The sequence below is a fragment of the Zingiber officinale genome, chromosome 5B (genome assembly GCF_018446385.1).
Source record: "Zingiber officinale cultivar Zhangliang chromosome 5B, Zo_v1.1, whole genome shotgun sequence".
In the NCBI taxonomy this organism is placed as follows: domain Eukaryota; kingdom Viridiplantae; phylum Streptophyta; class Magnoliopsida; order Zingiberales; family Zingiberaceae; genus Zingiber; species Zingiber officinale.
The window spans coordinates 42,534,830-42,606,918 of NC_055995.1; the positions used below are offsets into that span (position 1 = coordinate 42,534,830).

General features: G+C 35.9%; 1 protein-coding gene across 1 annotated transcript; it reads right to left on the minus strand.

The window, feature by feature from the left end:
* Window positions 1-13,271: 13,271 nt before the first annotated feature.
* Window positions 13,272-50,555, minus strand: LOC121984377 (vacuolar protein sorting-associated protein 9A-like). The gene is made up of 5 exons (XM_042537280.1): window positions 50,270-50,555; window positions 44,573-44,720; window positions 32,907-33,077; window positions 15,591-15,770; window positions 13,272-14,474 (listed from the first exon to the last, which is right to left on the minus strand). The coding sequence occupies exons 1-5, from the start codon at window positions 50,386-50,388 to the stop codon at window positions 13,689-13,691; spliced, it is 1,404 nt and encodes a 467-aa protein (XP_042393214.1). The 5' UTR covers window positions 50,389-50,555; the 3' UTR covers window positions 13,272-13,688.
* Window positions 50,556-72,089: the final 21,534 nt, after the last annotated feature.

Genomic DNA, 72,089 nt, shown 5'->3' on the forward strand with positions numbered 1-72,089 from the left:
GGTGGATGCTTATAAGGTTTCAAGGGATTTGTCAATAGTGAAATTGGATGAATTATTTTGTGAACTTGAATTGCATGAGCAAGCTAACACAAGCCATAAGGAGAAAGGTATAGCCTTGGTTGCAGGTGAAAAGAGCAAAAAGAAGCACAAGGAAAAGAAAAAGGAGAAGAAGGAGTCATCTTCAGAATCCGAACAAGATAGTGATAGTGATAGTGATGAAGAGCTATCATCAAGTGAAATGGCAAACTTCGTTCGAAGAATGAGACATTCAAGGAAGTTTGACAAGAAGGATGTTAAGAAAATCTTCAATGATGAGAAAAGAAAAGGTAAATCTCTTGTGGATTCTAAGAATAAAACTGATGTAATTTGCTATGAATGTAAGAAAAAGGGGCACTACAAAACGGAGTGTCCAAAGTTGAAGAAGCAAGAGGAAAAGATCAAGAAAAAGAAGAAGGCGTTGAAAGCCACATGGGATGACTTATCATCAAGCTCATCGGAAGAAGATGAAAGGAACAGCTCAAAGCACATGGCTCTCATGGCCTTAAGTCATGTAGAAGATAGTGAAGATGAAGATAGTCATGAAGAAGATGTGGAGTCTTCAAGTGAGTCATCTTCTAGTGATGATGAGGTAATTTCCCCCAAGCTTGATAAGATGTATGCCACCATTGCATGCTTAAGCAATGCACTAGCTAAATCAAAAGGGAAGGTTAAAAGATTGCAAAATGAATTGAAATCACTCAAAAATGAAATTGTGCCATGTGAAAGTTGCATGCTTCATGAAAATGACAAAAATGATGTTGATGATCTTGAAAAAGAAAATGTATCATTGAAATCACAAGTTGATGATCTTAGATGTGTTCTAGTAAAATTTACTTCAAGCTCAAAATACTTAGACATGATTCTAGGAGCTCAAAGAGGCGTGTACAATAAAGCGGGACTAGGTTTTAAATCTCAAGATAAGGAAGTTAAATTCATGTCCCTAATTAGTAGAAACCATGCTTCAAGGGTTAAGGTTGTTCAAGCTTGGGTACCCAAGCAATTTGTTATTGATGCTACCGGACCCAAAGTGTGGGTACCAAAACATTTGGTTCATCGTGTTTAAACAGGCATGCGCAAAGGGGGAGCATCCAACAACATGGTTCGTAGATAGTGGATGCTCTAAGCATATGACGGGAGACTCATCAAAATTTTCATCATTTAGACACAAAAGTAAAGGTACCGTTTCTTTTGGTAATAGTGGTGAGCTAAAAGTTATAGGAATTGGAGATATTAGAATTTCCGAGAAATTTGTGATAAAAAATGTGTTACTAGTAAAAGGCATGGCTTTTAATCTCTTGAGTGTTAGTCAACTATGTGACTCGGGGTATAGAGTTGAGTTCAACTCATCTCAATGCCTAGTCAAACATAGTGAACTAAACACCAATGTTCTCATAGGCCATAGAAAAGAAAATATTTATCAAGTTGAACTATTTGGTGCTACTAATGTGTTTGCTAAGTGTCTCATGTCCAAAGAAGAGGAGACGTGGCTTTGGCACCGGAGACTCGCTCACACCAACATGAAGAATATCAAAAATCTCTCAAAAAAGGAGTTGGTGCACGGATTGCCAAAGTTGAAGTTTCAAAAGGACAAAATATGTGATGCATGTCAAATGGGTAAGCAAACCAAAGCTACTCATAAAGGTAAAAATGTTGTAAGTACTTCAAATGCTTTAGAGCTCATTCACATGGATTTATTTGATAGTAGCAAATATATTTCTTTAAATGGTAGTAGATATTGCTTTGTGATTGTGGATGATTACACTAGATATACATGGGTGTTTTTCTTGAAACATAAGGATCAAACTCTAGATACCTTGATTGCTTTTTGTAATAGAGTAGAAAATGAAAAGGCTCATAAGATAAACAAAATAAGAAGTGATCATGGAGGTGAGTTTGAAAATGATAGATTCACAAGTTTTTGTATGGAAAAAGGCTACAAACATGAGTTTTCAACCCCTAGAACACCTCAACAAAATGGAGTTGTTGAGAGGAAAAATAGGGTGTTACAAGAGGCCGCTAGGAGCATGTTAAATGAATATTCACTACATAGCTTCCTATGGGCCGAAGCAATCAATACGGCTTGTTATGTCCAAAATCGAACTTTAATACATAGGTTTCTAGGAAAAACACCTCATGAATTGTGGTTTGGTAAACAACCTACAATTAAGCATCTTAGAGTATTTGGGTGTAAGGTCTATATTCTAAACACCAAGGATCACTTGGGAAAGTTTTCCGCTAAGGCGGATGAGGGGATTCTTGTAGGTTACTCAAGTCATAGCAAGGCATATCGAATTTACAACAAAAGATCAAAACAAGTTGAAGAATCACTAAATGTTGTATTTGAAGAAAATCCCTCTTTAAACTCTATAAGAACAAACGATGAAGAATTACAATTTGAGTTAGAAAAACTAACACTAAATGAGGTAAATCATCAAGGAGAAGGAAATCAAGAAAATGATGGTGAGAAAAATGAACCTTTGCCACTTGAACCCGAAATTATAACAAATCAAGACTCAAGACCTACTAGGACTCATGTAAATCATCCCTTAGATCAAGTAGTAGGAGACATTACTTAAGGAGTAAGAACTCGATCTTACTTTAGAAATGAAGGAAGTCAAGTTGCCTTAATATCTCAAATAGAACCAAAAACCATTGATGATGCATTGTTTGATCCGGATTGGATTTTAGCAATGCAAGATGAATTATCTCAATTTGAGAGAAGTCAAGTTTGGGATTTAGTTCCTAGGCCTAACAACAAATCAATTATTGATACAAAATGGGTTTTTAGGAACAAACTTGATGATAAAGGGATAGTGGTGAGAAACAAAGCTAGATTGGTCGCTAGGGGTTTCAATCAAGTAGAAGGGTTGGACTATGATGAAACTTATGCACCCGTAGTAAGATTGGAGTCAATTAGAATGATGTTGGCCTTTGCCGCCCGCAAGGGTTTCAAATTGTACCAAATGGATGTAAAATCAGCATTTTTAAATGGTGTAATAAAAGAACAAGTATATGTTGAGCAACCACCGGGATTTGAAAATTTGGAGTGTCCAACCCATGTATATAAACTTAAAAAGGCCTTATATGGACTAAAACAAGCTCCTCGGGCTTGGTATGAACGATTGTCAACATTTCTAATATCAAAAGGGTTTCATAGAGGAAAAATTGATCCTACTTTATTCTTGAAAAATAATGGTAATGATTTGTTTGTGGCCCAAGTATATGTATATGACATTATTTGTGGTTCCACAAATAAAGATTTTTTAAATGAATTCATTAATCACATGGAGAGTGAATTCGAAATGAGTTTGGTTGGTGAGTTGACATTTTTCCTAGGATTACAAATTAAGCAAACAAAAGAAGGCATTTACATTCATCAATCCAAATATGTCAAAGAGCTATTTAAGAAATTTGGAATGGAAAACGCAAAGGAAATATCTACCCCCATGGCCACAAATACTAAGTTGGATAAAGACATTAAGGGGAAAGAAGTTGACTCCAAAGTGTATCGTAGTGCTATAGGAAGTCTTCTCTATCTCACGGCTAGTAGACCGGATATACTTTTCGCCGTAGGTATATGTGCTAGGTATCAATCTTGTGCTAAGGAGTCACATTTGAGTGTCGAGCGAATTCTTCGTTATCTCAAGGGGACTCAAAATGTTGGTCTTTGATATCCTAGAACCGAAACTTTTGACCTAGTGGGCTATACCGATTCCGATTATGCCGGATGCAAGTTGTATCGTAAAAGCACTAGTGGTAGCTGTCAATTTCTAGGGTCCTCTTTAGTAAGTTGGTCAAGTAGAAAACAACATTGTGTAGCTCTCTCCACAATCGAAGCGGAATATATTGCCATGGGAGAGTGTGTATCACAATTATTATGGATGACTCATACTCTAGAAGACTATAAACTTACCTATAACAATGTTCAAGTACTTTGTGATAATGTGAGTACAATCAACTTAACCAAAAATCCCGTTCATCATTCAAGAACGAAACACATAGAGGTTAAACATCATTTTATCCGTGATCATGTAACTCGAGGTGATATCATTTTAAATTATGTTGGATCAAAATCAAACTTAGCCAATATCTTCACCAAACCTCTTCCCGAAGTTGAATTTAGCTTTCTTAGAAGAGAATTGGGAATGTGTTGTATTGATTAAATCAAATCCTCCATGGTCACTTTATAGGTAAAGCTTTTAGGTTCTTCACCTTAATTTTTGCCTCTCACAAACACATAGGGTTATCTTCTTTGTGTGATTTAGATGGGGGTGAGAGGTTAGGAACATTTATCTTGGTCATAATGCTTGTTATGATGCATTAAGTTGGCCAAGAAAAATGATTTTCACATGAAACATTCATTTGTCCAATCATAGGGAAAGCAAGTGTACAACTCATGTGCCCGTTGCCCTACGATTATGATTGGAAATTTTCAATTGACCATATAACAACTCACTTCTAAAACATTGGTTCAAGTGTGTTATTGGATGGGGATTATTATGAAACAGGTAGATACAAACTTCCTCATATCTTTGAAGTTTTCAATAACAAGTTTTCAATATTTTGTGGTTTTGTGTAAGTTTTCACTAAGGCGAGTTCATTTTTATTAAACTTTATTTTTTCTATAATTTGGGACATACATATAGTGTCTATGCAAAATTTCATGATTTTTGGAGTAGTGTACAATTAGTTGTGCTTTTCCAAATCTTGGTTCTGAAAGTTTTTCAGACGTGCAGAAATATCAGGCTTCCCAATCGATTGGTCAATCGATTGGGAGGCTCGCACTTGGCCACAGAAGGCATCTGAATCGATCCATGGATTGATTCCGAGAAACTCGATCGATCAATGGATCGATTGAGACGCCCTTTCGGTTTTCCACAGAAGGCGTCTGAATCGATCTATGGATCGATTCAGCCGTCTGTTCGATTTTCACAGAAGCATTGTGAATCGATCGACCGATCGATTCACTTACTCTCAATCGATCGGTCGATCGATCGAGATCCTAAAACCCGTCTTAAACCCTTAGATCCGAATCGATCCCCTCACTCTTTTTCCTCTTTTCTCTCTCTCGACGCGGTCTTGCCTAGGCGACTTCCCAGGCGACGTTTTCCTCTGTCTCGTTCGTCACTCCGGCGTGCTTCTCCGGCGAAGAGGAGCTATTCCACTTCTCTTCCAGCTCTCTCTCGACGCACTAGGCAGCTCCCTTCCTCGTCTCCGCGTCCTCACACAAGATGCGGACTCCAAACCCTAACCCTAGGTAACACTCTTTGCTCTACTCCTTGTTGTTCTTTTTGCTCCTATTTTTGACCTAATCTGTATGTTTTTTTTGTGTGTCTTTGTGCATTGCATTATCCCTCATGCATTGCATTACTTGCATTACCCTTGAATCTTTGCATTACTTGCATTTCTTCCCGTTCACTGTCAAACCGTGTGCATCTCGTGCATTTGTTTTTCTATCCCACAGAAAGAAACAAAAGGTCGGTGAATCGAGTGAAGGGTCGTCTGTCCCTTCCTCACGTCCTCAACCTCCCACTGACCCTAGGTTTCCAAATGCTACAATGCAACAAGCCTTCACCAAAAACACTTTCAAACTTATTCCCCCTAGATCAGTGGATTTGCAATATTATAGATCATCTTGTTTTGATACCTATAATAGGTTCAAACATTATAAACTTGACTCCTTGTTGACTTGTGAGAGGGACATCAATATAGGTCTAGTCTCCGAATTTTATAATAATTTACACACTTCAGATGGTGTAAATTATCGTACTCGTGTAGCAAAACGGAGCCTAGACTTCTCTTATGAGATTCTTCAATCTTATCTTGACTGTCTACCTTCAAATAATGATTTTGTCTTTTATCCCACTCTTCCCGATGAGCTCCCTCCACCTTTTGAGCGTATTAACATCGCATCCATGCATCAATTTCTCTTTGGTCGTCCGCGTCCGGATGAGCCAGATGCTCATATCACTAAGTTCTCTTCTCTTGAGTTATCGGCTGAAAATGTCGCTTTGTTTAAAGTGATCATCAATTGTCTTTTCCCGATTGTCTCTCGTGCTCTAGCCGCTCTACGACCGCCTCATATGTTTGCCCTCTATGCCATTCGTCATTCCCTCAACATCAAGATCCCTCTGAATATCTTTCATTGCATCATCCATTTCACCCAGCCCGTGCAGCAGACGATACATATGCCTTTCGGGCATCTTATCACAGATTGGCTGGAGTCCCAGAAGATTGATGTCTCCCAGGGACGTTTGGAGCACATGACCGTGGCTTATTCTCGGATTTCTTCACGCTCTTTCAAGAAGTCGGGTCTTATTGGTGGTCCAGCTGGAGTTAGATGGATCGATGGCCGTGCTTTTGGGGAGGGACCCCGAGCTCGCCAAAGGGGGGAGGCACAGGCCTTGGCTCCTGTGGAGGATGAGGCTGAGGAGGAGTTCCATGGGCCAGCTTCTCCGAGTTTTGAGGAGACGGTTTTCACTCGCCTTGAGGAGCTGACCCTGGAGGTAGCCAGCCTGCGTACCACGTTGGATACCGTGGTCCAGCAGCAGACTTCGATGCAGCGGACTCTGGATACACTAGTGGACTTAGTGGGCTCGTGGGTGACGGTTAACCCGTCTCAGTCTGGTCCATCCACCGCCACTGTTCCCCCTGCTGCGGATGCCCCTGATCCTGACTCTGCGGCGGTTCCTGCTTCGGCTACTACGTCTGCTCCAGCTGCTGATACTGATCCCACTCCTCCTGGAGACGAGTTTATCGAGTTTTATGTTCCTATGTGATGTATTTTTATTTTGTTGTATGGATTGTTGTTCTAGAGTCCTTTTTGTGAACTCTCTTTCCATTTTGAATGTATGATATACTTTTATGCTCAGCTCTCTTTTTGATTCTACATTTCAGTATTGTTATGTTATGTTGATATATGTGTGTTTTAGGGGGAGCATTCCTCGGATTTATCATATTTGCTTTGTGCACTTATTGAGGGAGAGTTATTTGCTTTTGATTTTTGACAAAGGGGGAGATCTATGTTGAAATTCATACTTAGTGTTTATGCTTATCTCAGTAAATTAAAATCAAGCTTACTGCAATTATGCAATTATTATTTCAGCAAGCTACAATCATTATTTATCATTGTATTGGAAATTAGCCTAAACTTAAATAAATTGTCAAACATCAAAAAGGGGGAGATTGTTGGTGCAATCATGCCCTGGAAGTTTCAATGTGTTGATAATTATTTAAGTTTAGGTTAATACGGTGGAACTAACATGCATTGTGAGTTTGCAGGAGGAGTTTCTTGCAGGTCATAAGACCAGATGCAAGAGAAGTCCAAGAAGGTCGAGGACTGGATTCTTGGTAAAAAGAGTTCTTGCAGGTCAGAAGACCAGATGCAAGGCAAGAGAAGTCCAAGAAGGTCGAGGACCGGATTCTTGGCAAGAGAAGCTCCTACAAGTCACAAGATTATGTGTGTGATAGGCTCACTGTCAGAGATCGACTGGTAAATTGATTCAGACATGGTTGTGCGGCAGATTGCCTCTGAATCGATCAACCGATCGATTGAAAGTAAGGCAATCGATTGGCTGATCGATTGGTAAAGTTCTGCGCAGCACAGAATGCGTCTGGATCGATCAGCCGATCGATTCAAGGTACTGAATCGATCGGCCGATCGATCCGTGAACATTCTGTGCGAAGCACAGAATCGTTCTGAATCGATCAACCGATCGATTCAAGGTACTGAATCGATCGGCCGATCGATCCGTGAACATTCTGTGCGAAGCACAGAATCGTTCTGAATCGATCAGCCGATCGATTCAAGGTATTGAATCGATCGGTCGATCGATTCACGAAGCTGCGATCTCATGAAGCAAGCGGCTGAATCGATTCAAACGATGCCCCAATCGATCCAAGTCAAATAAAAGAATCTGCACCGTTGATTTTGATGCGATGACTTCCAACGGATAGTTGTGAATCGATTGGGATATAATCTCAATCGATTCACGGCGACGGCGGCGTGAGAAACGGCTAGTTTTCTCAACGTATAAAACATGGGAAGAAACTGGGAAATGAACAACAACGAAAAACATACTGTTCCATTGCTTTCCAAGCCTTTTGAAAGCTCTCAAGTGATCAAGATTCAAAGCAAAGGGTTCATGCTCCTCTCCACTACGTACTGAAATCTCACCTGCAAAGAAGAATCTGGTTAAAGCTTGTAATTCTTCTCTACTTCTTCGTTGTAGCATTTGTGATATTTACTTTGAAGAGAAGGGAGAGTTATTTTTCTGTTAAGGTTTCTCCACCTTCGGTGTGATTCCGAGAAGGAGGGTTTTTGATAGTGAAAGAGTGTGAGTGGTGTGGATCCTTGGACTAGTCACCTCCTTGAGGAGGTGGATACCAAGTAAATACCGGTGTTAGCATTGCCTTCAGATTTCCACTGTGCAAAACAAAGTTGGTCAGCAAAAGAAGTGAGCCATTCACCCCCCCCCCCCTCTAGCTCAACCGATCCTAACAGATCTAAGTCATCTCTATACTACCTTAGTGTAAAAGAGATTTGGTATATTAATTGTAATTTGATATACAAATAGTACAACATACAGGGTGCTCGCATCAACAACTGAGAGTGTGGGGTGTTCGGATATGTTCTGGACACCCTAGCTCTCAGTCGTGCACAACCAGATGTGTAGGATAACTTTTCTCTCTCTAGAGAAAGACGATGACTAACTCTCGTCCGTGACTCTCACATACATTCGGTCGTCTGAATCATTTTTGGGTGCCCCACATACTAAGTCGGGCATGAAAACAAGGCACCATATCAAAATCGTGTGTGTGTTAATATATATACATAGTACGCGACTGTATGCGTGCAACATATCAAGTGCGTATTTTTTTGGATTTTTTTTAAGCTTTTGGTTTAGGATTTTGGGTTTAGAGTATAGTATTTAGACTAAAAAAAAAATATTTTATTTAAGGTTTAGGTTTAGGATATAGTGTTTAAGTTAAAAAAAAAAATACTTTTTTAAGCTTTGGGTTTAGGATATAGTATTTAGGCTAAATTTTTTTAAAAAAAATTCTTTTAACCTTTGGGTTTAAAGTTTAGAGTATGATATTTACAATGTGTATATTTTTTTTCAAGCCCAAAGTTTAAAAAAATTTAAGAAAATCCATCGTTGATATGCTGCACACGCACAGTCACACACTGTGTGGTGCGCAACATATCAACGTTATATATAGTTTTAATATTCTTAAGTATTAAAGAAGATATGAAAATATGTGAGAGGTATGCTAATGTTTGGATAGTTAGAAGACCTAAACATCATCTTCTAGAGTCTTTAATATAGATAGTCAGTCTTTGAGACTATGATGTAATGATAAGAGCGCTAAGTTATCTTCCAATATTTATGGTTCGATTCCCAACTAGAACGTATTTGTAAGAATTTTTTTCTCCAAATAAAACTTATAATTAAAGGATATTGAACTTCTGGGCCGTCCGTCACAAGTACTTCCCGATTTACCCTGAATAGCTAGTTGAAAATTTTTATAAAGCCGAATCAGCCATCCCAAACTCGATGTTACCAGGCTACCAGCATGATTAATTTTTTTTTTAATATACATAGTTCAATTATTCACGTATCAGCTTTAGATGTTTTAGATTAAGTTAAAAGACAGATCACAACGTACCTTGCTTTGTCCTCGTAGCTAAATGATATGCAAATGCTTATGAAGTCTAGAATAGCATCAAAATCATGTTTCATTGTAAGTAATAAAAGTGTTGGAAAAGAATGAGTAAGTTACACCAAGCCAACAATGGAGATGATTATCTTATCTCAAGCATTGATACAAACACCAAATTGTTTGCAAGAGAGAGGGCACAGTAGGAGGACAGCATCAACATTGCCGCAGGATTCATTCCATTCATTCCATCCTTCAAGATAAACATGATAAAATGAGAATATATGTTGTAGGGTTTTTATTTATTATTATTATTATTTTTAATAATTCAAATATTTAACTTTGTGAACTAGTTTATCGTTGGGGATCTTTTATGACTAGCTAGAAGGGGGTTGAATAGTCGGTAGCCCAAATCGATCACTTCCTATGTATTTATTAGCACAGCGGAATACAAATAAAACAAACACAAATACGAAAGCTAAAGATAAGGAAAAAACAAGCAAATCGTTGCACATTGTTTAACGTGGTTTGGAGATAAGGCTCCTACTCTACGACCATCCGTAAGGTGGACAATCTCTCAATCCGTCGGTGGATTAGTCCCCGGCAAACTCCGGCTAGCTTACGTAACTCCTTGTATGTGGAGAAACTTCACCACAACTCTCACAAAAACTCTTGAGAAGCTAGGGCACTGGTAGACTACTAATAAGGGTTAACCATCTCTATTTCGTCAAGCTTAACCAAACTTTCAAACCTTAGTTATATAAGCCACGGGTTGGAAAATCCCGCCTACCAGTCGACTGATGAAAGTACTAGTCGACTGTCCTCCGTGGAGATTCGACCGTTACAACCCAACGGCTCGATACCCTGCTCCACACTGACCGAGCGAACAGAAACATTCTGTTCGCTCTTAGTCGACTGCCCAGTCGACTGCACCAATTGACTGTCATTTCTATCAGTCGATTGGTACCCCGAGTACAGTCTCTTAGCACTCAGACCTTCACCCTTACAACTCATTTGACTCTTCTTCGTTACAGCATTGACCTCTTGCCTTCAAGCCTACTTCCTTCGGCTCTCGTCCCTCAGATGCATTCAAGCTCGCGGCTTGCCCCCAATGTCATCTTTCATGTATGCCTCGAAGTCGCTTCCCTTAGCCCTTGTCCTTGCTACCTTATCCACGGTCCCTCGGATGCTCCATTCACCAGACCCGAAGCCATCAAGCTGAGTCATATATGTATCCTGCAAACCTGCACACTCACATACACATATCAAATACAAGGATAAACCTAACTTAAACTCTTTGCCCAAACACCAAAACACATGGTCGCACAGACCATTGAGATTGCTCCAACATTTATTATATAGCAAAAGGTGATTCGCTCGCCTCCAATGCCCCGTCAATCCCTCCTTAGACCAACACGGAGGAGGTAAATCATAAATGACTACTAGCTATTAATATATATGGTCAAGACATGGGAGGAGACCGAATCCTTTGGTCTACTTTTTGTGGACCAGGGGATGGTCCACAATGCAATTACTGTCGAACCGCGTCCACAATTCAACCGCAATTAGTTGCAATCCTTCCTTGAGTTCACTTTTCTATCCAAGTTATAGCTTTGGACGGCGTAAGCGGCCAAAAGCTATCCCCCGCTCGGCCCCTGGCAGTCCGATCATCCGCCCATTGCCGGCAACCTAGGGGCAACCTCCGATCGTCCACCCTGATCCAAACTATAATCTGGATGAGAAAATAAACTCAAAAAGGAATCATAACTAATTATAATCAAATTACAATCATGATCCAACCATAATTATATTATAAACTATCTTTTAATCTATACAAAGTAGACCAAAAGATTTTGACATGCTCTTTGAACCGGTTCAATATTACATAGGAAGGTATCCCATCCTTCTATACTAGAAGGAAATCCAGAAAGCATACACAGATGCTCCCCAAAGTGTTCTCCATTGTTTTTTTTAAAGAAAATAATTTTTAAAATTAATTTTTATATAATATTTATTTTATAGGCCTTTTTAATATGCTACCTACTTTATAATGAGCATTCCGTATTCACGCAGTATGATTTTTTTTAAGACTTAGAATTTATAATATAGTATTTAAACTAGAGGAAGTGAAAAAACAAAAAATAATAAAATAATAATAAAAATAATTTACACTAGCTGAGCCTAGATGTGCACCATAACAAAATATATATATATATATATATATATAAAGATTTTTACAATACATATCTCTGCACATTCTATGACTCTTCAGTGTCCGACATCCAAATCACATCGGGAATTTTTTACCATGCACTCATCATAGTCGACCATAATGAACGACACTCACAAATCCGGACACCTAGACAACATCAGGACACCCCATGTATATATATAAAAGAGATTTTTACAATACACATCTCTGCACATCTTATGACTCTCTGGTGTCCGGACGTCCAAATCACATCAAGAATTTTTTACCATGCACTCACCATAGTTGACCATGAGAACGACACTACAAGTCCGGATGCCTAGACCACATCAGGACGCCCTCTATATATATATATATATATATATATATATAGAGTTTTGTTACTGTGCGCGACCGCACAGTACGCGACTGTGAGCGTCGCGCACAGTAACAGCGCTTTTTTATTTTTTTTATTTTTTTTTATTTTTTGAATTTTAAAAATTCAACATTTCCTTATTTAAAATTTAATATATAAATATATCCCCTAAACATATTACAATATTCAATAAATACTTAAATTAATTTTATTTTAATTTTTTTTTTAAACCAAACACTATAACCTAATTAGAAAGCCTAAACTCTATAGTTAAAATCTAAAAAAAAAAATAGTTTTAACACTATACCCAAAGCCTGAACCCTATAAATAAAATCGTAAAAAAATTTTTTAATTTGACGCGCACAGTCGCGCACTGTGCCGTCGCGCGCAGTATCAAATCTGTATATATATATATATATATATATATAAAGAGATTTTTACAATACACATCTCTACCCATCCTATGACTCTATGGTGTCAGGACGTCCAAATCACATCGAAAATTTTTTACCATGCACTCATCATAATCGACCATGATGAGTAACACTCACAGATCCGGGCACCTAGACCATGTCAGGGCGCCCCATGTGTGTGTCTATATATATATATATAGAGAGAGAGAGAGAGATAGAGAGAGAGAGGCGTCTCCATTATATATAATCTGGTAAGTCAAGTGAATCAACTGACAATAGAACCACTTGAACTTGTGTGAGCAAGCATGACAAGTCCAAACCCGAACAGATTCCGATTCAAACTAAAGTCATGCCTTGCCCGTGTGTCCCAGACACCCTTCTTGGTGTCTGATTTCTTGCATGATGTTTGGCACCCTTTCTTTAGCATATAAAGATATAGGCCCTTAACATACAGGGTGCTCACCATGCGCGCCCATGCTGGAAGCCTGAGTGCATGCAAGGCACCTGAAAGTGCTCTAGGCACTCCGCTGCACTCGGGCTCCCAGAATTGGCACGCCCGGTGGACGCCCAACACATCACCTCTCTAAAGATATAATTAACACAACACATTACCCTTGGGCACTGTAGTTTCACTAGTCATGAGGAAGAGTGATCACAATCAAGGGCGCTTCAGTTGTATTTGCCATAAGGACTGAGGCATCACAATCCAACTAGTACTTTGAATGAGTGTCTGCTATTTTGAAGTAAAAGCGACAAATCCTTTGGCCAACAGACATGATTAATGTAATTTTACTCATAGTATGAGCCTGGGAAAATATTTGACCTCCTAGCTTGCAAGTATTCAGTTTCCTTTCCCATTTAGAACTTCAACCCTTCCACCATGATAAAAATAAGCTACAGTTGCAATACAGATGGAACTCTCTATGCTTGCTCATAGAAAAAGTGAGAATATTTCTGACTTGAGCGCACAAAGTAAACGATCCAGAAAAACTAAAGATTTTCACTGATTACTTTATTCATTTGTTTCAGCATTTGACCCTTCTATGGATTTCTTGGATTCCATCTCATCCATTTGCAAAATCAAATCCACAGTGGAGTAGGAATTTTTCTTACTAACTTCAGCATTGCCATTCTTAAGTTCTAAATCTGCTAAATATTCATGTTCTTTGACAGTTTGCAGTGCCGATGATGATTCAGTACTTAGTGGAACAGATTCCTTATGAATGCCCATTCCTTTAGAAAGAGCAACATACTTAAGAACAAGTTTCTTGTAGCAATTTAGAAGGCTGTGAACATCCTGGATGGTTAGATCACCAGCATTAGCAAATAAGAAAGGATAATCCTGAAAATATTTGCTTGTGTTTTCCTCCAAAAGGTCAGCAGCTCCTTTTTTTTCCAGATCAGAAATTGATAACATATTAGTGAGTGCCTTTTCATTTACATCTTTGTTGGCGTCATATGATTGGCTTGGAACATGGTGCCCATGAACTGACACCGAGTTGTCCAGTTCTCTGTTAGCTTTTAGTACCCCCGACCTTTGTTCAAGGGCATCCAGATTCGTTTCAGTTTGCTGATCTTCTCCACTAGTCGATGTGCCCATTAGATGGGCTCTGGCTGATTCCATTTTGTTCAGAAACTCCTTTTCTTCCATTGAAACTGCTTGTGCATCAATATTCCAAATGAAAGATTCTGCAGATAGGATATTTGTAAAGAAGTATGCAGCTTCAGAGACTAATCGTGATTGACGCCTATAACGCTGAATGTAAAGCAAGTTTGAATGCAACTGCGGTGGGTTTGCCTGCAAAACATAGTAAACATTTTTGTGCTTTTAAGCAGGAACTGCAACACAAGCTGAAAACCAAGATAGATTTTTACCTGTAGAATTCATTGCCTACATGATGGGAATTTTTCAGATGCTTTAGAAAGATTTGCTATTTCATACTTAAATTGGCAGTGTCAATGGAAGAGACAAGTTGTTTGAAGACTTGCAAAGCAAAGTACAATGAGGTAGAGTGAAAAAGATTCATGGCATTGATGTGCATTGACATAAACAATATGAAAATGCATAAAACCTTTTCTTCAACAATACTTCATTAGTGTTCCATTCTACAAATATTAATTTCACTTTTCCCTAATAACATGAGTATGTTATGTTGGTATACAAGTTTCTCGGAGACTGAGCAACTCAGCTGTGGGAAGGTAGTCCTAAGCAAGAAAAGTTTATCTGTGATCGTACTGTAACAATCCATAGTTTGAAGATACAATCATAAGAATTGTGAATTGCCCACTAAGGATTGTGTTTGCATTGAGCTTTGACAAGGACCAAAGCTTGAGAACCATACATCAAGATAGTAATGCCTATAATCTGTCCGGTATAGAATGTGGACTATCTGTATACAGAATATGTTGGCAGGAATCAAGCTTAACTATCCGTACCACAATAAAGCCACATACTATCTGGGTTATTGAGTGAATAAGTACATGGTATCACTTATGTTTCTGTCCCTTGTTCCTCCCATCACCTTCATGAATGTTATGAACCCTTGGATATATTCAATATGCTCTCCTAGTCAAGTAATCTTGAGCACTATTTTTGGACATAAAGCCCCTATCTATGATCAGAAGATATTCTACAGATTTAGTTGGCAGTAACTGCAAGGTGAAATGGTAGTATGCCTATTCTTATACTCATTCAAGTCTACTGGGATACCACAAATAAGCATGAAGCAATTACTTTAACATGCAACTATTGTTTTTATCTCTTTTTTTTAACAATGTTTGTTGTTAATTGCCAATATAAATGAAATATGGTGGAAAAATTTACCCACTTCTATTGCAGTTGTTAAAAGAAAGGAAAGAAAAAACAACTAAAGGCAATTGGTACTCATCAATGAATATTGTGTGAAAATTATACCTTTATAGTAACATAAATAAGGACAGGAAGGAATTCATCTGCTCCTGGAGGGTTCTCATTTGATGCAATTGATGCATTTATTAGTAAGTTATTTATAACTTTACAACAATTGAGTATACCAACGAGTTTGTCTCTAGGAGCCTTGTACATATTAATCTTTTGCAGTTCCTTCTGAGCAAGCTACACATATCAAGAAGATGTCAGTAAAGTCAACTCCCATTTGGGGTTTGGTAAAAGAATAATTGATATACTTTATTAGAATAAAAGTAGGTAATATGGCAACTGTTATAAGCCAACACTATATGTTAAGGAAAAGGTTTATAGACCAATATGGATGTTGGCATTCAGATATCCCCCCCAAAGACAAGGAATACTTACTGTGACAGAAACAAATAACTGCATTAGGCAGAGAAATTCTTGATGTCCCATCAAAGTTACACAACATTCACTTTCTGGCTATTGGAAACACTATAACAAGTCTTCAAACATTCAGATGTTCAGATTTGAATAAGATCATCTAACCAAGGAAAATAATAAATAACTGAGTTAGCCCAAATTCTTTTAAGACCTCATTTATTTTAACACAATAAGGGTGTCCTTCCTTCTAGGAAAAAATTCCAGTTTTCCATTTTACAAAGGAAAAAAATGAGTAGAAAATAAAAGCCAAACAAAAAGGACCTTTTATCATTTCTTTGAACTTTTTGATACACAAATTTATTTATCATGTTCCATCTTCTTGAAACATAAGATAAAATACCATCAAATATATTTATCAAGAGAAGTTTTCCTTTTATTTGAAAAAGAAACTAAGAAACAAAAAAAATATATAAACAAATACAACCAAAATTTTCAGGATCTCAAGCATTCAACATTCAAATAAGAATTAGTTCAATTGACAAAGAAAAATAAATTCTAATAAAAAACTTGGTTTAATGAGGAATACTAGACCTCACATACCCTCAATCTGTAAATTTTTTTTCGATAATCCGGATATCCAATTCTTCAAACCAACTAATTCTGGGGGTAACCTAATTGTCCAACCCTATGGAAATTTCCCTCTTGAAACATGAGATAAAATACCATCAAATATATTTATCAAGAGAAGTTTTCCTTTTATTTGAAAAAGAAACTAAGAAACAAAAAAATATATAAACAAATACGACCAAAATTTTCAAAATCTCAAGCATTCCACATTCAAATAAGGATTAGTTCAATAGACAAAGAAAAATAAATTCTAATAAAAAAACTTGGTTTAATGAAGAATACTAGACCTCACATACCCTCAATCTGCAAATTAATTTTTTTCTTGGTAATCCTATCCAATTCTTCGAACCGACTAATCCTGGAGGTAACCTAACCTGCCTAGGTCTGACCCCACGAAAGTTTCCCAATAGCTACCAAGGTAAATCGGGAAGCACTTGCGGAGGCCCATCAAAGCGGCCAACATTCTTAGAGTTGTCATCCCACTAGTGGAAAATCCCTGCAATGTGCCGCAGCTAGGATTCGACCGTTAGATGCCTAATTAATCACTTGAAGGGTCTAACCACTGCATCATTACTGTCACCCTAGCGCGCAAGGAAGAGAGGAAGCAGAGGACATAACAAGAAAATCATATTCAATAATTTAAGTTTCGCCAAACAATCCTCACCTTATATATAGGCTTTTACAATCAAAATAAAAATATACCAAGTGTATAATTACAACCCCAATAATATATAGACTTTTACAATCCAAATAAAAATATACCAACTATATAATTACAACCACGACAATTTAGAAAAAAAATATTTTAAAAATAAAATAATAATAAATAAATCTGTATGCAATTTAGATCCAAAATTAGCTTGTATCTTTCAGCTAAATTTTTTGCATCATTCTCCTCTATGAGGAAGAAATTCAATCCAACGAGTTTAAATGGATATCCAACTGTAAGTGCAGCAAATATCATTAGAAGAGCCATCATTTTTGCACTTCTCACTATCTTCACATTCCTTGCATAAATAAGTTAAATTTGTCATAAATCGTTCATGCATTAAATTGCCCTTGTCCATCAATAATAGATGTTCAATAATAGTACTATAACACTTTCCTTCAGGGTAGGACACTCACAAGAAGAGGTGCTGAACTCTGGACAAAAGTGGATATTATTAGTAAAATTATCAATCCTAGAGTAGAGGTTGGTGTATAAATTGGAAAACCAAAAACGAAAAATAAATATAGACAAGGTTTAAAATTTCAACCCGTGTCGAAATTTCGGTTCTGGACCGAAACGATACGGTTTCGGTACCGTATCGTGTCGTGCTGATATAATTTCAATATTTTCTAAATATAAAATATATTAATTAAAAAATTAAAATATTTAACATAAATATTTAAAAAATAAACAATACAAAAAAATAATCTTTTAAAAAAGAAAAAGATATGAAAATAGATAAATAAATAATTTATTATAATTTTTAAATTAAAATATAAAATTAATTAAATAATTTTATTAGGATTTAATAAAGTCTTTTTAGATTATCTCCATCATAGTTTGGAATTGATTAAAATAATTAACCTAAATTTAATTAAAAAAATTTGAAATCCGACACCACTCACAAGCTTGCGCGACTTCGGTGCTGTTGCAGGGTTGCACGACCCCTCAACGATGGCCGCGGGGATCGCATGACTCCTCTAGTGCGATCGCGGTGGTCCCTTTACAGCGGCCGCAGGGTCGCGCGATTCCTCCGCAGAGGTAGCAGAAGGGTTATGCGACCCTCCGCCACTGTTGTGGGGTCGAGCAACCCCTTTGCTGCGGCCACAGAGTCGCGCAACATGTCATAGCAGGTCTGGTGCCGAGGTCGTGCCGGTGTCGGTGCTGGTCGCCGAGCGGAACGAGATGTTTTGCCCGTTTCAACCGTCTCAGCACGGCACTTTAAATCATGAATGTAGATAGACTTGAAATCTATGGATAGGACGTCTTCAAATTGAATTAGAGTAACATTAATTTTGTTGGGCTAAACAGGTGCTAGCCTTAAATCCGCTTCATAATAATATGAGCTTATGCCTAAAAAGTGAAATAAATCTAACTGGCTTACAAGAAACTTTCAGAGAAGTTTTGAAAAAGAACATAGTCTTTCTATCATATGGAAAAGTTCTGAGCAGTAACATTGGTGCCACATTTGGTATTAACCTGGCATGGTTACCGTCTAGGTTTCCAATGTCTAGGTGTTGATTGATGTTGACACTCCTCATGGATTGGAATGATGCAGACAATGGAAATTTGGTCTTCGACAAGGTTCAAGCTTTTGATCCTCTCCTCGTTGGTTTTTCTTGCTTCCAAAAACAAGAATATGAGAGTTTCATACTAATTAAATTAAATTTAGTAAATTTATTAATTATAGCAAAGATTTTAACACAACACTAAGTTTTGAACACTCAAATCACCCATTAAATTGGGACAAAATTGATGAATCTAATGGAATAAATATATCACACACACAAAAAAACCTGGTTAGACGAATATCTCTCACTCATCTCACACAAAAAATCAAAGGCAAATTTATTAATTCAAAACTATCCTAGTATATAGTACTTAGGATTCTAACCTCTTTTTACACTAACAATTAGATCTAATCATAAGACTTAGTTAATTTTAATAAAATCTTTGATTGACTTTTTCTAAAAACTAAAATAAAAATTCTACCACTATTTACTAAAAATATAACAAACTATACAAATTTTAAAGGCATAAAATCAAAAGAACATCTTTTTTATTCATATAATCAAAAAGGTGTCCTTTCAAAATTTATCAAAAGGGCACCCCAATAATATCCCTTTGTTCTTGACTGATCCAACCACGGGGACATGAACCCAAGATGGTGTTTCTTTGTACAAAGCAGTTTCAAGGTGGTGCTTTGTAAGCAACTCTAAGGTGGTGCAGTAATTTTTGAAAGAAGGACGCTCTTTTGACAATATAGATAAAAAGATGCTCTTTTAATTTTCTGGCAATTTTAAATGACCTAGATAATTTGAAATTTTCAAAAAATTTAAATAGTATTTGAAAATCTTGATTGCATATTTTTTTCCCACTGCAAAGAACTCGACTTAAGGCAAGTTATCAAATTATTTTCTTGGCTTATCATTTCCAAGCATAAGGAACAATTGTTTTGCTACCTCTATTTAACAACATTCCTTTATTATTCTTTTTCTTTGGACATCCCTTTCAATAGGCAAGAAATGAATGCACTTTATTACACCTCTTTTTGTGCTTTAATTTGTGGTATTCATTTTGATTGCTTTTTCTAATCAATAAGAAAATATCTAACTTTGTTATTTGGAGAAAATGTTATACTGTTATGGGTGAAAATGCTATACAAACCTTCACTAAAATCATAGGGCATGAAGGCTTAAATGATGAGGATAAATCCGCATCACCTATAACAAAATCAACAATATGAATTATAGCAAAGCCAACATATGAACGAACGCTTAAATTTCTCCTACCAAATTAGCATATTCTCTAATTTAGAAATTGAACTTGTGTTTAGATAAGTTGAACAAATTAAATAAACATGCATAATGACCAATTTTTCTCACAATATGATAAAAAAAAAAAAAAGGTAAACATGAAGAATATAAATACACTAGATGTTATAAGAAAATTAAAATTCATAAATTATGTACGTAATATGAAAATTTATCATATTACTAAACACTTGATAATAATAATTACTCAATAGAATTTCATTCTTTATTTCAACAGATCTGACTCATAAGTGAAGTTCTAAGATTTTGTAGATAGCACATAAGAAAATAACTCAATTGGCAATTCGAGATTTAAAATTTTGAGTTGTGCTAAAGTTTTAGTTTATGACCGAAATATGATACGGTTTCGATATCATATCGTGTCATGCTGATACAATTTTGATACTTTTTAAATATAAATATGTTAATTGAGAAATGATTTTATTAATATTTGAGTGTTATATGTGTTTACTATTGAATTATATTTGAAATGTTGAATGTTGAGTTTAAATTATTATCTCCTAAAATGTTTGATATTTATTAAGAAAAAAGTCAATTTAGAGTTAGATGAAGATCATCATGTTGATCAATTTAAAATTAAACCAAATTTATATATACAATAATTTATTAAAAATAGTATGTTTTATAAGATTAGAAATTATATTATATTATATTTTTTATTTTTCCTAACAATTCGTTTTTTTTTCTTTGTTTACCTCATGAATAGAGACAACAACAACCAAATCTTTATCCAACTAAGTGGGATGGGTTATCTAGATTTGTTTACATCATCTATATTTAAAATAATTATTTTATTTTATCATTATTAGCCAAGTTTTCTTTAGTGTCCCTCTTCCTCCATTAATGTATATATTTGTCATAATCTCACATCGCCTAATAAATACATATTTACACCATCTTAAACAAATCTCTCATACTTTTTCCTCAATAAGTACAACCTCAACTTTTTCTCTAATATTTCCATTTCTTATCTGTCTATCCTCGTATGTCTGCACATCCACCTTAACATTCTCATCTCTACAACTCTTATCTTCTACTCGTGTACTCCTTTATAGTCAAATATTATACTCTATATAATATAGCAAGTCTAACTACTTTATAGAAGCTTTAGAGGTATCTTACGAATATAAAAAAAATATTTGACAGCTTCCTCCATTTCAATTATCTTACTTGTATCTCATATAACTCTATCAGCCCTTCTATTCTTTTACAAAAACAATCTTAGATATTTAAAATTTTCAATTACAGGTAATTCATCATGTCATATCTTAATTATCGTGCTACGTCTACTACTATTATTAAACTTAAATTTCATATATTATATCTTTACTAAATCCAAAACCTTTAACTTTTTTTCTACTTCCAAGATTGAACATAGCATTTATTACTTCACGAGACTCATTGACTAAAACAAAGTCATCTATAAACAACATGCACAATGGTAACTTATCTTGGATCCATAACTGGTGTAAAATAATATGGCCTTAAAGTTGATCCTTATTTTTATAAGAAATACTTCGGTTAATCAGCCTGGAATCTTCACTTGTCATTACATAATTATACAAATCATTAATTGTCTCAATATACACTACGTTAATACCTTTCTTTACTAACAATTATCCATATAATTTCTCTCGAGACTGTCATACATTAAGTCAATAAATATCATGTGTAAGTGTTTCTTCTTTTCTCAATACTTTTAAATCAATTGTCTAAAAAGATATATAGCTTATATCATTGATCTTTCAAGCATAGATCTAAATTGAATTTCAATCACCTTGTTCTCCTTCCTTAATCTTTTTCTATAACATTTTCCCAAATCTTCATGGTACAACCCATTAGCTTAATGCCCTTATAATTCGCACAAATTTCTTCATTTTCAATATCAAGTTCAATAATTTCATAAGTCATTCAATACCTTACTTCCTGCTTTCATACGTCTATTAAAATATCATCTTAATTCAATTGCTTTTTAATTTTTCATCCCATTTAACACCTATTATACTTTTGAAATTTAAATTCTCAAATAAGATTTTAAATTTCTATGCTCCTCTGACCTACTAAATTTCATAAGCTAAGTTAAGTTGGTCATCTAACCCCTAATTAAAAAGTTGATAAAAATACCTCTTTCATTATTCCTTTATTTCCTCCTCTCTCTTGCTTTAACTATAAATATCATTTTCCCCTTCTTTTGTATCAAATTATCAATACAAGTGTTTGAAAGTTTTTATTTTTAGCTTCACTCACTGCTTTCTTAACCTCATTCTTGACTACTACGTACTTTTTAAAGTTCTCTTCATTCTTACAAGTGTACAATAACTTATAGGTCATTCTTTTTTCCTTCAATTTCTCTTATACTTTCTCATTCCACCACCAAGATTCTCTTATACTTTCTCTTAATTTTGACATAATCTTATCCAAGGTTTGAAGTGTCGAGCTGTGCCGCCCGAAACAGTCGAAATTTACCGTTCCGGTGGCGAACCGAAACCGGCACAGTAGGAGAACAAATTTCGCTGCCACTAGAAGCGTCGCAGGTCTCTTCCGGTGGCGGTGGAGGCGTCGCGCAACGCTTCCCGCGGCGGCGGAAGCGTCGCGCGACGCCTCCGCCGACACCGAAAGCATCGCGTGGTGCCTCCGCCGGAGTCGGAAGCTTCGCGCGATGCCTCCACTGCCGGCAGAGGCGTCGCGCTCCGAGCGATGCGATCACGAGACAAACGAAATTTTTTTAATTAATTAAAAAACGAAATTTTTTAAATTAATTAAACAATTCCTAAGTGTGATATTTTGAATAGGCTCTTATAAACCCTAATTAAATTATCCCTATAAAATATATTTAAAATTTTAAAAAAAAATAAAAAAATTAATTGATATTAAAAAAAAATCTTTATACTGTTTTAAATTTATTTAAAATTTTTTTAAAAAAAATAAAAAATCTAATAAATCATATTTATATTCTAATAATTTATTATTATTTTTTTGCTGTTTAATTTATATTTTAATTTTTTTTACCATTTTAAATATATAAGATTTAAATTAATATTTAATTAAATGAATAAATAATTAATTTATATAATTATGATGTATCAATTTCAATTCGAGTAATTAATACATTTTTAAAGAAAATTATATTTAATTATTTTTTTTAACCATATTAAGTTGTTCAAGCAACTTATATAAAATCAATATATAATTTATTTTAAAATTATATACAATAAACATATCTATCTAATAATTACTATATATTAATAAAAAAATATCGAAACTGTATCGGCACGGCACGATATGATACCGAAACCGTATCGTTCCGGTCTGAGACTGAAACCTCGGCACGGGTCGAAATTTTAAACCTTGATCTTATCCCATACCTATTTAAATCGCTATGTATTTTTCCTAATACTTTAGCTTCAACTCTCACCTTAAAGATACTTTATTTTCCGTCCTTTAACTTCCATCACTTGATCCTAGGAGAAATACACTTTTGTTCTATTCATACTATGCTTGAGACGCATCTCTAACACTACGAACCTATATTGGATGTGTACATTTAACACCAATAACCTATGTTGGATGGTTGAATTTTTTTTTAAGGATCACCTTGCTATCTTTATAAATTTCTCTCTTTCTAACCATAAGAAAGTTGACTTATTGTTTCCACTTTTAAAAGTAAATAGGTGTTCTTCTCTCTTCTTAAAAAAATGTACTAACTATAATAAGTTCAAATGCTATTGTGAAATCAAATATAGCTTTTCCTCCATTTCTTATTTTAAAATCATAGCCCCATGCACCATCCTATCATATTCCTTGTTTCTTACTCCTACATACACATTTAGATCGTTTCCTATAAAAATCATCTCGTTGTGTGTCCGAATTTTTTGTACTACCTTATTTAAGTCTTCACAAAACCAATGTTTAGTGTCTTCATTTAATTCTACTTGAGGAGCATATATGCTAACTACTTGAGGGGTATATATATTAATTACATTAATAGTTTCTTTTGCTACAACTATCTTAAGAGTTATTATCCTATTCTCTTTTCTCACTACTCCTATTACTTCATCCATTAATAAACTTTCTACAATAATACCTATTTCATTTCTCGTTTTACTCTTTTCTATGTATTATAACAGTTCTCTATCATTTTTTGCTTTCTCCCCTACCCATTTTATTTCTTGTAAACATATATATATTGATTTTTCTTTTAATCATTATATCTACAACCTTCATTGTTTTATTGATGAGTGTTCCTACGTTCCATGTTCCAAATCTAAAACAATCAATATTCTTATAATGTCTATTCTTATCTAACGTAGGATGTAAAAACTTTTACATATTTAACAGTGCACTCAAGTTCTCATAGCAAAATAGCGGTCTTTGCCAAGATATTGCAGTTAAACCTTATAATACAAACTTCCAGAGAACAACCTTATATTAGCGCAATAGTTTGATAGCTTTATCCATAATAATTGCCTAAGTTTTAACACTAGATGGCACCCTAACACAACCCTCCTCCTTTATCTAAGCTTGGGATAGGCCATGATAGAGAATTCGCCATGGGTGAAGTTAAAAAATTAGGTTTTTGTATTTATTATTTATCTCGTGGACGGATGAATGAGGACAAGAATTAACCATCCTACAAGAGATTTTTTTCTCGTTGTTTACTCTAGTGGACAAATGGAAGGAAAAAAATTAACAATGGAAGAGAGAAAAAACTTAAAGGATCAAGGAAAACAAATTGAGAGGGAAAGGAATTAGAATTAATTGATTAAAAAATAATATAAAATAATAATAAAATAAAATATAACCTTTGCAAACTCATGAGGTCATGGGCGCCTTCTTCGCGACCTCATAGAGGACGTCGCTGCCTCTGCAACCTCGTGAGGCCACAGCGAGACGTGAACCTATACCATGTCAGTCAGCAAACAAAATGGTAAATTTTGCTCGTGCTAATCGGTATGACTCGATATTTTATACCATGACGCAATTTGCAAATTTTTAAGTTTGATATCTTCCATTAATAGCTCATTTTGTTTGTTACATTTAGTTTTTTCCTTTTGCCTTTCCTAGATAATATAAATCTATATATTTCATAAGCCTAAGTAATGGTTGGTATCTGTTGATGCAATCATCCCTCAAGTGGTTTGATATGAATAATATTTGCGTAAAGAGTTTCTGTTACACCTTGCCTTGTAATTTTATGTCTTCAAGTGTGCAAGTGGATATACATTGAGACGATGTAGTGCTATCAAGGTCATGCTAACTAGATGGCTCGATTTTGTAGAGATTGGAGAAGCGTGATATACTCTGTCCGAAAAAACGCCCTAGGCGGCCGCCTAGGCGTTGTGTGGCGGCAGGATGCACCGGAAACTAGCCAGGCGGATGACCTAGGCAGTTGGGCCGCCTAGGCGGTCCTCGGCGGGCTTTGGCGGTCATCGCGGGCTTCGGCGGGCCTAGGTATTTTAGGCATATTTTAGGGTTTTTAATACTAAATCGGATTTGCCGAGGCGCTTCGTGTTCTCTCATCGCCGACTCTTCGTCTTCTCTCATCGCAGCTTGCTTCCGGTAAGTTTCTGTTAATTTATTTTTTTTGTTTCTCATGATTCTTGCAACTCTCTGGCAACGCTGGACGCATCGCAGGGCGTCAGACGTCGTCGGAAGCGTTGTCGGACGCGTCCGGCGAAGTCCGGCGTTGCTTCTAGCAACGCCGGTAGCGTCGCAATGCTTTCAGCTACACCGAAAGATTTCCACGACGTTACCGGCGCCACTGGAAGCAACGCCGGACTTCACCGGACGCACCGAACTCGTTCGGCGACGCTTCCGGCGGCGTCGGAGGCCTCTCGCGAGGCGCCGGTGGCATCCGGTGGCGGCCGTACGAGGCGCGACAGCGCGTTTTTTTATTTTCCTAACTATGATAATTTCAATAATAGAGTTCATAAAGCCTAATTAAATTAGGATCCCAATTAAATATATATAAAATTTAAATTTTTTATAATAAATATTATTAATTTATATAAAACAAATTTTAATATATAAAATTTTAATAAACATTATTAATTTATATAAATCTAATTATATATATAAATAATATATTTAATTTTTTTAATAAATATTATTAAATATTAATTGATATAACAGATTTAAAAAATTATATTTAAAAAATTATAATAAATATTATCATTTATAAGATTTAAAAATATTTAAAATTTAAAAATTTATAATACATATTATTAATTTATATAAATCATATTTATAAGTTTAATATATTATTAATTTATAATTTTATATTAATCAGATTTATAAATATTACAAATTTAAAATTATATTAAAATTTTAAAAATTCTAATAAATATTATTAATTTATATAAATCAGTTTTAAAAATATAAAAATTAAATTAAAATTTAAAAAATTCCAATAAATATTATTAATTTATATATAAAACAGATTTAAAAATATAAAAAAATTATTTAAAATTTATTTTTTTTAAATAAACATTTAATAAATTTTATTAATTAGATTAAGATATATAAAAAAATATTCTCAGACTTGTTAATGTTATATTTCATTATTTTGTATCATACAGTATAATTAAATTTTATTATCATGTTATGTTGTTATATATAATTTTTTCAGGTTATCTGTTATCATAATGGAGAAGAGGAACGTTCGCGCAACGGTAAAATTGTTGTCATGTGACCAAAAGGTCACGGGTTCGAATCCTGAAAACAGCCTTTTGCAAAAAGCAGGGTAAGGCTGCGTACAATGGATCCTTCCCCGGGACCCCGCATGGCAGGAGCTTCGTGCACCGGGTTGCCTTTTTTTTATCTGTTATCATAATGGCAAGCAATCCATCTTTGACAGCATCTGTCACTCAACCCGAATCCAGGATTCTTAGAAGAAAGTCAAATGACATCGAATGGAAGTTTGGGATATTGATTGATCCTAAGAACCTCGACAAAATTAAATGCAAGTTATGTGAAAAAACAATGTCAGAGGGAGTGTATAGGATAAAGGAGCACATTGGAAATATACCTGGAAATGTATCTAGTTGTCGAAAAGCATCTCAAGAAGATAAAAATGAGTACAAACAAACTATTATGAAGGGAGGAACAGAAAGAAGAATAACATAATGGAAGAACAAAGTTGTAGAGCAGAGGTGGTTATTTCTCTAGACGAAGAAAGTCTTGAAATTGAAGGGATGGATGGAATTAAAAACTCACTTCCACTTGGCCCCATGAATAGATATGCATTGGCAATTGCTCCAGAAAATACAAACTCCAGTGGAAGTAAAGTGCTTCGCCGAAAAAATATAAATGAGGCTCTTTTCAAAGAGAGAACTCAACAAGTTCAACAATATGTTGGGAGATGGATTTATGACAATGGAATCTCATTCAATGTTGTTGATAATGATAGCTTTAAGCAACTAATGGAGGCAGTGGGTCAATTTGGACCAGGATTCAAGCCTTCAACTCAATATCAACTTAGGGAGTCATTGTTGAAAGACGAAGTTGAAAGAACAAAACAATTGCTGAAGAAACATGAAGAAGAATGGGCAAAGAATGGATACTCGATCATGACAAATGCATAGAATGATAGAAAAAGAAGAAGCATCTTAAATTTATGTGTTAATTGCAAGGAGGGTACTACATTTTTAGAGTCTAAGGAGTCTTCAGATGAGGCGCATACAGCTGAACTTATTTTTGAGTATGTTGACAAGTGTGTTGAACAAGTAGGAGCTCAGAATATTGTTCAGATTGTAATAGACAATGCCACCAACAATATGGCTGCAGCTAAATTGATGAGAGAAAAGCGACCTCGGATTTTTTGGAGTTCATGTGCAACTCACACGGTTAATCTCATGCTTGAAAGTATTGGCCAACTTCCACAATATAAAAAGGTTATTGAGCAATCCAAGTCTTTTACCATTTTCATCTATGCTCACCATAAGACTTTGTCATTAATGAGAAGTTTCACGAAGAAGAGAGACATAGTCCGACCAGGAGTTACCAGATTTGCATCAAATTTCCTCACATTGCAAAGTTTGATTGAAAAAAAAAAAACTAGTTTAAGGGTCATGTTTACAAGTGATATGTGGGAGAAATGTAAATGGTCAAAAACAAACAAAGAAAAATTGGCTTACTCTATAGTGATGAGCATGAGTTTTTGGAATGATGTGACACTCTGTTTGAAAATATTTGCTCCTTTGGTAAGAGTTCTTCAATTGGCAAATGGAGATAGAAAGTCATCGATGGGGTTTCATTATGGGGAGTTTCTTCAAGCTAAAGAAGACATCAAGGTGGGTCTGAACAACGTGGAATCAAATTATCAGCCTATCATAGTCATTAGTGAGTCAAAAAATGAAGGATAGACTTGATACATCATTGCATACCACTGTTTTTTTGTTGAATCCTTATTTTTATTATAAAAATAATTCTATTGCTCTTTATGAGGAGGTCACGACGGGGATTTTTGAATGCATGGAAACTTACATGCCAATGAGTTAGATCTACAAGATACAATTATTAAAAGAAATTTTCAAAATATAGAGATAAGACTAGGTTATTTGGAAAAACATTGGCAGCAAAAGCATGTGAAAAAAATGATGATACATTTGATCCATGTGCATGGTGGAGTACATACGATGCTCACACACCTAACTTGCTAAGGGTGGCATTGAGGATACTTTCATTAACTACAAGTTCATCTGGGTGTGAAAAAAATTAGAGTACATTTGAAGGAGTAAGTTTTAAACTTTCAGTCTTTAATTAAATTAGCTATAATTTTTAACGTCTATACTCTATTCAGGTACTAACTATAATATTTACTTTCTCTGTTTTTTTTAGATTCATACAAAGAAAAGAAATAGGTTAGATGCCAACAGGTTGAACAATCTAGTATTTGTCCAATTTAATGCTATATTATTGAACAAACAAAAAAGAGAAAAAGAAAGAAATATCGATGTCCTTCTTGCAAAAGATGCTTCAAATGCATAAGGTTGGATTGTGGATGGTGAGGAAGATGATGAAGTTGAACTAGGTTCCAGGCTCACTTGGCAAATGGTTGATGAAGCAAGTGGAGCAGATGAAAATCTACAACCCGAAGAAGCTCTAGAGTGAGAGAACTTCATGAAGATGATTTTGCATCCGAAGAAGAAGAGGAGGATCACAATAATGATATTGAGTTTGTGTCCGATGAAAAATAAGTTATTGAAAATTACGGAGAAGAAATAGAATAAATATGAGTCTATGAAATATTATTAGTTGTATAATTTTGAACTCATTTTGTTAAGACATTATGTTATTCAACAATTATATTTTGCTTAGTGGTTACTGGTTCACAATGATGTAATCTTAAATTGAACTATTGCTACTATTTTATAATGTTTTCCACCACTAAAGTTGTTTAAGCTTATAGCAAGGTTTTAAAATTTGAGTTGGATATATGTTCTACTGTTTACTACATGATTATGATAACTTACTACATGTTCTACTATTCAACTATTTCTTTTACTCGTATTTACTGAGTCTAATATATTTCCTTTGCACAAAACTGTTAGTTTTCTTTTATAATTTTTCATTTTTTGGTATTGGAAAGTATGCATTTATTTCAGCATACATAATTAGATTTCCATTGCTATGAAATTGTTTAAGACAACATTTAGATTTACATATGACATTGTTTATAGTCCACATAAAACAAGGGATATCGAGGAATCCACCTAGCGGCACCTAGTCCCCGCCTAGGCACTAGGCGTTGGTCTGCCGCCCGACTAGCGCCTAGCGAATTTTAGAACCTTGGTGATATAAAACATCCGAGGGATCGCAAGAGGAGCATTTGAGTGCAACTGTGCCTAACTCAAACTATGTAAGTGGAGCATGAATGATGGCATAGGGAGAAAACCGATGGCTTGGTGTATTCAAGGGATAAGAAGCTTGAAGGGAGATGACCGAGGTGGACTACGTAAGTGGAGCATGAAAGATAATATGATGAGTAAGCTGAGAGATGACGAGAGATGGCCCGATGATGGAGACAACTATATGGTGAGTTGAGACAAGAGTAGATCTTAACTTAGGTGGACTCGATTATTAGATTGGTCGTAGTCAACATACAAATCGACTCACAACAAATAATATGGTATGTTTTTGAGATAATTGACAATTGACTACCCAGTCAACTAGTAATCGTCCAATCAATTGATGACTAGTTGAGCCCAAATGAATCTATTACCGAAGGAAACATTTATGATCAATGGGAAACGGTCAAAGGTGATCAAGAATGTCGTGATTAATGGCGTAAACCAATCGACTAAATTAAGATGGGTATTAGATTAGGAATATTGTGTCAGCGAAACAATTCGAGCAAGAGGCTATTATAAGGGATCCAAAGGCAACAAATCAACAGAACAACAAATTTACTTTTACACACTAATATATGTTATTTCATTAACCCTTATTGTAAACCCTAACACCTCTATTGTAATCCTCTGTATGTGAGTAACATCCTGTAAAAGGTTTTTCCACCTTCGATATTGCTAAGAAAGAGAAAGTATAGAGGATTCTGAAAGTGGGATGTGGAGTAGGAGACTCAGAGTTGTAGAAGCATGTTAAAAGCCTTTATTTGTATCATGTACGTGTTTCTGCTTTTAGTTTGATTTCCGCTGTTAACATTTTGTTGTGACTTTGCTAAAATTGTAGGAGTATTAGTTTTATATTTGCATACATGAATGATATATTTTGTTGTGATATTGCCTATTGGATGGCTGTGAAGCTAACCATACAATGTCAAAACCATTGTAGTAGGATGACCAGGTATGATGAATTTCAATCATGCTTTAAGATGAGCACTGTCATGGCTTTATTGATCACTAAGGTCTCAAACTATACTGATATATGAAGTTACATTATATGATTTTACTTAATATTATTATATAGCTATTGATATATATAGGAAGATAAAGCTTGGTTGTTGTTGTATATATATATATATATAACTAAAATTGTATGTTTAATCAAGTAATCATTGGAAAATAAATCTAAATAAGGTTTAACTTGGGGTTAATGACTTAAAAATAGGATTACATATGATCTAAGTTCATCCAAGTAAAAGTTGAAACTGATGTTTGTATTGGCACAGTATCAATAATACATGGAGGTGGCACAATGAACTAGAAAAGTAGAGTAAAATATAATTTCACTCATGCCAATATATATATATATATATATATATATATATATATATATAATTGTATGTTTAATCAAGTAATCATTGGAAAATAAATCTAAATAAGGTTTAACTTGGGGTTAATGACTTAAAAATAGGATTACATATGATCTAAGTTCATCCAAGTAAAAGTTGAAACTGATGTTTGTAGTAGCACAGTAGCAATAATACATGGAGGTGGCACAATGAACTAGAAAAGCAGAGTAAAATATAATTTCACTCATGCCAATCCATTTCAATTTCAATGAGTGAACTGGATGGCATATTGCCTGTGCCAACCACAATGAGGTCAACCAGAAATGAAATGTTAAACTGCAAGTCTAGTAGCTTCAACTAATATACTTTATTGAGGTTAAACATAAAGGTGAAGAGTGCCATGAAAATATACGAAAATAAAAGTTGCAAAGCAGAAATGATGGTAGCTGATAGGAAGAGCAGACGAAAAAGATCTTGTGGGAGCGGTGATGGATGGTGATGTAGATGATGGCAATTGATTAAGAGGTTACGGGAATAAAGAGCCTCTCTTAAGAAAGAGAGGATCGAAGGGAGATGGAAAGCAATAATTGAATACCTCAAACAATTGTCTTGCAATATGTAGCTCTGATATCCCTTGAAGAAGAGGACAAGAGGACAAGAGGATTTTTTTTTTGGGGGGCAAAATCTGAAATTTTTGAAACAATATTTTTATGCCTCCCACAAGTTTTTATAATTGAAATAAAATAAATCAAAACTAGTACAATCTCAACAAAATAGAACAATGCTAATTTAAAGATTAAAATAGAAAGAACAAAATAGAAATTGGGGCATGGCTTAGATTCAGAAATGGTCTAACGATTTGCATCAGTTTAAGTTTGCATCATCAAGATTTTATAGCCAATACAAACTCAAATATGTAGGAAAAAGTTTAAATGTTATAAGTGGAACATTATGCATCTGAAGAACTATAACATCAATAACTAAAACACTAAGAATATCCCAAAAAAACACTCAACTGCAAAAGCATGCTCTATACTGCATTTCATCCTTCAGCATATACTAGTTTAAGCTCAGAAGTTATTATCAACCCCAGGATTAAGAATATCTTTCTGTCTCACTGAGATTGATTCAATGAAGTTTGAATGTTCTACATTTTTTTAGCAGTTATACAATAACTGGGAAATATTTTCATAATAAAAATTCTCTCTAAATAGTCTGAAATGAAATACAGGAAGTAACCATTAAACTTATAAAATATATAGCTTTTGTTATCACCATATTATCAAAACCGTTGCCACTTAAATAAATAATTACACACTAAAAGCTCCATGCCTACTCCTAACAATACCTTATTTAACAAATCAACCTCAAAGTAGAATTTTTTTTTTAAAAAAAAACTATCAAGGAGTCATGAGCTTCCCTAGTTTGCAAAAAATAGTGTAGGTTGGATATCACAATTCATGAATTGTACATAATCAGATAGACCAAGAAAGGAGATAAAGAAAGTTCCTAAAATTAAACACTGAAAAGGATTAATGTAACATTTCAAGTAGATAAATAGTGTAGATAGTCTTTAGTAGCTGAAGTAGTGAACTCACCAGCCATGATGTTTCATTTTGGAAAGCTGGTTTGATGTCCAGATTTTCAGGTCGTATAAAATGTTGTAGTAAAGCCATCTTCTCATAAAGCTCCCCGTCACTGTTGACATCTTCTGGAACTGATGCAAATACTCGATTAAAAAGTTTTGTCATGACATATTTCTCCAGACCCTGTAAATGTTGGCAAATTGAAGTCCACAACTGCTGGTAAGCTCAAAATAAGTTTAGAAAGAAAGAGAGCAAGAGAGCAACTACAAGATAAGAAGCATATATGTCACCTATGTTAGAGTGTATACTAAAAGTCTAGCTTTTTGTAAATATTTATTTTGAAATAAAAAATCACATTGGTCAAATGTCTACATTTATATGCTAAGTGTAGTTGTTCAATTAATTTATATTGTAGATAACATGGTGTGTGGTGTCACACACAGAAGATCATGTTATCAGATCCTTATAAATTATAAACAGTTGCTCACAACCAATATGGAATGGGACAAACCATTGGAGTGGTTGTAGTGTAATTAGGTATTAGTTTATCTTAACTAATAAATTACACTAGTACACTACGAGTGTATTGAGCAGGACCAATTGAGGTAGTATCTTTTTATACTGACTATATAAAAGAACAATACCTCTGTTATTATAAAAGTGTGTACTCTTAATCATGATATAATAACAAGCACATATACTTAGTATTTATTTCTTTGATTTATCAAAAGGTGTGATTTAGCTTGTTAAATCAATAAGCCCGATAAGTTGGGAAATGATATTATTTATATGGTGTGTTGTTGATTATAGAATGAAACTGTGTCCTAATAATCTAGGTTGATAATGTCCCCTTGAGGAGCTCATAAGTATTGTCATGTAAACCCTGCAGGTGGACTTAGTCCGACATGACGATAAGGTTGAGTGGTACTACTCTTGGAGTTAGATATTAATTAAGTGAGTTGTCAGTAACTCATTTAATTAGTGGGCATTCAATATCTTAAACACAGGGAGACTAACACACTCATGATAAGGAGCCCATATAGTAATATGGGATTGGTGCGATAGTGCAATAATAACTCTTTAGTGGTATGAGTTATTATTGATGAACTCGAGTTGGGTGTTCGAGGTGAACACGGGAAGCTCAAGTTCATCGGGAGACCAAAACCAATTCCTCCTCTCGGTCCCTATTGTAGCCTCTTATATATAGCCTTATATCCACCCAAAGCCTAGCCTCTTAGCCCATGCTAGGGGCCGGCCCCTATCCTTGCTTGGAGCCCAAGCAAGGGGGTTGGCCAAGCCAAGCTTGGAGCTAAGGCTAGGGCCGGCCAAGCCTTGCTTGGTGCCCAAGCAAGGGGTCGGCCAAGTATGAAAAGGGACGAGGGTTTTATTAAAAAAAAAATTTTGATAAAATCTTTCCTTTTATGTTTTTATCCACATGGTTTTAAAAGAGAGTTTTAAATTTTAAAATCTTTCCTTTTATAGATTTTCTACAAAGGATTAAAAGAGATATTAGATATCTTTCCTTATTTGTAGTTATCTATAATGTGAAAGAAAGATTTTAATTTTTTGACAAAACTTTCCTTTTTTTATAACCATGATATAAAAGGAATTTTATTTTTAAATCTTATATTTTATAGATATCCATAAAAGGATTTAAAAGAGAGATATTTTAATTTATAAAATATTCCTTTTATAGCCAACCACAAAAGGGATTTATAAAAGAGAGATTTTAATTTTTGTTTAAAATCTTTCCTTGTATGATTAAACAAGGTGTGGCCGGCCATAGAGAGGAATAAACGGAAGTTTTATTTTTGTTATAAAACTTTCCTTTTTTGATTCACCAAGGAATATAAAAGAGGGGGAGAAGGTGCCTTCATGAGACACACAACTTATTCTATTGTTCCTCTCCTCCATCCTTGGTGGTCGGCCCAACCTCCTCTTTCTCTTCTTCATTGTGGTCGGCGGCATCATCTCTTGTGGAGCTCTTGGTGGCCGGTAGCTTGGAGGTGAAGAAGTAGAGAAAGGAGGCATTGTTTTCTAGCATCCCTTGGAGCATTGTGGTGGTGGCCGAAACTTGGAAGCAAGGAAGGCTTTGGTGGTTTTCTTCTTGGTAGATCGTCGCTCACACGACATCCAAGAAAAGAAGAGGAATACAATAGAAGATCAAGAGGTTGTTGCTTATAAAGAAAGGTATAACTAGTAGTTTTATTCCGCATCATACTAATTTTTTTGTATGGATTTTGAAATACCAAACACAAGAGGCTAACAATTCTAGATTTCAAATTAATGATTCGAGTTTGTGTTTTTTTATTTTTCGATCTTGTGATTCGATTGTTCTTAATGGTTAAACCTAGGGTTACTATAAGGAGATTAAATATTGAATTTCGTTGAAAGGCTTTGTCTAGGAAGTGGTGGATGATCCCATACCCAAGAAGGTCTAGTGTCTCGCCATGTTTAACCTGGAAGTCGATCTCTGAAATAAATATTTAATCGAATTTGTAACATGGGTGGATTTGGATTAATAATGTTAAGCATCGTTTGCAATCCAAGTCTAAACCTCTAAGAACAAATAAGTTGAATTTGGAATCAATAATGTTAAGTTCTGTTTGCAATTCCAAATTTAATTTCTAAAGAACACAATAGGTTGTTAGGAATGGTTCAGGACTTGTACAAAATTTTTCAGTACGATATTCCGAGTAGCAACCAACAACCTATTTACGTATATAATAAAGATAGTCAAATAAAAGAAGGAAGATGAGATATATAGTTTGTGACTCACAGATAATTTTTGGAAGTTAAAAGAGTCATGGAAAGCAATATGGAAACTTGGATATTAATTGTCAGCCATCTAAGGGACAATGACTTTTTGTCTTTGTAATTCAGTAAGCACAATTTAAGATATCCAGAAGTAATTAGAGGAATTTTTTTTTGTTTTGATATGAGTGTGCAAAGATTCTAAACATCAGTAAGATTGATGAGCTTATCTTTAAATGATATATACTAAGAAATGCCCTTCCACTATCCCTAAATATCTACACTCATTGACAGAGATAATGATGAATTTACAGAAAATAACTGAGTGCTTATCCCTAGTCATTGACTCCTAAGAGAACATTCACAAGAGATTAATAAAAAGGGCAAATCCAAAACTAACAACAATGAAGGTGCCAATCTCCGATGATTAGTTTTATTCAACGATATAAAACTTGTGGAAATTCTAAAAAATGCCTATCAGATAATCTCTGAAAGTCAATACTAATTTTCTTTGTGGATCATCCTACATGTCTTGATTGTACCTCAAAATCCACATTGACAGCATGATGAGATTCCCAAACAACTTGGAGTATATTTCCAATTTTTTATGCATTTAATAATTAATATTTAATATCTATTTAAATACTCAACCGACATTTATTTGAATTTATTATGGAATTTTAAGGCTGTTTTACCAAATTGTTATAGATAGATTTATTAGTGAAATTTTTGAACTCGTGTTGAGTTCAAAAATCAAGATATTTTTGAGATTGAAGTTTGACATGGTTTGCAGTTTGATTGGTTATGGTTGAATTACCCACACTCATTTTAGTTTGCCTCAGTGAGGAGATAAAACTTGACTGTAGGGTACTTTTGAGTTGGGCCAAAAACCCCTCTTGTTTTTCCTTCATGTGATCTCCCTTTCCACCATACACCACTTCTTTTATATGACTAATCTTCTCTCCTTCCTCTTCTTTTTTTCCCTGAGGACACTAGGTATGATTCTACTTCCCTTCTTACTATTCTTTTTCATAAAAGTTGGCTACTCTAGTTAATTTTGTGGGAGGGACAGCAGTGAGTTAGAGGTGGCAGCCAACTTTGGACAACCAAAGAAGCCATCAATGAGTACTCTCTTCAATTTGAAGATGGCATGATAAAGATATTATATAAACTAGTAAGATCTTTCTTTTTCTTCTTTCTCTTCACAAAATTTGATCATTGGCCCTAATTTATACTCTTGATATTGGCAACCTTCTTTGTTTAAGAAGTGGAAGCCATACTCCTAGGGGTGGAACCAAATAGAAACCCCTCTTCAAGGTGAGGCAAGGGCTTTATTTGATCTTCTTTCACTTTGGATTGAAGACTCTAAGGATGACCTAGTACCCTAGCATGTTCTGCGAGAGTTGAATGGGTTGTTTTTTCATTCTTCAGATGGCCTAAAGGGGCAGTTTGACTATGGGACAGCAAAAGCATGAAAATATCAGCACATCCCTGGCTTGGGGAGAGTTTGTGTCAAATCATTTGTGGTTGGTCTAACTAAGGGAGGCAAATCCTCCTATTGTCTCTTGAATTTACCTTTATAATGCATGATTTAACTTTTGCAATTGGAACAGCAAAAGTTAGGGAGAGTTTGTGTCAAATCATTTGTGATTGGTCTAACTAAGGGAGGCAAATCCTCCTATTGTCTCTTGAATTTACCTTTATAATGCATGATTTAACTTTTGCAATTGGAACAGATACTAATTTGTGATTAAGATGAAATTTCAAGACTAGCAAGGGAAACTTATTCATACCAAATGATACCATGATACTCATTAAAGTTCTTTCATTAATTAATATTGACCTTTGAAACATAAAAACAAAAAGGCGACTAATGGGTGTAAAGAAAATGACGAGATGCCCCTTGGGGGCTTGGGTGAGTAATTAAGATATAAATCCTGGTTAGATGGAAGCCTTCCTGTTCTGTGTACTTGCTGGAAATTTTAGTTAAATAACATAAGATGTGGATCTTGAAACACAAAAGGGGCTATGAGAGTTTAAAACTTATGAGATACCAATTTGATGAGTTTGGTTGTTTTTTCTAAAGGAAAAATATTCAAATGAGTTACTATGGAACAAGGTTTAAGCTTTTGATGTTTATTAAACTTTTACAACAGCTATCATATAAATTCAAAATATATATTTTTATTATTTTTTGTACATAATTAAATTGTTTTACTCACTTTTTATTGCAAAAACATCAAGTCTTGCATATAGAATGCTGATGAAGATTGGTCTCCAAGCTCGACATCTTCATATAAATAGTGAATTCAAATCACAAGTTTAGACTTTTGATGATTATGGGCATTGCTTATATTACATTTATTTGAATATTTCAAATTCAAATTATAAAATTTACTATACTTTCTATATTTTGAGAATATATAAAAGCATCATCTAAATTTAAATAAAAAATACAGATAAAATTAAATTTTTATTGTATAATAAAGGGATGAGGGGGGTGATGGCTTTAAATTAGTGATAATGTACATATTGTATAGATATAATACTTCTTGGATGAACAAGTGCTTGCTTTATTTGTTTTTCTTTTTTATTTTAAAAAATTAATTTCTCTATTGTACTTGGAATTTTATATTGGTTTTATGTAAGCATAGCTTGGCACAATCAAGTTCACAGCTTCATAGCTTGAGGTCCATTGGAGAATGGAGACAGATGTACTGCAGGACAAGAAGTATTAAAGCACAAAGTTGACAATAGTCGGAGACAAAGTGAACTACATAGATGAAGTGTTAAACATAGCACATGGGACTTGATGCACTCGAGGAATGAAGAAATTAATGGAAACGGCCTTGGTAGCAATGTAAGGTAAGTTGTGGTTATGAGCTATGAGAGTTAGAAACTTATACTCTTGGAGAGAATATCTACTCGATTATTAGGAAGATTAGAGTCAGAGTTCAAGTTCGAGTAATAGAGTTAAGCTCAATCGACTAGTGAGTTGAGCCGACTAAGGAATCAACTCAGCCTGATTAGCCAATTAATAAAATGTTTCTATTTGGGGATGAGTCTACTTGTGATTAGTTGACTGATTAAGACTTTCAATCAACTAATGCTACACTAGGAACAACAAAAGGAGTCATTGATCAGATAATTTTGCACTGCAACAATCAGATGACTTAAGAGCTACAGTGAGCATTCGATTAATAGTGGAATCTAATCAACTAAGTAGTTATTGGTAGACTAAGGTTAAAGAGATCCGGAAGTCATTCGACTCATCGGCGACAAGTCAACTAAATAGCAAGTGAAGATTGAAGGGACTGAAGGTTATATAAAGGGGGGCAAGGTGGACATTTAAAGGCTAGCAAAATAGTGATTAGTCACATCATATTAAGTCTCATCTTGTAACCCTTTAAGTTGTTCTCTTAATCTTCTTACAATCATTTAAGAAGTTTCTCTACCTACAGAACTGCGAAGGAGAAAGACATTGGACTTCCAAGAGTGACATACCAAGTCATAGTTGTGAAGTAGGAACAACTACATTATATGTCTTTGTTAGCAATATGTATATAATTGTCTTTTAGTCTCTTATTTCCACTGCACTAGCAAGAGTAATATAACTTTATAATTGTAGGTATAAGAGCTATTAACCCTCTACTAGCTTCATCCGGCAATCGCACTACACCGGTTCCAACAAGGTGGTCTAGTTGGACGCTTTAAGAAAGATAAGATAATTTATATTCTTCTGGATCAATTTGTGACAGGGTATTTCAAGGGTTTTATCACAATATGACACATGTAGATGCCTAAGGCAACTAAGCAACAATAGGCCTTTACACACGCCATTGCTAATTCCTTATAAATCTTAAAAAGACAGAAAGAGATAGCATAGACTTTGTTTAGATTTACCCAGAACTAAGTGAAGCACGACTCCATTTTAGTAGTGACCAATTTTTGAAGATGCATATTTTATTCAATGTAACAAAATTAATAGCGCATAGCAAATAGCCAAGTTAGAACATTGTCAGACGACAAGGTTGTCACATCTATAGTCTTAGACCCGTAAAGTTTCTGAGCACTATACAAGTTATTTGGGACCATGGTTCAAAATTTCGATCGGTGCTGAAGTTTCAGGTCCGAAACGATACGATTTCGATATAGTTTTGATACTTTTTAAATTTTAAATATAAGAGTATGTTAATTTTATTAATATTTTATTATTAACTATGCTCCTTGGTGTTATATTTTGAGGTGTTTTCAATATTTTCTCATAAATAATGTCAATTAATTTTTTATAAAAATTATTTAAAAAAAAAAGATAATTATAAAATTATTTGAAGGTCTTAAATTATTTTTTGAATGCATTTGTAAATTTTAAATTTTATTAATTTATTTGAAATGTTTAAGAATTATATTTTAAAAATATATATTTTAAATTTATATTCAACTTTTAATATATTAAAAAAATCATTTATTTTTTTATAAAATATTTTATTAATTTTTGAAATTATTTATAAATTTTAAGATCATTTTTAATATTTTATAGTTTATTTATAATAAAAATACATATTTAAAAATAAAAATTTGAACCAAAAAAAAAATCATGTCACAACGTCGTGGAGGGCAATGGTGGGGTTGCAGCACCATTCGCGACCTTGAGGCAACCTCGTGCTAGTTTAGTCTCTTGTTTTGAGCGGACGGCTCAGTATTTCAAACGTTATTTGGGGCACAACTTAAGTTTTAATCTCTTTCTAGGTTGGAAACTCTTGCATGACTCAAAATTTTAAACTTTGAGCAGTAAATGGGCACATGTTAAAGGAGATTACCTTTAACTATTGCCATCATCTCCCTCTAGATTTATGCCTCCACCACCCTTTACATCCAAACTGGAACCCTTACCACTATTCCTTGTCGCCCATGCTCCAACCATCACCACCCTTTCCACTAATTAACAGCAACACTCCTCCTCAAGTGCCTTTTTCCCCCTTTGCCCTCTCTGTAAAATCAATTCCCTCAACTTCGAGAAACCGCGTCTAAACCCCCTTTCCTTATAGATTTGAGCTTGGATCATGCTTCCCTCTCTAAGGACCTTAATAGCCCTCCTCCTTTAAACGTAGTTAGCAACACTCCTAATCATAGTAAAAGAGTTGAGATTTGTCATTCCTCATGCGAACAATAATGTTGTCAGTGAGAGACATTCATTTGTGAGCATGTAACAAACCAAAGGAAGCTCATGCAAATTAATTTGTGTGCACGGCTGCAACCCCTTCCCCTACCTTCATCTGAGCCATGTGTAGTGGATACCACCTCCTAATGTGTATTCAAAGGTGTGTTGAATTAAGATGAATGTTCTTTTGTGTATTACCAAATAACTCCCTCACATATCAATGCATGTTGGATAGTAAAACCTCTACGCATTGAAGCTGAATTAGCACTAAGTCAAATTTTGTGGGTGACCATCACTTAGGATAAGGTTCTTGTCTTTGCAATGTGGAATTGTCTCTTTTAAATAAGAGTCATCGTTGAGGTTCCTTACAAAGATAATTGCTTTAAGATATCCTACGTTACGAAATTGTCATTGCTTATAGTTGCATATCGGTATGTAGTCAAACGAAGGGTTTTACTTAAGGGAGATAAATCAAGTCTTTATCCATAGGACAATAGTAGTCATAAGGTTGTTTCTTGATCTCGGGTGTATTTGTGGAATCAAATAGAGATTCTCTTACCAATTAACAAAATTTTATACAACCACTAAAACTTAAAGATATTATCTTGCTATATTTTACCTTGAAACTAATATCTAAAAATGGGCAATAAACTTAAGGGCATATATGTTGCTAGTTATATTTATGGTAATGTTCATTAACAACTATAACATGCTACCACTAAGCAAAAATTGATATTTTAGTTATTGAACTTAATTCTTAAATGGTGATTCAAAGATTTAATGACAAATTACTCAACCACGTAGCCAAAATTGCTGAATACCCAAATCATGTAGGTAAGTTTCAAAATTACCAAATCATATACCCAATTCTACTTTTACCCCTCCGCATTCACTCACACCTACCCTAATTCAGACATTGTTCATTCAATTTCATTCTGAGCTCTCTAGGTCAGTCAATTTTGGCTCAGGTCTAAACCGACAGATGGACCTAGAGAACTCGGAATAAAATGGAACTAAGTATTATGTGTTTGTCTAATTCTCTTGATTATATTCATGCCCTCAAATATCATTTTCATACTCCATATTGAGAGCGATAATTTTTTAAACATGAATTAAATTTTTTAATCCATTGCTACAATGTAGCAATTGATTCAACAATGTTCATCAGCACAGTATGGTCCCAAATCAACTGTAGCAATCGAATGGGAGGGGAAAAAACGGAATTGGGTACATGATTTGATAATTTTGAAACTTACCTACATGATTTGGGTATTCGACAACTTCAGCTACGTGGTTCAGTAATTTGCTGAAGATTTAAAGAGAAAGATTGCTTAGTTGATATCAAGATAGGTTAAGCTATGTTAACATTTAGGGCTTAATAGATGCTATTGAACCTCTTTTGGAACCTTATCACTCTTATCTATTTTGTTATTTCATTAAAATTTGATTCTTATGTTATTTCCTCGAAACATATGTATTAAAGGGTAGCCTAGTATACTAAGCTCCCGATAGTATGTCCCAAGAAGGATTAGACCACATTAGGTTTATTGTACGTAACCTTATTTTGTATTTTGCAAGAGGTTGTTTCTACGATTCGAACTCGTGACCGCCAAATCACATGGTAGCAACTTTACCATTGCGCCAAGGATCCCTGTTAAACATATGTATTATGCTAACATAATTCATTTCTCTCTTATTGATTGGTTAATGCTACTTTCATACTATAATCGCGTGATATATGCTTAGCTTTGTTAAACTCATTATCATACTATAATAGTACTTTTCTCTAATTATGTTATTAATTTATTATACACATTTCTTGAATAAAAGAAAAAAATGTCAATTTGATGCACAAAGCTCCCGCCAATGCAGGTCTCAGGAAAGGATCTATCCTACGCAATCTAACCCTACTTTGCAAGAGGTTGTTTATGAAACTCGAACTAATAAGACAGAGAAAGTCCAGACAAGTCAAGGGGTGACTAGATGTCTATCAAGGAAAGAAACCAAGCAGGTCATAACCGAATGCTTAGCAAAGAAGAAGCCCCAGGAGAATGAACCTTAAGTAATAAGAAGACTAGAGGAATGAATTCTGAGTAAAGGGAAAATCCTAGGAGTGAACCCTAAATAGTAAGAAGTTTTGGAGGAGTAAACTCCAAGCAAGTGAGAAGTCTTGGAAGAGTGAACTCTAAGCAAGTAAACTTAATAGGTAAGGTAGACAAAGTATTAGATTTGTATATTGTTTATTATTCTGTCTTGAAGGAGCTGGACGAAGACTTGGAAGATCGAAACATATCCGACAATGTCACCAGAGCAAGTTCGATCGACCGGAAAGGAAAGATCATATCCAAGTGAGGCGGTCAATGGATTAGATTTGATTAAGCTCCAAGCGACTAGATGTGTTTCAAGCGACCGGAAGTTGCCACGTCAGCAGATCCAGAGTTCGCGAGGATTAGATTGAGAGTTAAGTCAACAGAGGTCCAGACACCCGGCAGGCTTCCAAGCGAGCGGAAAAGTGTCACGTCAACAACTCAATAGAGTTCTATGAAAGGAGGGTAGATCCTTGAGGATTCATAAATCAAATCAATTCATCTAATACTCATATTTTGTGTCCTTCAAGTTCAGCTCGTGCGATCCAGGAAGTGCTAGGAAGAGTGTCGCCACATTTAGGGCTTCCAGAAGAGATTCGGTCCTCTTTTATTTCTGTGTTACTTATTCCTTTTATTATTGATTATTTTGTTTGTGTTTGACCAAAATTGTAAGAGGTTTCTCCCTTGCCGAAAGGTGTCTAGAAAAGAGAAAGCAGTAGTGCTCAATGAGACAAAGCCTTGGATGTAGCAACCCTGAGGGGTTATAAACCAAGTAAAAAACCGGTGTGTATTTGTTCTTATTTTCTTTCTTGTTTTTATTTTATTATTCTGCCGCGTACTAATGAAAGAGAACAATACCGAAAAAAAAAAAGAGAACACGCTATTCACCCCCCAGCATACGTTCAATCCTACACACAAGACTTTATTGAGATTATTGTCTTTCCCAATTAGTGGTATTACCAAAGGCAAGCACTGAGGGTATCAAACTAGGATATCAGGTTGATCTTAGACAAACTCTTTTACCGGACGTTTTCAAAGAATTATTTGCAGCAAGATAAGGGTGTCACTTATTCTAATTTATCTTCATAAGTTATTTTTTTTATTATTGGTTTTCAGTTATTTCTAAACATATTTTATTTATTTTAATCATGTTTATTATAGTCTTTTCTACATGTTTTATGATTTGTATTTAGCTTTTGGTCATAAAGTGTGAATGCATTTTATAGTGCAGATTGACAACTAGCATAGAGGATGTCAATGGGATTATAATGATGGTAGATGGATTCCATCCCACATATCAAGATAGGAAATCACCTAGGTAGTGAAAATTTAAGTGATCTCAGCTTGCCTTAAAGCATGCCAAGTGTCGGCATAGCATGTTACTGAAACCATACTTTCAATCGAAGAACAAATCTCTAACACAGAACAAATATTAACTCATAATAACCAAGTATGAACAGATGTAAAAGATAAAGCTTAAATAGACATAAGCTGTACGGCCAATTAGTCAGGCCCTATGATATTAATACACAATGATTTTAAGATTTGTGACATTCAGATGTTATTAGAAGTGTTACATTATCTCTTACATCTCCATTTCAGGAACAAGCATGTAATCCAGGATGAAAAGTTTTATATATTAGCATAAATGAAAATATGGAAGTGTAATAGCTCACCTCCCCAGCACTTTCCAGTTCTTCTTCTGAACTACCAGCCCAAAGTGTATGAGCCCTAAAGGCCTCTTCCATGTTGGAAAGGAACTCCTGTACAGAAGCACTGTCTTTTTCTGGATCAGGAGCTCGATTTGAAAAGGATACAATGAAGCTGCCATGTCAATATAGTCAAATTTAAGCACTGTTGTGGAGCTACATGCAGTTGCAACTTGCAACCAGGATGTGTAAGCATATTTGCTTTAAACTACAAATAGTTTCTTATCACAAGAACTTGACCAGGAGATGGTTGAAAGAACATAAGTGGCAAACAAACTAAAGAATAGTGCACCCTTTGTTTCCAAGGAATTCACAGAAAGAGGCTGATGTGGTCTTTCTATGGAAACCGGCTTTTAAGGGATGGGTAACAATGATTTAATCCAAACTAAAAGAATATAAGAATGAAGATCAGCTTGTGTATAAAAAGGGATGTGTCTATTGTGACATTTGGACAATTGGAAATTTAAAAGCTAACCATGTTTTTTTGGTTCAATGATTTGACTAATTACGGGATGTATGAACATCGAATTTTAGGACATCTATAACTCGTGGGAAGTAGTTGATATTGGAAGGAAGATTAAACAAACTCTGAATGCTAAGAATTAATACAATGATGGATAATGCAAGATAGATTGATTGTTAGTCAAAGAGCAGGTCATTTGAACTGCATTTGAAACAATTTTATCCTTAATATGTGCAATTCACTAATTTGCTTTCATGTACTCCCACTTATTAATGCAGACAAAGAAATAAAATTCGTGGAAATAATTGAAGCTAAATTTCAAACTAGTTCATCTGTGATAAAAGGCTTCAAGATCAGAAAAGCAACAAATGAAAATAAATTCAAAACATTCAAAATTAACAGATCTACAATAAATTAGAATTTTGTTATTTGATAATTAATATTTTTAGTTTGGTAATAAATAGAGAATAATTATAATTCTATATAGATTAGCATATTTTCCTAATTTAGAATACTTATTTCTATTTTTGTTGTTAAGTATATAAAAGAAGTCCAGAGCAGTGTATTTTTATTATCTGTAAAGTAATACAATTTCCAATTTAACTTCTCTGTGTAAGTTTTTCCACTGATCGAGGTTATTTCCTTATTCGCTTCATTAATTTTGTTCTAAATTTCTAAGTGGTTCTATGGTTTGATTTTGGTGCTGCATCAATTAGTATCAAAGCTAAAACGGTGAAACCTGGTGGTTCAGTTTTGGTGCTAATTATCTCCATCATCCACATCATGGTTTAAAGTGTCGTGCCGAGACAGTCGAAACGGGCGAAATATCCCGTTCCGCTCGGCGACCGACACCGGCACGACCTCGGCACCAGACCTGCAATAGCTGTGACATGTTGCGCGACCCCGTGGTCATAGCGGAGGGGTTGCTCGACCCCACAACAGCAGTAACCCTTCTGCTGCCTCCGCGAAGGTGCGACCCTACGGCCGCTGCAAAGGGACCACCGTAGTCGTACCAGAGGAGTCACGCAATCCCCGCGGCCATGGTTGAGGAGTCATGCAACTCTGCGGCAACGCCGAAGTCGCGTGAGCTCGCGAGTGGTGTAGGATTTCAAAATTTTTTAATTAAATTTAGGTTAATTATTTTAATCAACTCCTAGCTATGATGGAGATAATCAAAAAGCTTTATTAAACCCTAATAAAATTATCTAATTAATTTTATATTTCATTTATTTTAATTTAAAAATTATAATAAAATTTTTATTTATTTATTTATCTATTTTCATATCTCTTCTTTTTTTAAGATTATTTTTTATATTGTTTATTTTTTAAATATTTATGTTAAATATTTTATTTTTTAACTAATATATTTTATATTTATAAAATACTGAAACTATATCGGCACGGCACGATACGATACCGAAACCATATCGTTCCGGTCCAGAACCGAAACCTCAACACAGGTCGAAATTTTAAACCTTGATCCACATCTTCAAAAGTTAGTTCCACCCTTATCCACGGCTCATTCACAACAAGGCACAAACCCAGTTTCTCTTTCCTAAAACTGATTTTTGTTTATTCAGTTGATAATTCTAAATTGCTCGCGTTTAATTTTTTCTAATAAATTCATGCTTATTAGCATCTTATTCATAAAAATCAAAAATATCATCATTTTTTTCCAATTTAGTTTAGACATCATTCATGAAAAAAAATATATTCCATATAGTTAAATTATCATCCATCAAAAAAATATATTTTTTATTTCGTTTAATCATCATCCATCTAATAAAATATTTATTATTCAGTTTAGTTATCGTCCATCAATACAATATCATCATTGATTTAATTATCATACTTGCATGTTAGCAATTGATTAAATTCTTCTATATCTCATTTAATTTATAACATTATTATTTTATAAGTATCATTACTTATCAATATTTGATTTATCTTGATGAGAAAAAACACCACACCTACCACTAAATATATGTAAGATTTAGATTTTAGGAACGTGTGCCCCTTGTGAATGGTGAACTTAAAGCATATAATGGTTATTCTTTGTACATTGCTAAATAAAAAATCATAATCACATCGTCAATGTCTAAAAAAAATTCATTATTTTTTTAAATCATGTGTTAGGACAAATGCCCCTATATTTGATAGAACTACAGATCCTAATGTGTTTCTTGATTAGTTAGACAATATTGAAAATTATTTTGACCAACATAATTTAACCTCCATCAAACAAGTATGATTTTCCAAATTCACACTTAGTGAACCCGCTAAAAACTATTAGTGATGTGTCTAAATCATTAGAGAACAAGATGAACAGAAACCCATCACACATTAGCACAAATGAAGAGAAAATTATTGAAATGATAAGGCTTACTAAACTTTAGGAGATGATTGTATAACAAATATGTAAAAAAAATAAAACAACCTTTCTCAAGTAACTGAACTCGCAAACATTGCCATAAAATATTAGTTCTCTTACAATCCATAAACTTCTAATTAAAATGAAAGAGTTATGCTCCAATAAACCTTTTGATAACTCTACTTTAGTAAAACAACTTTCTAATGACAATTTAGAAGAGTACTTCAAAGACACCTTAGATGAGTCTCTTAACAATGTAATATAAAAAAAAAATGTTGACTTTGACCTCTTTAGAGACTAATCAACTCAACACTAACCATGACTTAGACTCTCAAATCTTATCTCATTCATGTTATCAAAAGGAACCAAATGAGAAAGCTAAACAAAACAAGCATTATGATCAAGTAATGCAATATACCAACTTAAAAATTTGCAAATCACTTTGTACAACCCTTCAATATTTACTTATATCTTTGATATTTGTCAACCAATTGAATTAAATGTATTATTTTCTTCTATATACCAAAACATATATCGGCTATACAATCTTGGAAACTATAGTGAATAATGATTATTATAAAATATTTAATGGTACTGTAAATTTCCTTATAGCATTTTTAAATTCAAATTTCCTCATCACATCTACATTAGGTGCATTCATATCATACATATCCACTTTATTTGGTCATATTGTGAAAAATTTTGATTACAATACTTATTCATTTATCTTTCTAACTTATTCAAACACAAGTTCAATTTTTAAAGAGGGCATTCAACGAGAAGTTTGAGGGTTCATCTTCGTATGCTGATCTTATTACAAGCTTTCTGAAATCCTCATCATTGTTGTGTTCATGCCACAAAATTTCATTGAAGGCATAAATATTATTCTCGTCATACAACAAACTCAAACATTTTCGTATTCATTGAAAAGGACAACCAAAAAAGAATTTCTCAAAATCAAAGTGCAAAAAGAGAATCAAAGTGCATTAATTTCTTTCTCATTGAAAGAGACGTCCAAAAAATAAAAAAAACATTGCCAAATAGAGTTATTGAAGCAATTATTCCTTATGCTTGGAAACCATGACCTAAGAAGAGAAGTCGACAACTTGTCAAGAGTCAAGTTTCAATAGGGAAAAATAATACAAGCAAGGAAACAAATATCATGAAAAATAAAATAATTTTGAAGAAAATAAATTGAAGATAAATTTCAAATTGGCTCTTCCGATATAAAAGGAAAGAAATTGGAAAAACTTTAAGATTAAGAAATATTCAAGATGGGTGCATCTACAATAAATGAAAATAAATTGAAAAATACTCAATATCGGCAACAATAAATTAGAGTTTTGCTTTTTGTTATTTGATCATTAATATTTTTATTTTGGTAATAAATGAGGAATAATTATAATCCCTATTAAGATTAGCATATTTTCTTTATTTAGAATATTTATATTTGTATTTGTTGTTGAGTTATGCCTATAAAAGAGGTCCAGAGTTGTGTATTTCAATTATTTTTGAACTAATACAATTTTCAATTTGACTTTTCCATTTGGAAGTGTTTCCTCTGGGTGAAATTATTTCCTTATTCGCTGCATCAATTTTGCTCTAAATTCCTGGACAGTTCAACGGTTCAATTTTGGTGTTGCATCACTTGTAGGTATAGTAAATATTTTGTACTTTTTTATGGTAGTTGCTTTGATTATTTGATATACATACTAAGATTGGCAACCAAATAATATGGAATTGCAATTCTATTTCTCTTTTTTTACAAGATTCTTGTGCTGGGTAAAAAAAACATAAATATAATATCATTGTTCCAAATTTTTGGATTTGTAATCTTAAAATTGGTCAGATTTATGATTGAAAATACTCAGAAATTGATGAGACTAAAGAACTCTACCATATAACACTACATAAATCTAGATTCCAAGCATAAGAATGAAATGCAATTCTTTATTATCACTTACTTAAATTGAAACGTAAGAAACAGAATTAAAATTCTTAATAGTTCTTTTATAATATCAAATTGATTTTTTTCCTTTCAGCAGGAATCACTTCAAGACAAACTTTTGATGCCCCAACCAAATATATATCTTGGAACTTCAAACTTAAATGAATGTTTTCTGGATGAAGATGATAATGTGTAGGTGGCTCGTTGTTTACAGTCTCCCTAAACTTAAATTAACCTACAGTTGTACATGCTAGCCATAAGAAATAATGAGAAAGACCTCCCAAAACTATGAAAGAATCAGGGGAAATTAAATACATTCCTACGAACTCAATTAATTTATTAAATCCCATTGCAGTGATCCAACCAATCAATAACTTGGACAAATGATCTTAGAACATAGAGTAAAACTTTGATTTAAAGTGAGAGCAAGAAACAATTATCATCGACAAAATGCAACATCATTTCGGAGAAAGTAAATTATTCATCATTCCTGAGAGACTAGGTAAATTCCACAGAGTTTTCAACTTCCAGGTTTTTCTACCTTCTCCAAGGTTATAAACAGAAAGTAAAAGTCCTGCGAGAGAATCAGCAAGGACGATTAACAAGAATATTTTACTTAGAATTAGAAAGCATCATCTACACGCGATCATCACAGAGTCTAGTAACGAGGAGACTGAATTAGGTAAGCCAGCATTGAGCATAGGATTGAAAAGCGGCTAGAAAATTGAAAGCAGGGGACATGTAAATCCTCCAGCTAGAATTACATCGAGAAAGGCCACAAATTTAAGATCCAAAAAGTAAATCGTCATATCGAGAAAGGCCAACATGTTAAAGATCCAGAGGAAAACGAAAGAATAGAGGAACTAAGTGAGGGAAGCTGACCTCTTGATCGATTTGACGAAATCTGCCGCCGATGGGTGGCGCATCCGCTCCAAGAAATCGTGCCAGGTGAGCGGGGCGGTGGAGGAACCGAAGGCTTCGCCGCTGCCTCCGCCCTCCATCTCCTAGAGAAAGCCTTGGAATCGGAGTCAATCAAGACCAAGGAAATTGGCGTCCCAATTCTTAGCTAGGGGAAAAAAAGGGAACGGAGCGATGAATTCCTTGCGGAGAAACGAACGAGGTTGGAAGTGGCGGAAGGGAATAGACACGACGAGTCGCAACTCTAAGTTGCTGCCAAGCTGGCAATCATGACGATTTGGACAGAAAGTAGCAAGGGCAATAGCCCCTCCTCATTTCAATTCCACTCCTTTTTCATAATCCAAAATGTTCAAAAGGATTTCTTATTTTTTATTTATATTTTTTTATATATAAACGGCATTCTTTATCTAGTAAAAATAAAATATTATTACGATGCCCTCTAAAGAGGGACGACTAGGCTTCAAGTTTTATCGATTGTACTTGTATATAAATTTAATATACAGTAAAACTATAAAATATATATAGTAATATCAATTTGTATTTGATTAGGAAAGGTCTTGTCTCACTAGAGCCTCAGACTAATGTGGGTGTGAAGACTAACGTGCGCGTAAAATTATTATTCAGGTATTTATGATTCAATCTCTAGCTATGATATATTTATAAAGATTTTTCCTTTAAATAGAATATGTAACTATAGAATACAGGGCTTCTAGACCATCTGTCATGAACACTTCTTAATTTATCTTAGCGGTCGATATAAAATCTTCATAGAACCATATCAAAAGTCCCTGATTCAATATTACCTACTTCATAGTTTTTTTATGCATCATTACAAGTCTAATATACCTTTTTAGGATAATTTTTTTATAAATAAAAAAATCTCTGATAAATTCATATTCTTACAATCACATAATACTACTAATAGATAGTAGTCATCCGTAATTTACTTCATATGTGTTAGAAGCCTTGAACAAAATAAATATAATATCATCTTTTGTCATATAATAAAATAAATATAAAGTAATAAATAAAAATTACACAAAAGAATGTCATCATTTATAGAAGCCTTGAATACGTTAACCTATCACCTTCTAATCAAAGGAATAACAACGTATTGGGAGATTTTTTTTTTAGAGTAGTCAAAGAATAGGATTGATAATTGAGTTGTATTTTGCTGTGTAAGCTCCCTTTTTGTAGTTATGTTTCTTTGACCAAATAAGTGTTCTAGTCGAGCGAATCAATTGTTATCTCATGACCATTCTTCAACTATTATCTAGTTTTTAGTCGTCCGAAGACTATTTTCAGTAGATCGAACTCCCTCCACATCAACTTCTCATCCAGATACGCAATGCATCCTTCGTTGACTAGATCTTCTAGTTACTTGATCACTTTATCACCCCTAACCCAAAGTTTATCTATGCCACGTGTACACCACATCAGCATATGATTGATGCTCTGAGTTAATCTACCTGTCTGATTGCTTGGTAAGGCTGAATCAGATGTATCAGTCGACTGTTATAGGAATGACAATCAACTAATGACCCAAAATCACAAATATAAGGTTTAAGGGGGTTGTGGGTGTTGTTGTGGTGTGAGCAATCAACTAATGAGTGATAACAATCAACTAATGAACCCTAAACCATGAGTTCAAAGTTTGAAGGAGTTTAAGAAGGTTTATGGTGTGATCAATCGATTAATGTGTTTCAGCAATCGACTGATTCATTAGTTGAGCACTATTGGAGCAAATATAATATTTCGTGAAGGATCGAAGAGTGTGATAGAGGGGGTGAATATCGCACTTTAAAAACTTTCTTTTGCTTTTAAGACAAATCAGAATGAGTAGCGAAAAATAAAACAATACAGATAGCACAAGTTGGTTACTTGGTTCGGAGCCTACGTCGACTCCTACTCCAAGACCTGTGATCTTTGATCACACCGTTGGACAATCTACTATGATTTTTCTTTCCAAAAACTTCAGAAAAAAGAAATGCGTACAAATACAAGTAGAAGATAGTAATAGACTACTATCTTCTTTCAAGTTAAATACAATGCAAGCTTAAATATAAATATACCGACAAGAATAGAAGATGAAGTTCGGTCGGCACTTTTGGATGGAGTAGCTTGCTTGAAGATGAGAAGTAGAGCAGTAGCACAAATAGATACTTTGCACAGAGATGAACAGAAAACTTCGTCACTGCCTTGGACCTCAAGCTTCCTTTTTATAAACATGGTTCGATCGACTGATAAACTCATCAGTTGACTGATCCATTTGGTCGACCTAACCTCCTATTGGTTGACTGAACCGTGGGTTTTCCTTCTTCGTTGAGATTCGATCTTCGCACATTAATGAGCTTTAATGGTTCGACCGGCTGATCTCCTTGATCGTTCGACCAATCAGTCTAGTTTCCCAATTCATCGAGATCCTCCATTAATGAGCTTTAATTGCATTTAATGTTCGGTCGACCGATACATGGTTCGGTCGACCGATCAGTTATCTGACCGGACTCTGCTTTAGTTTGAATTCTTATCTGAGTCGACCTAGTTCGGTCGACCAATCCCTGGGTTTGGTCGACTGATAAGGCCAATTCATGTAAAATAGACTTAAACAGAATATCCCTGTAAAACAAAATTAGCGCAGTATAATATATGAGTAGTAAGATCCATGAGTAATATTTGACAATAGAACTGTTCTGATCTCAACTTGGAAACCTTCCTAGTTTCTTCAATTGGATCAGTGACCTAGGGTTTGTTCCTTTCTGGAACATGACCTCACTGTCACTCTTCTCCAATTGCTTACCTCAACTTACCTGCCAAACATGGTCCTCCAAACCTATTTAAACTTTCTCTGCTCAGTGTCTGATCTTTGATCCACTAAGATTTTTCCTGCAATACTATATTAGCCAACAACAATAATAGTAATACATAACATTATAGTAAAACTAAACTTAGATTTACCAAGATCTGCTGGTCCGGTCGACCGTACGCGGTCGACTGGAAACCATCCGATCAACCTTGCTTAGAGTTCACTCCTCCAAGACTTCCCGTTACGGAATGTTACCTCCCCTAGGATTTTCTCCATCTAGCTTCACTCACCATAACCTAAAGTTGTCTCCCTCTAGGGTTTTCTCCACCTAGCTTCACTCACCAAGACTGAGCATTGGATCGGCCCACTAGAGATTCGATATTGGGTCCTCCAGACCTATCGAATCCACCTGGCTTCCACGATCTACCAAGATTTCCCTTGCCTAGCTGCCACTAGGACTTCTCTTACCTAACCGCAGTTAGGACTAGTCACTGGGCTGACTTCTTACCCTTGCCTAGCCGCGACTAGGACTTCCCTTGTTCAAGCTCCATTAAACATATTTGTCGGACATTAAAACCTTGGAGGTCGATTACACCAATATTTCGAACTCGACTTATCATCAACAATCAACTAATGGAGAGGAGTAGCAAACTGTTGTTGAGCTGGATTGAGCCATTGGGTTAACATCCTAAAGCAATATTTGAATCAATAGTGGAGTAATCAACTGAGTCAAGAAACTATTGCTAGTCATTACTTAAAGTCTATAAAAGAGGATTTTGTGAAGAATTCCCCACGTAGTGTTGGTATAAGGTGCACTAAAATTGAATCTATATTTTGATATTGTCAAAGGTTCCAAGTTAAATTTTATTGTGATCTAATGGATTGATCAAGTGTACAAGCTCAACTTGGAATGCTCTAATAGGTTAGCTGGATCAAATACTTGGCAATGGAAGTCTTGACAAATCGTGAACACTAGGCAAGAATTCTAGATGGGTCAAGTAGACTAGACATCTGGCAAGATGGATTCGATAGGTGAGAGAGGACCAAATATCGAATCAAGAGAAAGCCCTAACAAACTAATCAAATGCTGAGCAGTGAAGTTTAAACATGTATAGATGATCAGATATTTAGTGGATAAGTTGAGGTAAGCTTCTGAGTGGAGTGGTTCTTCTTAAAAGAAGAACAGTAAGGTCTTGTCCCTGTCAGGACAAACCTTATACATTGATCCGACTAAAGAAATCAATGGAGATGTCTAAGTTAAGATTAAGATAGTCTTATCTGTCTATCTTATTCATGCATTTCTATACATTTCTATATGTTTCTAATTCCATTTTGCAAGATCATTACTTGTATTGCTGTGCTAACTTTATTTTGTAGAAAAGTAAAGTTTTCATCGATCGAGGAGTTCAGTCAACTGAATAGGGAGGTTCAGTCGACTGATTCAGGTGGATAAACACAAAGAGATTTGAAATGTTGCAAAGAAGGAAAGCTTGGTTCAGTTGACTAATCAAGGGGATCAGTCAGTCGAACACCATTTGAAAGATATTTCAGATATGATCGAATTATCGCAGGGAAGAAAACCCCCTGAGAAAGTTGACTGAACGAGGTTCAGCCGACCGAAAACTTAGATTTCAAAGGATCGATCAAATTAGATCTGAGTAAAAAAGGAAAAGGAGTAAGGACCAGCTACCAGATAGATATTCAATTGACTAATAAGTTTCAGTTGGTTAAACGGTTTCTAGAGATGTATAAAAGAAACCTTGAGTTTCAAGGCTTCATAACAATTTTCTCTATACTCCATCTAGTAGGATACTCAATATCCTACACTATGATACAATCTTACTAATGTATAGGGCTTTGCCTAAATAATAAAAAAGGTCTAGTAGGATACTAGATATCCTATACTACGGTATAATCTTACTAATATATAGGCATGAGACTAAATAACAAATTAGAATCTAATAGGATATTCGATATCCTATACTACAGTATGATCTTACTAATACACATGCATGAATAAATATCAATCTGGTAACATAGTTTAATATTCTGCGCTATTCTATGGTATAGTATCACTAGCCTAAAAGTACAACCATAAATGGCCATAATTAACATGGATAACAACGAGATTACATGAATATCAAAATGGACTAAAACAAGTGCAAGTAATAAAGGTCAACTCAGGGAATATATAGAGTGGAGTCAAGATAACACAAGTAACCATTATGTATGGAATATAGATAACAGAATCATGCACTAAGATCAAGAGAACTATAGAGGTTAAAGAACGAACTACCTACCTCTATTGTAGATCGTTCTAATTGTCTTCTAGTCAAATCTGTTGGAACCCCAAGTTGTTTTGATGTGATTAAATAAGTTAAATTAGGTCCTGTGGTGTTTTTACCCTATGTCTAAGTGTGCAGGAATTTAAGATCACATGAAGTCGAGCGGAAGACTCAGCTAGCGAGAAGGACGACATGGGAGAAAGCTGACGGGCTCGGTGCATCTGAGGGACGAGGCGCTGCGGAAGAGTACATCGGCGGATGAGGAAGGAGCGTGCAGTGTTTTCGAGGGACGAGAAGTCGGAGCAGAAGATTGCTTGAGGAGCAAGAGATGCAGCTAGCGAGAAGGTCGGCACGGGAGAGAGCCGACGGGCTCGGTGCCTCCGAGGGACGAAGAGCTATGGATGAGTACGCTAATGGACGAGAAAGAAGCATGTGACGATTCCGAGGGATGAGAAGCCGGAGTGGAAGCCTGCTCGGGAAGGCCGAAATTGGGTTTGGATAAGCCTTATTTCGGTTGGACGAAATCACCCACGCAAATAGAGCAGAAGATCTGAATCGAGGCGAGCAAAACCAGAGCAGAGAGTCCGGACCGCAAAAAGTCAACAATGTTGACTTTAAGAGTCTGGGCGCCCGGAATGCAACTTTGACCAGATCATGTTTGACCATGATCTGTTCGAAGGGGATAAAGTTTTATCCCCTTCCAGGCACCCCGACCAAGGCTATAAATATAGCTCTGGTCCAAGAAGCTAAATAGAACAAGCAATTTGATATTCAACAATTGTACGCTTCTCTTGTTTAGTTTAGTTTCTCATTTTCTGTGCTTGAATGTTGTAAGAGGCTTCTCCGCCTAAAGGAGATCTTTATTGCGCTTCAACTTTCTTGAATTAACAACCTCCCCGATTGTAACCAAGTCAAATCCGTGAGCCTCATCTTTTTAGTTTATTTCTTTAATTATTTATGCAAGTGTTCTTTTAAAAGTTCGAGAAGAGTATTTTGGTTTAATTTGTGCAAGGCTATTCAACCCCTCTGATAGTCGGCCACTAACGGTCCCTACAAGTGGTATCAGAGCCAGGACGTCTCAGAAGGACTAACCGTCGACTGAAGCAACGAGATGGTCGAAGCTAACATCTATCCACCAACGTTCGAGGGGGAGTTCACATTTTGGAAGCGACGAATGGAGGTTTTTCTTAAAACAGATTTCGGTATTTTACTAATAATGAAATATAATTATGAAGCACCAAAGAATGCAAACGGAGAAGAAATTAGAAAACGCCTCTCGACCAAAAAGCAGCGCGACGATTTCATGTCAAACGGTAAGGCTAAATATCATCTCATAAGTGTACTACAGGTGGAGGATCTCAACAGGATCAACAACTATCAAAGTGCAAAAGAACTCTGGAAAAAATTCTTGAAGCTTCATGAAGAACTGATTGAAGCCGAATCTGACTCCTCGATGGACACCGAGTCGTCGTCAGAAGAATCTGAGACTGAAAAAATTGTCGAGACAACCCTTATAGTCGAATTCTTCCCGAGGACACAGAAAGCTCATCTCAGATGAGCATCGATGAAGGGGGAGAGTCTTCGGAGGAAAGCATCTCTACAGGGGGAGGATCAAAGATCGACAAGGTAAGTCAGGTACGGTCTCTACCACCTGACCAAATGTTTAAATTTGTTAAATTATTAACTAAAGATTATTGCATGCTAGAAAAAGAAAATAAAAATTAACTTTAGATAAATCTTGTTTGTCGGAAGATCTTAAAAGATTAGAAGTAGAAAATGATAAATTTAAATTTGAAACTGCAAGTAGATATTTTGAAAAATCATGCATGTTCAAATAATTAACATATTAGAAAATTTTATGGATTAAATTGGTACCTTAGATACCATAATGGACAAATTAGAAATATTTCAAAGAAATATGCCCCTAAGAAATATTTAATTAATCCAGTTAGCTGGAACTTATATTGGGCTCCTAAGTCTTGTCTTACTTAAACCTTAATTTAGACTTAGCTCTTTCAGCGAAAAAATTAAACAGTTAATTTCCTTATGAGGCTTTGTCTAGAAGTGGTTGATGATCCAATAACCAAGAAGGCCTAGTGCCTCGTCACAGCCTAGAAGCCAAATATTGAAATAAAGTGTTTAATTAACTAACTGATAAAGTATTAAATTGAAATTAGATAATGCTCACATCAAAAAGGGAGAGATTGTTGGAACCCAAAGTTGTTTTGATGTGATCAAACAAGTTAAGTTATGTCCTATGGTGTTTTGACCCTGTGTCTAAGTGTGTAGGAACTTAGGAGCACAGGAAGTCGAGCGGAAGACGCAGCTAGCAAGAAAGATGGCACGAGAGAGAGCCGACGGGCTCGGTGCGTCTGAGGGACGAGGCGCTGCGGAAGAGTACACCGATGGACGAGAAGAGAGTGTGCGGTGTCTCCAAGGGACGAGAAGCTGGAGCAAAAGATTGCTCGAGGAGCAAAAGACGCAGCCAACGAGAAGGTCGACACGGGAGAGAGCCGACGGGCTCAGTGTGTTTGAGGGACGAAGAGCTGTGGATGAGTACACTGGCGGACAAGAAGGAAGCATGCGACGATTCTGAGGGACGAGAAGCTGGAGCGAAAGCCTGCTCGGGAAGGCCAAAATTGGATTCAGGTGAGTCTTATTTCAGTTGGCCGAAATTACCCAAGCAAACAGAGCAGAAGATCTGGACCGAGGCGAGCAGAACCGAAGCAGAGAGCCTGAACCGTAAAAAGTCAACAATGTTGACTTTAAGGATCCGGGCACTCGAAATGCGACTTTAACTAGATCACGTTTAACCGTGATACGTTGTGAAGGGGATAAAGTTTTATCCCCTTTCAGTCGCTTGGAATCCTCCAGGCGCCCCAACCAAGGCTATAAATATAGCCCTGGTCCAAGAAGCTAAATAGAACAAGCAATTTGATATTCAACACTTGTACACTTCTCTTGTTTAGTTTCTCATTTTCTATGCTTGAATGTTGTATGAGACTTCTCCGCCTAAAGGAGATCTTTATTGTACTTCAACTTCCTTGGATTAACAACCTTTCCGGTTATAACGAAGTCAAATCTGTGAGCCTTGTCTTTTTAGTTTATTTATTTAATTATTTATGCAAGTGTTCTTTTAAAAGTCCGAGAAGGGTATTTTGGTTTAATTTGTGCAGGGCTATTCAACCCCTCCGATAGTCGGCCACTAACAGTCCCTACAAAATCTACCTCGAGCTCAAATCCTACAAGTATAGAATATGAAGTAAAACCAAGAACTAGTTTAATCCAACAATAAAGTCAAATCGACTTATGAACCTATCGATTTATTCATTTATTACTTCTTTTATTCTTTTAATGGTCGGCCCCTACATGCCCTCCAAACAAGGAAAGTTTTAAACATAAAATTAAAACTTCGTAATTTATTCCCGGAAATTTTTAAAATAAAAATGTCTCTTTTAAAATTCCCTTCATGGTTGATTATAAAAGGAAACTTCTATAAATTAAAATCTCTCTATTAAAACATATGGATGATTACAAAAAGGAAAGTTTTCTCCAAAATTAAAATCTTCCTTTTAACTACAAATAAGGAAAGATATCAAACCTTTCTCTTAATCCTTTGTAGAAACTATAAAAGGAAAATTTTAATTTTAAAACTCTCTTTTAAATCATGACTTCCACATAAGAAAAGATTTTAAAATTAAAATCCCTTTTATTTTATTTTGGCCGGCCACTTTCTTGGGCTCCAAGCTAGGGCCGACCACCTACTTGAACCCATCTCTCCTTGGTTTAGCTGGCCTTAGCTTGGGCTCCAAGCTAGGCTTGGGCGGCCACCTTAAGGTGGGTAGGAAGTTGAGTTTAGGTGGGTATAAGATTTTATAACTAAGAGGCTACGACAGGGACCGAGAGGAGGAATTGGTTTTGGTCTCCCGATGAACTTGAGCTTCCCGTGTTCACCCTGAACACCCAACTCGAGTTCATCAATAATAACTCATACCACTAAAAAGTTATTATTGAACTACCGCACCAATCCCATATTACTATATGAGCTCCTTCTTATCATGAATGTGTTAGTCTCCCTGTGTTTAAGAAATAGAATGTCCACTAATTAAATGAGTTACTGACAACTCATTTAATTAATATCTAGCTCCAAGAATAGTACCACTCAACCTTATCATCATGTCGGACTAAGTCCACCTGCATGGTTTACATGACAATGCTTATGAGCTCCTCAAGGGGGCACTATCAACCTAGATTACTAGGACACAGTTTCATTCTATAAACAACAATACACCATATAAAAATATCATTTCTCAACTTATCGGGCCTATTGATGTAACGACCCGCCTCCTACTGACTAGGCTGCGAGGCCGATCGTTATGTAATGCTGTGCTAAATTACTATTGCGGAAATCTGGATTGATTAAAATTTGACTAAACTGACTACTGTAAAATCTGAACTTAATATTCTAGGTGTACCTAGGAGTTGTACACATGCTAGGGAAGGTAATCTATGCCTCTTGGATGACCTGCTAGCTGTAATCAGGCATTTCAATCGACCCATGGATCGATTGGGCTGTCGGATCGATCCAGTGATCGATCCAACTTGACACTGGCATGAAAGAAGACTCTGGATCGGTCGGCTGACCGATCAGCAAGCCATCTCGCTGCTGTATGCGGCTGGATCGGTCTACCGACCGATCCAGGAGTGCACTGATCGGTCGGTAGACCGATCCAGTGGCTCACTGATCGGTCGGCTGACCGATCAGTGAGTTGCTGCACCCTCTGTTCGCATTTGGATCGGTCGGCTGACCGATCCTTAAACTCTCTGTACCCGACTGGATCGGTCAGCTGACCGATCCAGTGGCACAACTCAACTCTGATCGATCCGTAGATCGATCGGAGTTTCTGATTTCGCACTGAAACTCTGATTTCAGCACTTGTTCATGCCAAAATCTCACATTTCACTTATACAATCCATAGAATATATTCTAATGACATAAAGCTAGCATTCTAAACTGGATATAAAGCATGGTTTACTAGTTCATAGCATTTAACAATTAAAAGTGCGTGAAAATAGAAATACTAAAGGTTCATTTGTTTAAGCTTGCTAGATCCCCTAAGGATCTTTTATTCCAAATTCCTGCCACACACACCATCTCTGCATTGAACTCAAGCTTCCTCTGCTAGTCCATCTTCCCTTTACCTTTATCTGTAGTATAAGGGAAAATAATATCTGTAAGCTTAAAGCTTAGTAAGAAACCATCTACCTCACAAAAACATGCATACGATGCATTTATGCTTTTAAAACATGCTATTTGAAATATGTGCTGATTAAACTAAAACATGGCATGCTATCAACCAATATATGGAAATCAAAAGCTAAACATGGCATACTAACATCCAAAGCTTGTGTAACCAAAAGCTGAGCATAGTGTTATCATACATAACCATAAAAAATGCCTGAACTGAAGCATAAACTGAGCTAATTCTAGCTAATGCTGAAACTACACTGATTTCACCTAACTATTTTGTGAGAGTTTAAAACTACATACATAATAGGTGAAAATACATAAACATGCTACTGTTTGGGCCCGGCAACTGTACGTGCTATGCGCGCGTCCCTAACTAGACCCGAGTTTGCAAGTCCCGCATTTAGTAGGGTTTACTAGGTTATCTAAACTTAGGGATCGACTATGGGAGCCCAGCCCAATGGATATCTAATCCAGTACAGTGCCACTGAAAATAAAATACTGAATATAGCTACTAATTTCTTATTTTGCTGTTTCTAGGTTATCTGAACCTAGAGCTAGGTTATCTAAACCTAGAGGCAACTGTGGGAGCCCACCCATTGGACCGTAGTCCCATGTAAGCTGAAACTAGACTAATATACTGATTTAAATGCTACTAATGCGTTTAACTGAGCTGTTAAAAATATCTGAGGTAATATTTAGCTACACTAATCATTTTGTCGAACACTTGGTGTGCTCCAACTCTCCCCTCTAATAGGGAGACCACCTCTAGGCACCCGACAATGTCTAGAGCCTCCAACTGAAGGAGAACAACGTGTTTGGCCCATCTAGAGGTGCTCAACTAGATCCCTAATCTGCGAGGAGGGTTTAAACACACCCTGAGTGCCAAAAAATCTGCATATAGCTAAACTAAAGGCATGCAATCAAACGAAAGCTACTTATACTGCAGGTGAGGGGTTTCTTACCTCGTACGCTAATTTCCTTACAATTCTATTCGCTAGAATTCCGGTGGAGACGACTTCTCGACGATCTTCTCGCGTCTAAGCGTTCTTCTCGCGGAGAGGAGCGTCCTCGTATCCTTGATGTTGCTGGAAGATGCTCCTATGGCCCTTGGCTTGGTGCGTCGAGAGAAGGAGGAGGAAAGGAGAGGGGCGGCGTGAGGCTAGGGTAAGGAGAGGGAGTTTGCCGAACCAAATTCTAAAATAAACCAAACCCAACCTAACTCTTCTATTTATATTAAGTGGATAATTGAACCCAACTATAGTATAAATATAATTGATTCCTCTTTCTTTTAGCACGGCCCTGCTGGGTTCACCGGTTACTAAGGCTAACTAAAAGTTATCGGATCCGAGAGGTTCCGGGTTCGATTCCCGCCTAAGCTATTTTGCGGTTCTAATTATTTTTGCTGCTTCCGCTACTCAGAAAATTCCGGAAAAATATCTAAAAATTCCAGAAAAATCATAGAATATTTATAATGTAGTTTCGAGAATTTTCGGGCGTTACAATTAATTTAGCGAGCTAAATCGTACCCTTTGATAAATTAAAGAAATAAATATTAAGTATATGTGTTTGTTATTATATCATGATTAAGAGTACACACTTTCATAATAACAGAGGTATTGTTCTTTTATATAGTCCGTATAAAAAGATACTACCTCAAATTCCTATTTAATATACTCAGAGTGTACTAGTGTAATTTTATAGTCAAGATAAACTAATATCAAATTACACTATGACAATTCCAATGGTTTGTTCCTATCCATCTTAGTCGTGAGCTACTATTTATAATTTATAAGGAACTGATAATATGATCTTCTGTGTATGACACCATACACCATGTTGTTGGATCATAGAGTTTGATAGAGGGGGGGGGGGTGAATCTCGATTAAAAAAATTCGTAAAGTAAGTACAACGGAAAAACAAGCCAAAGAGAACACGAGGATTTACTTGGTTCGGAGCCTTTGACGACTCCTACTCCAAGGCCCGCACACAAGGGTGCTTTCGATGGGCAATCACTAATAATTCAAAATGAGAATTACAAAGAAAGTACAGGAATTATGTAGTAAAAGAAAAATCGACAATTATGAAAATAAGTCAGGAAAGAAACAAAACTTTGTCGGAGATCTTTTCGCAGCGTCGCAGGAGCACAAGAGAGTACATTCTGAATTGTTGTTGGAGCTTCAGTCTTGACCCTCCTTATATAGGCGGTTCGGGGCACCTGGTACCTTCAGGGCGCCCTGATTATGACGTAACCGAGCCAACCAGGACGCTCCCTGTGGCGAGGTGACGCCGAGTTTAAGTTTTCCCTCCGGGCACCCGGATCCCTCCCGGACGCTCGGATCCGTCCCCGCCCGAACCCCAGTTTTCCAGCAGCTTCCTTCCTGTAAGAAAATGTTAGTGTGGAGGCAAATATATAATACATATATCCTGTAAAACAAAGTGTTAGCACAGTTCAAGTTTAACAAGTAGAGTATTAATTAGATTCCGTCTCTCTGAGACCGTAATCTAGTTAAGATCTCGACTTAGAGTTCCGAAATAGTTCAAAGTCAGATCGGTGCCTAAGTTCCCTTCCCGGGAACGCGCCCTCACAGTCACTCCCTTCTAGTGACTTACCTTCACTTACCTGCCAGACGTTCGGTCAGCCTTTCGACCCGTTTGAGCTTCGTGCTAGCTATCTAGTCAGCCCGTCGACCTAGCTGGACTTCGTGCCAAACGTCCGGTCAACCCGTCGACCCATTTGGACTTCGTGCCAGCTATCCAGTCATCCCGTCGACCTAGCTGGACTTTGTGCTAGACATCAGGTCAGCCCATCGACCTGTCTGGACTTCTCCTGCACACTCGATTAGAGTGTTAGATAACACCGAAACTAACTTAACCTATTTTGTTATTCATCAAAACTTGAGTTAGACTGTTAGTGCTAACTGCACCAACAATCTCTCCTTTTTTGATGCAATGACAATCTGGTTAAGTTAGTGATAAATATACATGTAAGAAACAATCATAAGTTGTTAAGTTAGCTTTTAGATTTTGTTCTGTTTTTGTTTGTTTAACTAACTTAACCACCTAACCCTCCCCTTTGACATTCATCAAAAAATAACATAGAACAACAAGATAACTTAAAAAAATGTAAGGTAAACGAAATTTAGAAATGTAAGTCAGATTAGTTTGGGGGAGTATAACATAAAAAAATGATTTAAGTTTAAAAAATAGCCGCTATTAATTTTTTAACAAGATAATTGTAATTTTAACTTAATCTTTCAAATAAGGGTTTTGCAATTTGGAAACATAATTTGCAAAAATATTAGGATTAATTTTCAAAACTGAAGAATCTAATATTCAAAACCAACTTTTAAAAACTAAGTTTGGAAGGTTTAAATCAGAAACCGAGTTTAGAATAAAGTAAATTTTCAAAAAATAATTTTAACTTTCAAAACTAATTTTGAAAAATCCAAAGAAATTGTTAAAGTACTTAGTTTTGATTTGATAAAAAAATATTTTGCAAAACTTATTTTTAAACTAAAAAATAATTAACCTCCCCCTCAACCTGACATTACAAAATCTGTCTAACCGGTTAGCTACTTACTGACTATTCAGAGGATAGCAGCTTTCACTTGGTTAGTCAAGTTAAGTCTAAGTATCAGTTAGTATTTGACTAAACTGAATGACTTAACTGGATTAATATCTGTTTGGTATTTAACGCCTAGACTTATATCGATGCACTGACATAAGCATCTTAAGTCCATGCAATTCGCCTATGCATCTCACCCCTTTCTATGTTTGACAATCACAAACAAGGGAATCCTAAGGTGTTGGTGAGATGTTTAAGTACTAGTCCTAGAGGAACATGATTTCTAAGGAATTATTCTATTCTAAGGCTAAAACTATTTTAAAATTCTAAAAATAGGAAATTAGTCAAGATCTTGACTTAGAGTTCCGAAATAGTTCTAAGTCGGATCGGCGCCTAAGTTCCCTTCCCGGGAACGCGTCCTCACAGTCACTCCCCTCTAGTGACTTACCTTCACTTACCTGCCAGACGTCTGGTCAGCCCTTCGACCCGTCTGGGCTTCGTGCCCGCTATCCGGTCAACCCGTCGACCTAGTTGGACTTCGTGCCAAACATCCGGTCAGCCCGTCGACCCGTTTGGACTTTGTGCCAGCTATCCGGTCGGCCTGTCGACCTAGTTGGACTTTGTGACAGATATCAGGTCAGCCCGTCGACCTGTCTGGACTTCTCCTGCACACTCGATCAGAGTGTTAGATAACAACAAAACTAACTTAACTTATTTTATCATTCATCAAAACTTGAGTTAGATCGTTAATGCTAATCGCACCAGCAATCTCCCCCTTTTTGATGCAACGACAATCTGGTTAAGTTAGTGATAAATATGCATGTAAGAAACAAGCATAAGTTGTTAAGTTAGCTTTTAGATTTTGTTCTGTTTCTGTTTGTTTAACTAACTTAACCACCTAACCAACATAAGGTTGTTAAGTTTTTGAATTTTATTATGTTTTTGTTTGTTTAACTAACTTAACCACCTAACCCTCCCCCTTTGGTATTCATCAAAATAACATAGAACAACAAGGTAACTTAAAAAAAATGCAAGGTGAATTTGTAAGTCAGTTTATCTTGGGGGAGTATAACATAGAAAAATGACTTAAGTTTTTAACTTATACCTTTTTTTTAAAAAAAAGCTATGTTTAATTTTTCAAGAAGATAATTGTAATTGTAACTTTAATCTTTCAAAAATAGTTTTGCAATTTGGAAAGATGATTTGTAAAAATAGTACAAAAATATTAAGGTTAAGTTCAATTTACAAGTCAAGTTTTTAAACTAAGTAAAATACGTTTGATTTTGTAAAAACTTAACTAAGTAAAATAAGTTTAAGTTTGTAAAAACTTAACTAAGTACAATATAAAATTTGATTTTGTACCCTTTTAGATAAATTCTCAAAAATATGTTTTGAAATCCCAATATGATTTTCAAAAACTGAAGAATCTAATTTTCAAAATCAACTTTTAAGATTAAGTTTGGAAGGTTTAAACCAGAAACCAAGTTTAGAAGTTGTCATTTTCAAGAATTTAAAAAGTTTAAAAGCATAAAACTAATTTAAAACAACTAATTTTGAAAAATTCAAAATTAACACTTAGGTTTTGTTTGATTTAAAAAGAAGGTGTTTTCAAAAAAATAAATTAATAAGTATAAAAATAATTAACCTCCCCCTGAACCTGTCATTACAAAATCTGTTTAACCAGTTAGCTACTTACTGACTATTAGAGGATAACAGTTTTCGCTTGGTTAGTCAAGTTAAGTCTAAGCATCAGCTAGTGTTTGACTAAACTAAATGACTTAACTTGATTAATATCTATTTGGTATTTAACGCTCAGACTTATATCGATGCACTGACATAAGCATCTTAAGTCCAGGCAATCTGCCTATGCATCTCACCCCTTCTATGTTTGACAATCACAAATAAGGGAATCCTAAGGTGTTGGTGAGATGCTCAAGTACTAGTCCTAGGGGAACATGATTTCTAAAGAATTATTCTAGTCTAAGGCTAAAACTATTTTGAAATTCTAAAAATAGAAAATTTTGAAAACATAAAACCATTTTACCTTAGAATTTGAAAATTACCATTTTTGAAAACAATTTTTAAAAATTCCTAATCTATTAGACACATCCCTAATTTTCTATATAGATTGCTAAACTCACTTTCAGGGAGGGTTTAGTAAATATCTCAGCTAAATTAGATTTTGACTCAATGCACTTGAGTTCAATGTCTCCTTTAGTGACATGATCCCTGATAAAGTGATGTCTAATTTCAATGTGTTTGGTTTTGGAATGATGCACTGGATTTTTTGTCAAATTGATTGAACTAATATTGTCAATTAATACTTTTACATTTGTAAGATTTAGGTTAAAATCTTTTAAAGTGTGCATCATCCATAATAGTTGTGCAATGCATTCTCCTATGACTATATATTCTGACTCATTGTAAATAAAGCAACACAGGTTGCTTTCTACTAAACCAGCTAACGAGTAATGGACCTAGTAATTGACATCCACCGCTTGTGCTTTTGCGGTCTAATTTGCACCCAAAATAATCGAGTCAGAATATCCCATTAATTCAAAATTATTAGTTCTAGGATACCAGATACCTACATTTGTTGTTCCTTTAAGGTATCTAAAGATTCTTTTGACTTGAGTCAAATGGGATTCTTTAGCTCAGGTTTGGTATCTAACACACATACTAACTGCAAATAAAATATCGGGTCGACTTGCAGTTAAGTAGAGTAGGCTACCTATGACACTCCTATAGTATTTTAAGTCAACTGGTTTTCCATTGACGTCGTCATCTAGGATTGTGTTTACTGCCATAGGCGTTTTTATTTCTTTAGTGTTTTCCATTCTAAATTTTTTAAGTAATTCTTTAGTGTATTTTTGTTGATAAATATAATTACCTTCATTTGTTTGTTTGATTTATAATCCTAAAAAGTAAGTTAATTTGCCTACTAGACTCATTTCAAATTCTTGTTCCATTAGATTTGTAAATTCATCTAAAAATTCTGAATTAGTTGAATAAAAAATTATGTCATCTACATAGATTTGCACTATAAAAATATCCTCTTTTATTAGCTTAACGAATAGGGTTGGGTCAATTTAACCTTGATTGAATCCTTTGGATATTAGGTAAGAGGTGAGTCTTTTATACCATGCCCTAGGTGCTTGCTTTAGTCCATATAAAGCTTTCTTTAATTTAAATACATAGTCAGGATGTTCTAGACTTTCAAACTCAGGTGGTTGTCCTACATAGACTTCTTTTTTTATTAATCTATTTAGAAATGCTGACTTGACGTCCATTTGATATAGTCTAAATCTTTTATGGGCTGCATAGCTGAGTAACATTCTAATGGACTCTAGTCTAGCTACTGGGGCATAGGTTTCATCATAGTTGTAGGATCGAAAAGAATTTAGATATCTCCACAATAGCATGATATTGTCCACTTTGGGCCTAGACCCTCATGGCTTTGCTCTTGGGCTCTCCCCAAAAGGCCTCATGCCAATGGAGATATCTTTTCTCTTATAAACCCATGATCTTTCCCATGTGTTTCTAATATGGGACTATGTTTGCAACCTTGCAACCCCAACAATCCCCCCCTCAAACAAAGGACCATAGGCTTCTCACGTCCGATCCTCGACCCACCAGGTCTTCCTGCCCCTCGGTCCAACCGACCTACTAGGACTTCCTTGCCTAGTCGCAACTAGGACTTCCTGCCTGGTGTCTGGTCCTCTTGATCCGAACATAGGAACCCCCACTTTCTTTGTTCGAGGTCAATATTGTACCCACATGGTTCAATCAGACCATAGCTCTTGTGCACAGTCGGTGGTTAAACCTTCTGGCAGTCCGGGCTCTGATACCACTTGTTGGGATCCTTCGTACGGAGGCTAGAGAGGGGGGTGTGAATAGCCGACCCCAAATCGTCGTGTTTCTACAAAACGTGTTAGCGCAGCGAAAAATAAACACAGAAACGAAAGGGAAAGAAGACAAACCTTAAACAAACTGATGTAACGAGGTTCAGAGATAAACTCCTACTCCTCGGCGTGTCCGTAAGGTGGACGAAGCCTATCAATCCGTCGGTGGATGAGTCCCCGGAGAACCGGCTAATAAATGCTCCTTGTGGGTGGAGAAACCTCGCCACAATACTTGTAACAACAAGAAAGGAGTACAAGGAAAGCAAGAAGCAAATACAGACAACAAAATGAATGCAACACTCGCTTGCCTTCTCTGTCGATCGGAGGCGATGAAGCAGCAACTTCACAACCCAAACGCAGCAGCTGATCGACGACTGGAAGCTCACGCGAAGCTTCGGAAGCGAGCTCAACAAAGCTCAGAACCTCATAGCACAGAAGCAGAAGCTTCAATCCAAGGAAGAAGAAGAAGAAGCAAGGAAGAAGGCTCGCAGCAGCAGCCCTCCTTTTATAACCTGCGAAGAAAGCGAAGAAACACAGAAGAAATCTAGCCGCAACTTAAGTATCACTGGATCGGTCCGTGGACCGATCGATTTATGTGGATCGTCCACGCATCGATCCATTCCCAGCCTTCGCTCGTTTCGCTCTCGATCGGTCCACGCATCGATCAGAACCTCCGATCGGTCCGTAGACCGATCAGCTTCTTCTCCCGAACTTCGCCTCGATCGTTGTCCGATCGGTCTCCGCACCGATCGATAACCCATGAGGCTATCGATGGTTACCGATCGGCCGGTGACCGATCAGCTATCCAGAGAGTCATCGATCGGTCCTCGCACCGATCCAAACTCCCACCCTAAACCTCGTGTTTCTACACCAACATCCGGCCAACCTTGACCTATTGGTTCATCATTCCTAGCATTTGGTCACTCCCGACCTGCTAGAATTCTCCACAAAGTGTTCGGTCAACCTTTGACCCACTTGGCTTTCTTCGTGCCAAGCATCCATCACCCTTCGATCTACGGACTTCCCAACACCAGATGTCTGATCACCCTTGATCCATCTGGATTTTCCCTTGCCCGGCTTAACTCACCAGGACTTTCACCTAGCTTCACTCACTAGGGTTTTCACCTGGCTTCACTCACCAGGATTTCCAATCTGCCTGGCTTCACTCACCAGGACTTTCCCTTGCCTGGCTTCACTCACCAGGACTTTCCCGAATGCCTGGCTTCACTCACCAGGACTTTCACCTTCACCTAGCTTCACTTACTAGGATTTTCACCTGGCTTCACTCACCAGGATTTCCCGACTGCCTGGCTTCACTTACCAGGACTTTTACCTGTGCCAAACTCCCTGTTTGGATTTTTCCCGTGCCAAGTCTCCATACTTGGACTTTCCGCGTGCCAAGCTACCTGCTTGGACTTTTCCCCGTGCCAAGTCTCCATACTTGGACTTTTACAGTGCCAAGTCTCCATACTTGGACTTTTCACCGAATCAGGTCAACCAGGTCAACCTTGACCTACGGTTGCACCAACAATCTCCCAAACATCTATTCTTATCAAACATCAAGAATAGAACTTCTCTTCTCGTCAAACATCGTCAAACATCAAAACACAACTCGAGTCAGGTCAACTCGAGTCAGGTCAACCAGGTTAACCTTGACCTAAGGTTGCACCAACAACATACACATAACATATTCTTGGAATGTCAGAATCATGGATAGACACCGTAAATGCCTTCAACACACTCATCTCCTCCATTATATGTCAACTTATCAGAAATTCAAGTCCCTTATGTCCATCAATAGATTTTTGTTAAACCCATTAATGGACATGGCCATTTCATATTGTACTCATTTCAACTCTAGTAGTTTTATTAGATGCACCAGAGTCCAAATTATTAGTGCATGAAACACTAGATGATTGAACTTAAATTGTGATAATGACAAATGATTTAAAGTTAAGGTTTGTCGTTGTTCTAACAAGTCTGATCAAATGTGTAGGAAAGTCTTAAGTGATCTTAAGTAATTTGCAAGTCCTAGTTGTAGTAAGGAAAGGAAGTCCTAATCTATGGTACTAGATGAAGTCTCAGCAGGCTGAAAACATCAAGTAAAAATCTTAGGCTTGAGGACACTAGGTGATGTTAGAGTGTATACTAAAAGCCTAACTTTTTGTAAACATTTATTTTTGAAATAAAAAATCGCATTGGTCAAATGTCTACATTTATATCCTAAGTGTAGTTGTTCAATTAATTTATATTGTAGATAACATGTGTTGATGCGGTTAGCACTAACGGTCTAACTCAAGTTTTGATGAATGACAAAATAGGTTAAGTTAGTTTCGTTGTTATCTAACACTCTGATCGAGTGTGCAAGAGAAGTCCAAACAGGTCGACGGGCTGACCTGATGTCTGGCACGAAGTCTAGCTAGGTCGACGGGCTGACCGGATAGTTGGCACAAAGTCCAAACGGGTCGACGGGTTGACCGGACATTTGACACTAAGTCCAGCTAGGTCGACGGGTTGATCAGATAGCTGGCACAAAGCCCAGACGGGTCAACGGGCTGACCAGAAGTCTGGCAGGTAAATGAAGGTAAGTCACTAGAGGGGAGTGACTGTGAGGACGCGTTCTCAGGAAGGGAACTTAGGCACCAATCCGACTTAGAACCATTTCAGAACTCTAAGTCGAGATCTTGGCTAGATTCCGGTCTCGGAGAGACGGAATCTAATTAATACTCTACTTGTTAAATTTGAACTGTGTTAATACTTTGTTTTGCAGGATATATGTATTATATATTTACCTCCGCACTAACATTTTCTTACAGGAAGGAAGCTGCTGGAAAACTGGGGTTCGGACGCCCGAGACGGATCCGGGCACCCGGGAGGGATCCGGGCGCTCGGAGGTGAAAACTTATCCTCAGCGTCACCTCGCCACGTGGAGCGCCCTGGTTGGCTCGGCTACGTCATGTTCAGGGCGCCCTGAAGGTTCCAGGCGCCCCGAACCTCTTATATAAGGAGGGTCAAGGCTGAAGCTCCAACAACAACTCAGAATCTACTCTCTTGTGCTCCTGTGACGCTGCGAAAAGATCTCCGACAAAGTTTTGTTTTCTTTCCTGTCTTATTTTCATAATTGTCGATTTTTTTGTTTACTACATAATTCCTGTACTTAACTTGTAATAAGTTACCGAATTATTAGTGATTGCCCATCGAAAGCACCCTTGTGTGCGGGCCTTGGAGTAGGAGTCGTCAAAGGCTCCGAACCAAGTAAATCCTCGTGTTCTCTTTGGCTTGTTTTTCCGTTGTACTTACTTTACGAATTTTTTTAATCGAGATTCACCCCCCTCTTTATCGAACTCTACGATCCAACAAGTGGTATCAGAGCAGGTACCGCTCTGATTTGGTGCAACCACCAATCAGACAGGGGGTGTAATTTTGTTTTTTTTTTTTTCCGATTTTCAGTTTTTCGTCTTTATCCCAAACTGGTATTATTACCTTTTTGGGAACTCTTTTCGTTGCTATTAATCTGATTTAGTGCAACACCAAATCAGTTTTTCAGTTTATTTTTATTTTAATCTCGCACTACTAATCCAAGACCTAGTATTGGGACTCTGTTTGTCTTTTTCTTTACTTGTGTGCAGGATGTCTCAATTTGAAGGCTTCAGCACATTGCGTCCTCCCCTGTTCAACGGGGATGACTTTTTATACTTGAAGAAGCGGATGGAAGTCTACCTGAAGACAGACTTCGACCAATGATTCAGCGTCACAAGAGGCTATAAGATGTCGATCGACAACTCCGGAATCCCACTGGACCCAGAACAGTGGACTCCGGATATGAAGAAGAAAGCTTCAACGGAATTCAAAGCACTCAACACGCTCCAGTGCGGACTAACTAAGGAAGAATTGAACCACGTAGGACCGCACCAGAATGCGAAAGAACTTTAGGACAAATTGATCGAGCTACACGAAGGAACAAGCGACACAAAGGTA

Coding starts and splice junctions, on each gene's coding strand:
- LOC121984377 (XM_042537280.1), bottom strand. CDS start 50,388: ATGGAGGGCGGAGGCAGCGGCGAAGCCTTCGGTTCCTCCACCGCCCCG. Junction 44,721..50,269: donor TTCGTCAAATCGATCAAGAG/GTCAGCTTCCCT, acceptor TTGACATGGCAG/CTTCATTGTATCCTTTTCAA. Junction 15,771..32,906: donor AAAATGAAACATCATGGCTG/GTGAGTTCACTA, acceptor TGATATGTGTAG/CTTGCTCAGAAGGAACTGCA.